Source organism: Sinohyriopsis cumingii, chromosome 8, assembly GCF_028554795.1.
Source record: "Sinohyriopsis cumingii isolate HCF-2022 chromosome 8, ASM2855479v2, whole genome shotgun sequence".
In the NCBI taxonomy this organism is placed as follows: domain Eukaryota; kingdom Metazoa; phylum Mollusca; class Bivalvia; order Unionida; family Unionidae; genus Sinohyriopsis; species Sinohyriopsis cumingii.
In genome coordinates, this window is record NC_142968.1 from 125,812,528 (window position 1) to 125,884,616 (window position 72,089).

At 35.7% G+C, this 72,089-nt stretch overlaps 2 protein-coding genes across 2 annotated transcripts; one reads left to right on the forward strand and one right to left on the reverse strand.

The window, feature by feature from the left end:
* The first annotated feature begins 9,815 nt into the window (after positions 1-9,815).
* On the forward strand, positions 9,816-46,973 carry LOC149794587 (kyphoscoliosis peptidase-like). The gene is made up of 5 exons (XM_089968874.1): positions 9,816-10,009; positions 17,973-18,191; positions 19,400-19,515; positions 39,103-39,219; positions 40,378-46,973. Exons 1-5 carry the CDS (start codon positions 9,947-9,949, stop codon positions 41,690-41,692), a joined length of 1,830 nt encoding a protein of 609 aa, XP_089825000.1. The 5' UTR covers positions 9,816-9,946; the 3' UTR covers positions 41,693-46,973.
* A 6,405-nt stretch (positions 46,974-53,378) lies between these two features.
* Positions 53,379-56,409, reverse strand: LOC149794588 (uncharacterized). The gene is made up of 5 exons (XM_089968875.1): positions 55,526-56,409; positions 55,212-55,297; positions 54,782-54,930; positions 54,499-54,627; positions 53,379-54,268 (listed from the first exon to the last, which is right to left on the reverse strand). The coding sequence occupies exons 1-5, from the start codon at positions 55,716-55,718 to the stop codon at positions 54,109-54,111; spliced, it is 717 nt and encodes a 238-aa protein (XP_089825001.1). The 5' UTR covers positions 55,719-56,409; the 3' UTR covers positions 53,379-54,108.
* Positions 56,410-72,089: the final 15,680 nt, after the last annotated feature.

The following is a 72,089-nucleotide window of genomic DNA, read 5'->3' on the forward strand; positions in this document are numbered from 1 at the left end:
ATTTCTATCCATTGACAGATACTCTTAAAACCATTTGGAAAGAGTCTTGTGTGCTACATTGGCTAGTCCGACATAGGTAACATTTCACGCTCAATGCCCCTTGAGTATTAATTTGGAAAGATAAACGTTATATTGTTTATAGGAGTAATACAAGTAAGGTTCCATAATGCGAGGAAGGTAACTTCCCATGGTCAAAGTCAATAACCAATGAGCAATGAGCAAGCTAGACGAGAATTGCATGGGTTTATTTGGACTGATGAGATTCTCATAAGGTGATATGTTAATATCATGACATATAAACACTATTAAACTGCATCCACTGTATATAAAGTGTAGCAACTATTTACTGTATGGTTCATGAAGGGTTTATATCACTCCTTTAAATGCATGTTTATTACCTAATTGTTTATTACTACTTTCAAGATAAAATGCTTTCAAAACAAGGATCGGTGTAAGATATCAATAATTTCAAGTTTAGGAATGTGATCGAAATGATACACATTGATGTATAATGGCCAGTAACTTCGTGTAGACCTTGTTGAATTGTTTAATATTAAAAAGACCTTGTACTTAGCTATCTCACGATAAAATCAATAGATCTAGCTTCAGATTTAGATACATTTTTTACTTCCCTGCACAACGCAGGTATTTTAATAGTTTGTTAGATAGCCTATGGGGAGATGTTACCTTGGTTTGATCTTTCGGTTTAAAACATATCATATCGACAAAATTGTTGTGTGTGTGTGTGTGTGTGTGTGTGTGATAGAGATAGAGATAAAGAGAGAATAAAGGATAAACTCAAACCTGTATATAGCCAGATAAAGTCATTAGACGCTGCATGCAGTACAATTCACTGTAAGGCTTGTACCGGTTCAAGAGAATTTATTTGTATTTACATTACACTTAAATAAACATCAACATACTATTTTGAAACGTATAGTTTGAGACAACAATACAAATGGCAAGCCCTACAAGAAATAGAAATGTAATTTGCACATTGTGATACTGTTTCCGCTGTGTTTGTTTAACACTTTTTAACTCTCTTTGTTTAGATTTCATCGATCTGAGGGTGTATTTTCTTACTATAATACAATCTGCGAATCATGTAACTACAATGATTATTATGTTAAAGAAGCGAACATATCAGCAATAGCAATACAAGCAATGTCAAACAGCAAACAATCATCGATATAAATATTGGAAAATGAAGAACAAGTTGATAATCGTGTACCTTAGGTGGGCGAATTAGGCAGTCGTGGCAATAACATGTGTCTTCGTAAATTCAATATATATATATATATATATATATATATATATATATATATATATATTGTTGAACGAACATCAGATGAACTTGGTTATAACTTCTAATAATAAATTCAATTATAATTAACCTTTCTTGCATATTTATTTCATAATTTGGTATTGTTATGTATATTTGATTTAATTACATCTGATTTATTATATATTTATTTCAATTTAATTGCATTTCAGTTTTTATTTTATTTTATTTTTTATTACATGATATTGTAGGGTAAATTTATTCACTAGAGATGATACTTTTTAGAAAGTAGTTTGACCTTGACGGTTATTTTATAAACGCCATGTGTTGAACTAAATCGTGACCTTGTTTCAGAATTTGTGCCAACCTTCATAAACAAGCTCTATTTCATTTTAAAATGATTGGTTGTTTCCAAGGTCATGATGGGACCTTGTCTTTAAAATATAAACAATTTTTTTTTTATTTCTTAGAGTAAATATGATTCGTTTTCTTCAGGGACACACCGTGTAAACGTGATCTGTAACAAGTATTTGCTTCCATAAACTTCCCGAAGATGATCACGAGACCCTTGTTTACGTTTTAGAAAGCCCTTATAACCCATGTTTTGGAGAATTAATCTCAGTAGACCTTGGGCTGTTAAACTATTAGTTGTATGTTGTGCTGTTTGGAGTTATTTCAAATTACTTGGCTTGGAGCTATTTCAAATTACACGGATTCAAAATAATTAATTCTGTTATTTTTCTTTAGAATACGTGTGCTCATGTAATATTGTGGAATAAGGATAGTTTTGTATAAATATTTATTCAGCTATCAGAAACCGGAGTTATAATTCTTATTTTACAAGGAACTGTGGACTTCAACACTACAGATTATAGCATATGTCATGGTCTTTCATCTTGGACTCTTCGTCGGGATTCGAACGTGAAATCAGAAAACATTTTGTTATTAGGACTGCCAAAATATTATTCTCGGATTATTTTTGGATTATTTTTGGATTTGATTCTATAAAACCGAGAGTTCAATTTCTTTTTCATGTTTACAGAATTTTTCCACGGAAATAAATTATTGAATTTTGCAAAGCGTCTTGTTTTCACTCTTTCTTGTATTGCTCTTTATCCAGCCTAAACAAGGGAAATAAGAAATTGAGCGCTCGTCCTAAGGATAACATTGAATTTTGGATAGAATATTTCAGGAAACTTTTTTTTTAAAATTTGAATTAGCCATTATTTTAAAATCTTAATGAAATCGGCAAACTTTTTCTAAACTGTCATCAAAAGTAGAAATCTTTCTTTCAAATCCAACCCAGGAACAATTAGATCTTTTCAAAAAAGATGATTGATTCAACATGCCAGAAATTACGATCTTTCTGAAGTAAAGGCTTCCTTAACGAAACAGGAAATAATACATAATTTGATTCAGTATTTGACGGAAAAGAATGTTTTGGATAAACGGGCTTTACTTTCAGTCAGTATGTCTGTATCAGACTCTGACACAAAAATGAAGGAATTAGAATTAAAATACAGGATGGAATTGGAGTTGAGGAAGCTGGAACTTCAGAAAGATAAAGAAAATAAAGAAATGTAAATGCAGTTGAAATTGGGAAAAGAAAATGAACAAATGAAATTGGAGAAAGAGAAAGAACTAATGAAATTGGAGGAAGAGAAAGAACACATCAAATTGGAGAAAGAAAAAGAACAAATACAATTACAAGAAAAACAAATGAGTAAAATATGAGAAAGAGGGAAGAGAGAGAGAGGAAAAGAGAGAAAGAAAGAAATGCATTTACAAGCAGAAGAAAAACAGAACGAAAGAAAATGCAGTTACAAAATGAACAGATGCAAATGCAAAGAGAGAATGAAGAGAGGGAATGTCAATGTAGAATGAAAGAAATGGAACTGGCAAGTGAAAAACACATTCATACTTCAAATCCAAATTTAAGATTTGATCTAGCAAAGAATATTAGATTATTGCCCCTTTCAGAGGAAAAGAAGTAGAAAAGTAGTTTCCTTCTTTTGAACAAGTTGCTGAAAATTTGAAATGGCTAAGGGAGCATTGGACTTAATTATTACAATGTGTAATCACTGGTAAAGCTAGTGCTATTTACCGTTCACTGTCAGTTCAACAAAGTGGTGACTATAATACGGTCAAAGAATGTCTATTATGGGGTTACGAGTTATTCCCTGTAGCTTATTGGCAAAATTCCGAAACTTTAGTAAAGAAGGTCAACAACAAAGTCATGTCGAATTTGCTAGAGAAAAAGAGCAGGTATTTGAATGATGGTGCTTAGCCAAGAAAGTTGAACAAGATTATGAAAGTCTTAAAAAAACTTATATTACTTGAAGAGTTCAAAAACTGTGTACATATTGACATGAAGTCTTTTCTTGATGAGCATCAGATTGAAACCGTGGAAAATGCTTCTCGTGCTGCTGATGAGTATTCTTTAACTCATAAAATTCCTTTTGTAAATAAGACTTCTACTCAACAGTCTTTTTGGCAGAAAGGTATTTCAGCCTAATACAAACTCTTCTAAAACTCAAACTGGCATAACTTCTAAATATCAAACATCGGAGAAGCTTGATTCAAGATCCTTGTCTGTTCCTACGTGGACATATTGCAAGAAAAAAGGACACGTTATTTCTGATTGCTACAATTGAAAAATAGGCATCAGAATCAAGACAGACCTATTCCAAATGCTCTTATTTCTAAAAGGTCAAGATAGCGGTCGTGTATTGAAAGCAATACATTTGTTGGGTCTAATAAACCCAAGTCCGATTTGATTATGGAGAATTCTATATCATTCTCGATTGATTCGGCAAATCCCATCCCTGTTAAAATTTTAAGGGACACAGAAGATTCTCAGAGTCTTTTATTGTTGGGTACTTTGCCTTTTTCTGATAAGTCTTCTTCTAATGAGAGTGTTCTTATTTAGGGAATAGAGTGCGGCTTTGTTAATGTCCCTCTCACTGTGTAAATTTGTGATCAGACTTAATCTAAGGACCCATGACAATCGAAACGGTCTCTGTTTTACCCTTTGAGGGCATTCATTTATTACTAGGTAACGATCTAGCTGGAGAAAAGGTTGTGGCTAATATAGACTACAGATGTAGCTGAGTATAGCAATTCCAGATTAGCTGTGTTTGTATCCGGATATTTGGGTTCTTTGATTCGGAAGAATGATGTTTTTGGTAGATGTTTTAAGTTCGGAGTCCGACATGTGTCAACATTACTTTTGTAAGACGTGAATTTATTGACTCCTACTGTATAATACTGACATTTATAGCACACTTGTCTCTGAGGTTGGGTGCAATAAGGACACTCCACTCCCCAGATCTCTATCCATTGACAGATACTCTTAAAACCATTTGGAAAGAGTCTTGTGTGCTACATTGGCTAGTCCGACATAAGAAACCTTTTACTCTCAATGTCCCTTGGGTATTAATTTGGAAAAATGACCGTTATATTGTTTATAGGAATAATACAAGTAAGGTTCCATAATGCGTGTAAGGTAACTTCCCATGGTCAAAGTCAATAACCAATGAACAATGAACAAGCTAGACGAAAATTGCATGTTTTTTTTTTTTCTTTGGACTCATGAGATTCTCATAAAGTGATATGTTAACATCTTGACATATAAACACTATTGAACTGCATCCACTGTATATAAAGTGTAGGAACTATTTACTGTATGGTTCATGAAGGGTTTATATCACTCCCTGAAGAAACCTGTAATAAAAGACAATAATAGTTATCTACTGTCAAACGCTATCGTTCGTTTCTTCGAAGAAATGCATGTTTATTACCTAATTGTTTATTACTACTTTCAAGATAAAATGCTTTCAAAACAAGGATCGGTGTAAGATATCAATAATTTCAAGTCAGTCTAGGAATGTGACCGAAATGATACACATTGATGTATAATGGCCAGTAACTTCGTGTAGACCTTGTTGAATTGTTTAATATTAAAAAGACCTTGTACTTAGCTATCTTATGATAAAATCAATAGATCTAGCTTCAGATTTAGATACATTTTTTACTTCCCTGCACAACGCAGGTATTTTAATAGTTTGTTAGATAGCCTATGGGGAGATGTTACCTTGGTTTGATTTTTCGGTTTAAAACATATTATATCGACAAAACTCTGTGTGTGTGTGTGTGTGTGTGTGTGTGTGTGTGTGTGTGTGTGTGTGTGTGTGAGCGTGTGTGTGTGTGTGTGACAGAGATAAAGAGAGAGAGAGTAACGGATAGGCTCAAAACTTAATATAGCCACAGAAAGTCATTAGACGCTACATGCAGTACAATTCACTGTAAGGCTTGTACCGGTTTAAGAGAATTTATTTCTATGTGCATTACATTTAATTAAACATCAACATATTATTTTGACACATATCGTTTGAGACAAAAATACAAATGGCAAACCCTACCCGAAATATAAATGTAATTTGCAGATTGTGATACTGTTTTCACCTGTGTTTGTTTAACACTATTTAACTCTGTTTATTTAAATTCCATCGATACGAGGGTGTATTTTCTTAATATAATACAATCTGCGAATCATGTAACTACAAGGATTGTTATGTTCAAAGAGCGGATATATTAGCAACAGTAATACAAGCTAACTCAGGCAGCAAACAACCATCGATATACATATTGAAAACTGAAGAATAAGTTGATAATCGCGTACTTTATTTGGGCGAATTAGACGGTCGTGGCAATAACATGTGTCTTCATAAGTTCAATATATATATATATATATATATATATATATATATATATATATATATATATATATATATATATATATATATATATATATATATATATATATATATATATATATATATATACAATGTTGAACGAACATGCGAAGGACATGGTTATAACTTCTAAAAATAAATACAATTATAATTATCCTTTCTTGCATATCTATTTCACAATTTTGTATTGGTATATATATTTGATTTAGTTATATCTGATTTAGCATATGTTTATTTCAATTTAATTATTTTCAGTCTTGAGTTTCTTTATTTTTCATTACATGTGATTGTAATGAAAATTTAGTCACTAGAGATAATACTTTTTTTTGACTGTTAGTTTATAAACAGCAGGTGTTGATTTTAATCCTGACCTTGATTCAGAATTTGTAGCCACTTTCTTAAACAAGTTCTTTTTTATTATAAAATGTTTGATTGTTTCCAAGGTCATGACGGGACCTTGTTTTTAAGGTATAAACATTTTTTTTTTATTTCTTAGAGTTAAAATGATTGGTTATCGACAGGGTCACAGTGGGTAAACGTCATCTGTAACAAGTATTTGTTTCTGTAAACTTCCAGAAGATGATTACGTGACCCTTGTTTTTGTTTTAGAAGCCAAATATAACCAAGTTTGGAGAAATATTCTCAGTCGAAGTATGGCTGTTAAACTGTTATCTGTATGTTGTGCTGTTTGGAGTTTATTTCAAATTACTTGGTGTGGAGTTATTTCAAATTTCTTGGACTCGAAAACGTTTAATTATGTTATTTTGCTGGAACATTCGTGTGCTCATGTAATATTGTGGAACAAGGACAGTTATTTTATAAAAATGTATTCAGCTATCAGACATCGGAGTGATAATTCTTATTTCTGCAAGGAACTGTATACTTCAACACTACAGATTCTCGCATACGTCATCGTCTTTTAACTTGTGGCTTCTTCGTCTGGATTCGAACGCGAAATCAGTAGAACATTGTGTTATTAGGACTAATAAAATTTTATTCTCGGATTACTTTGGGATTATTTTAGGATTTGATTCTATAAAACCGTAAATTCATATTTTTTTCATTTTTACATAATTTTTCCAGGGAAATAAATTATTGAATTTTTTAAAGCTTCTTTGTTTTCACTCTTTATTATGTTACTGTTTATTCCAGCCCAAACATATGGTATAAGAGTATCAAATGTTAAAAAATATTTCTAATTTGTCTTGTTTCCGTGACACCCAGTAAGTATGAAAATATTTTGACGCGATAATATTTCCTCACAGAGATATTGTCTAGCAGGAAAAAGTTGATTAGTTAAGGTCAGTTTCTGGACAGAAAGCATACATTGTATATGACATTGTTAACAAGAAGTTAAGGTTGATGAATAACCTCCATAATTAGAATGATCATGAATTCCTGTGCTATAGTTGCCAATGCATCGATTGTGGTCCATAATATTCCATAATGAATAGAACTGAAATTAAGCTAAACCTCTAAGACTGAATTCGCCATACTATCACATATTATATATGAATTACCAACAAGTGTAGTTTATTCTATTGAATCATTTGTTTTATATTACATTCTTAATGTACCAAATGCACAACTTAGAGACTTAAATGTGTCATTATAGTACGATAACATATAAGTCAAAGCGTGAAACAATTAATATTAGTATTTGTTTGTTACAATTAATACTTATTCATAATTGAAATAGAGAGGTTTATTTAGAAGAGATCGCTTCGTATGGGAAGAACGCATCATATGATATGGTAGTGTGTGTATTTATTCCATTCTCATTATACTAAAGTCATCTTGAATAGTGCATGAAATGGTCAGTTGTAACTTTTATTTTTATAGAGATCCGTCGAGATCATACTATCTTTTACTGCATTTCAAGCATATTATATCCATTTAGCTCCTATTTTTATATTCTTGAATATGAAAACACAGAACTCCATAACTTTCGACAAATGTATGTTTGTATGAGTTTTGCATGTGCCTTATCAATATCCTTCCTCCAATAATGGGTGCTGCTCAGCTTATTGTACATAACAGTTAAAATATCAATTTCAACATTTATAAACAATACATTTTTTTTAAAAATACGCCCCCTTGAAATCAGCGCCCTAGGCGGCTGCCTAGTTTGCCTATATGGTAGCGCCGGCCCTGCAAATACGGTACTATTTTTCTTCCGACTTAATATAACGAATAATGCTGCTAATTTGAACATTATGATTAAGGAAAGTAATCTGTAAATCATTATCTTTTTAAGGCATTGCAAGATCTATTCTTTTATATGTTTTGTCATTAACATAACATTTTTACTTGCTTATATTTTACACATCTGGTTTTGACCAGACTTACCGCGACCAAACGTGAAATCAAAGAGATTTTATTCCTATATAACTACATTGTTACAATCATGTTAAACTAAAGAAATGTTTCTAACACCTCGATGAAAACTTAAATGTATACCCAAATAGCTTCAGTCATTACAAAGCTGCGTATCGGTGTGAGGAAAACAAGCATTCGTAAAAGCCCATTCTCTCTCTGTCAGCTATCAATCCCTTCTGCTGCCACCTCTGCAGCTTTGGGTGCACCTGGTCGCTCCAAAGGTCAGGATTCGTCACGTATTCCTGTAGTGACTTTGGAAATTTTCATCAGCAGGCTTTTATCTCAAATAAGCTGGGATGTCTCTGAATCTCTTCAATTAAATAGTTGAATTTGACCCTCGCTGGAGTCCTTAAGTCGAAGGGATATAACCTCTGAAATAATTCAAGCCGCATGCAGAGGACAAATATCTCAAAGCTTTACTGTGCAAGTCAGTCTTACATACCCTATGATCTGATGTGATGACTTGTCATATACTTCACCTAACTCATACTATTTAAACAAATGTAGTTGAGAGCCGATCGACATTTGACGGCAGGTGTGAGACACACACACACACACACACACACACACACACACACACACACACATATATATATATATATATATATATATATATATATATATATATATATATATATATATATATATATATATATATATATATATATATATATATATATATATATATATATATATATATATATATATATATCACCGTTCTTAGCATATTTAATAAGTATGTTGATTCTTAAAACCAAAGCAGTTTCACTATTCCACTGATTGTTTTGGTGTGAATACAGTCTTAGTTCTCACAGAAGGATACACGTAGGCAATGCAGGAATTATAATTTCTAGATGTGTTTATGTACCTATTTATTATGTGTTAGTCCAGCCACCCAAAATTATTGTCATATTTAATTTTTCCATGCTCCAGCAATTAGTATAGGTTTAATTCATCAGTCCCAAGTCTCCATGCATTGGTAATCTTAAGCTACCTATGTCCGATGGCTTTATTTAATGTTTATGCAGTTCTAATTTCGAACTTTTTAACAGACCGTCATTATATATGTGGAGCAGCATATTGTCGTTGTAAACTGTGAAGCTAAGCAATACTGAAAAATAATTGGCTCTGCAAATGAGAAAACCCATAAAATTTTACTATTGTTTTCAATCTCAGAATATTTATCTTTAATGAATTAATTTAACCGCGAAGTAGACAAACGCAACATGTTCAATAATATTACATTTCACTATGGTTAGGTAGTTCTAATGTAAACACTGCTGATTCAGCAAAGATTAAGTTGTCATGCAGCCTATATGGTCTCGTTACTTACTTCCTTGTTTTGCATGGTATATAATTAGATACCACCTATGAGTTTGACGTGCATTTTGCCCTTTTAATTGAAAGCTGCGTCTCGATTGCAGTTATCTAGAGCTGATACCCGACAAGCCGTAGGGCTGGTATATGCGTCTCTGCAGAAGTCAAGATAAAGTCGATTATTGATAAATAAAGGAAGAAACGCAAACACATTATGGGATGTTCATTCTCGAAATCAGATGACGTATCATCAAAGGATGAATCTGGGCAAGGGAAGGTAAGACCTCATTGGTATCACATATTTTTTTTTCTTTATGAGGGTGTTTTTTTATTAACGGATAATCAACCATTGTTAAATATTCATGTACATCTCTCTCTCTCTCTCTCTCTCTCTCTCTCTCTCTGTGCGTAAATGATATGGTCGGCCTATGCTGCGAATATAATTTTTGTTTCTAGGAATATTGTTAAAAACTAGTTTTTAAGCAAGAAATGCTGTTTCTAATAATACACTTGTTTGCAAAAATGCATCATATCTATTGCACATAATTGGGTCTGTATTCTAATAAATGTTTGTTTGTTTTAGTTCATTAATCCTATGAAATCACACAGTCCTTATTTTACTATCCTATATTATGGTACCGTTATACATCGTATTGCTATTTTATGTCTAGAAGTCGACATAAACAGTAGAATTTTTTTAAGACAATAAATCAAAAGAGTTTTTCAACAACGCTTGATAATTGAAATACCTAGAATATTAATTCGAGCAAAATAAATATTTTCTGAAGTCATTACTAATGGACAGTATTGAAATACAAAAGTTTAGTTCTTCACGTTTTGAGCTTATTTGAGCTTATGTTGTTTTGTAAACTGATTTGGGCATTAGTGCAGTTATTATTAAATCTTTTCCTGAATAAGATTTCAAAGTTCAGAGACTGATATAAGATTCGTTGGTTTCTATGCATATAATTAATTCAGTTCAGTTCATAAAATTAAGCTCTAATGATTCCCCAGCAAAGTGAACAATCTATGAATGCTACTGTACGGAAGTCTTAGAGGCATACACATTCTTGGATGACGCTAAGTATAATATTTAACAATTGCTTATTTTTTTGCAAGGATGTTTTTTTTTTTTTTTAAATTGTCTGGGACTGGCATACATTATCGCTTGTTATGTTATACCTAGTATATTTAAATTCCGTCCTTACCCACTTGTAACTCGTTCTGTTTATAAATTGTTATATGGAACACCAGGATCGTTTATGCACACAATGCACCCGCCTCTATATTGTATCCACTCGCAAAAATCGATACTCTTTCAGTATACTATAATAAATATAGCATGTAGATACAGACCCATGTGGCAGTTTATTGATATGTAATCTTCCTTCTATATACTCATTTTTATGGATGACCTGACAGTCTATAAGCTGATATGACGTTTTCAATACCGTGCAATAACATTTGATACATATTGATGAAGTTGTTAAAACTTAAAAGTTCGTATAATAACGATGTATTTGCTGATAAGGTAGTAAATGTTTATTGGTGTGTTTTATTACTGTCATAAAATTGATAACTAAAGGGCATGCAACTGCTGTTGTAAAACGTTATCAGAATAAACGTTTATAGGAATGAAGCATATTCCTGGAAGCACAGCAATCTCCTGGAATCACGTATACGTAAACATGTTTTAACAGGTAGATAGATTGTTTAGAAACACTCAACCTCTGAAAGGTTTTGTCGTTATATCTCAGGTGTTTAGTATATGATATGTATAAGTATCGTTACTACTAGTGTACGTCTTCGGCGTAATTTTGCAGTTGGGTAGTAGCAGGGCCGGCGCCAGACTATCTGGCGCCCTAGGCAAGGTTAGATTCTGGCGCCCCCCCCCCCCCCGGAAAATATCAATTTCAAAATGTATAAACAATTTTAAAAAATTTTAAAAATTTCAACATCTGAGCACAGACAAAGGGTAATTTTTTAAAAAATTACCCTTCTGTGCTCACATGTCCGGACACCCAAAAAATGCAATAATTGAAACTATTTTATTTGCGAAATTAAGCCAGACCCTTGATTTGTTCTGCTTTTTGTTTGCGGTACTGGGCTCTAGAGGGTTTTTTCTTTTTTTCCGCCATGGCACGCTGAAAAAAAAAAAAAAATATATATATATATATATATATATATATATATATATATATATATATATATATATATATATATATATATATATATATATATATATATATATATATATATATATATATATATATATATATATATATATATATATATATATATATATATATATATATATATATATATATATATATATATGTTACGGCCAATCTGTCAAATTGCCCAGTTCATGAAATGGGCAAATTTGTCTGCCAATTCTGTCCTTGTTTATACCATTAAAATAAGGAGTTACCCTCCTCAATTTGGTTTCCGCGGCAAACTGAAGGTTTCGTATACGCGTGATTCCACGGAAAAACTTGTGGCCTATAAAAACACGCGAACGTAATTACGTCCTGAAAGTTTCGCATACGCACGATTTTCACTCACTCATTTTGCTTGTTCCTGTCCGCCTGGTGTTTCGGTCAGACTGAATCTACCCGATTATTTGTCCCTGTATGAAATAAACCAGGATAAAAAAACGACCCTCAATAAAACTGAAATTTATTTATTTATTTTTCAAAACTGTCGTTGATTTGGAGAAATGCGCCCCCTGAAATGAGCGATTTAGGCAGCTGCCTAGTTTGCCTATATGGTAGCGCTGGCCCTGGGTAGTAGGCTATGTCTGTGACAGACACATTATATGTGTCAGTTTTCTTTCTTTTCTTTTTTCTTTCTTTTGATGATGCATGTCCTGGTATGTGCATAAATTGGTGTCACTTATGTCAATTATAAAGCAAAACTCATCATCAAGTGTTCTTGTTGTTGTTGTTGTTGTTGAAGGGTCTAACGACATATTTCAGCACAAGATAGGCTATACATGGCTGCCAGAAGGAAGAACCCGGGAAAACCCCGGAAAAGACCACCGACCCACGAGAAGGTACTGAAAAACTTTCTCAGATACCCATATTGGCCGAATCCTAGACTTGAACCCACGAAGACCGAGGTAAGACGACAGTGATCCGTAACGGTGAGCGCTTTAGACCACTCGGCCACTCGGGACCCCTCATCATCAAGTGAGCCCATTATGATAAATCAACTTAAATGTCAAATATCGGTTTCCCCTTGTTTCGTTTTATTTTTATTAACAAATTGTCATGCCTGTAATCCAACTCAAAGACATAAGAATCAAATCCATCAGGTAGTTTGTCAAGCCCACTTTGAACATATTTTTTATTCGAACCATGGAGCAGATTGGCACTAAACGTTCTCTGTGAAATATGTCACGTGTGCATCATAAAAGCAGCAAGACCGATAATAGCAGATGAACACATTATACTATCTGTGAAATATTGTATGCGTGCAAGCTTAAGGCTGCAATATAATGAATCGGATTAATTAATTTCTCAAATATCACCTTGAACAATGTAAATAGAAAATATTATAGCAGTATGTAAAGTATCATGAATGGATTCTTTTTCACCTCTTTCTGGTTTACTTTTAAGCTATAATCTTACTAAAATAGTATATACTGCAGATCAATCATTTTTACTTCCTTCTTGGAAAAGTAAACGAAAAGATTTAAGCAGATTGATATCTCTGTGCAGACATAAAGAAACGTAATAATTGTTTTTAATAACATTTTGACGAATTTCGTATATTTAACCTATATGCCTCTGAAACGTTTCGCGATTTTCATTTTATACTCATAATGCACACCAATGACCTTAATAATTTGTGGGTAAGAGTCTTGTTGTTATAATGTGATAGGCATTACCGCTTTTGTACAGGTCTCGGACTAAAATCCTATACTATTCTTAGTTGAGAGGCTTTATTAAAACAAAAATGAAACACGAAAACTTTAAAAATAAAAAATCTGTTCGAGAAACTTAGATTTGATAAAATTACACTTAATACGTGTTCAATGTTACCTACATTTCATTTTCTCACAACTGGATTAGATGGAACCCAACTGGATTAATCAATAATCGAGCTTAATCAATTCATCCCCGGGTTGTTTTTTCATTGAAAAATCAATACTTAATGTTATTTCCATAATGATCTGCTGTCAAATATCGAAAAAATCGTGAGTTGAAGTTTTCTGAATTCACTTCTTAAGAACATTATTAACACATTTAAAATTCGATGCATTACTTTCACTCCAAGATTGTCAATTTCTGACCCGTATTGAGGTTATATCTTCCCAGCGAATACTTCCTTAAATCTTAGATATATTTTATCTCATATGAACCCGATTAAAGTTTTCTTTGAGTGTAGCTGGTGACTGTAGCGCACGTTTATGTAAAACAATTTCTATACTTGTATAAATCCATATTGAAAACTAGATAATATGGCTTCGACAAAATCTGAATTTCGATATTGATCTCATGTCCATATTCTGACATATTGAAAATTCATACACCAAATATCATATGGATCTTCAGGTATCTTAATTTGTTTCTCTGTACGAAATTTGATGAAAATCTGATATGTGAAACTGTAAAATTTCATCAGAACACTCTAGCAAACTAAATTGCTTTTTATCCTTGGGGGGGGGGGGGGAGGGGAGGGTCATTGTCAGCGATTCGTTTCACTCTTTGACTCTGTGGTACGCATACTGAGCTAAATACATGCACCATTAGGGCTGTATTTAATGCTAGATAAAACCGATCCACTCTAAGATAGGCGTTCCAGAGGTGAAATTGCGGGTCGCTCTTTTGCCTTAGAAATTAAATCCTGTGCAACAGACGAAACTGAGGAGTAAAACATGGTGCAAGTTATTTATACCTAGTAACCGAAATTAAGCGCAAAATGCAGCAACTATTGTTACACCCACACGGGTATTTACTTAACAGAGCGGTTGTCAAACCCTGACGCGATTCTCGCTCGAAGTCATAAGTTTTTACCCCAACTTTCCAAAGACTTCCTTACAACTTCAGTTGTCAATTAGAAAGCCCGACGTGTCCATTCTATACCTAAATTTTACTCTAATTAATGCAAGACCACAGACAAAACAACCTGCCAAATATCTATCAACCGCACATCTGCATGTTTTATCTTCGTCATATTTCCGTACCACCAACCGTTCGCGCCTTAGAAGATATACGAGTATCCCCAAACACTGGGAACTATTTTAACTCCGCCACCTTATTCCAGTCAATGTATGCCTTCCAGGCACATTTCGCCAATATAACTGCACCACATCTGCCCACATGGCGACATAAACGGTATCTGCCAAGTCGCTTATTTATTCCTTTGTGTAATTTACCGGTTTCCTATCGTAAATATTGCCCTTGCAGTCACACCACCAATGTACACCACCAGATTTTATTATGGACTTTCTTACGACAGGGACATTCATTCGTTTTTGGCCTGAATTCAATACTAGTGAAATATGGCATCATGGAAACTCACTAACACATCACTCCGTGACGTTTGCTCCTAAGAATTGGCTGATTATTTCGGACTAGGAATATTTCCATTGCGCCGAATTCCAATAATCACACAAGTAATCTAAGAATTCCTTAAAAATGGGCGCTATAACCAAGTGTGCAAACTCCATATTTATTACACTATTTTTATTATCAATACTTCTAAATGGACGGTTATATATAATTCCAACCACACGCCCTGGTAGACTATCTTTTAATAGCAAGGGAGAAAAGACAATCATCATTATTGATCTGGCAATCTTGGTCCAATTATATTTAAGAAACCGCTTCAGCTGTATTTAAAACAATTTTATTTAATTATTTCAACTTTAATTTTGCATTGCTTCAGATTTGACATAACTTGTTTTTAGTTAACTGAAATATTGTACAAGTATGTATGCCGCTTTCAACATCGCAATCGTCTAAAACTGGTCTCTCTCTCTCTCTCTCTCTCTCTCTCTCTCTCTCTCTCAAACTGTTTGTTCTCAAAATGTTCTTTTGCAACCCCATTGTGAAATATGTGTACCTTCACATGTATTGCCTTGGGGTTTTAAATATATAAATCTTTTTATGACGTCAGGAATTTGGCAGATGGAACGTCTTCAACAGATCAATAATAACTGTTAAATGTAATTTTTAAGATAAATGTCTTGCTATGTATACCATTTTGCAATGCTATCATTGATTACAAAATTTCCGGAACATGTCCATTTAGCGATTTAAATCGGTTTGACCTATTGATTACATATAGACGATTTAAAGTGTTATCCGTACATCGACATGTCACTTTGGTTACATATGGACGATTTAAAGTATTGTAATACGCATTCTTTAGCGGTTCTTCTCTAGTTAATTAAAGATTATACAGCCGAAATTATGAAGCTGGTATGAAAGTGATTTCATGGCCAATAATTTTGATCATTTTAGTTCATTCGAGCTTAGTTGTTTGGAGAAAAATCAATCATCTTGCCCAGATCTATCTACCACGTGTCGATAATGTAACACGCTAGTTCTGATTGACCGACCTTATTGAACCTGTGTGCCCTCCAATCGATACACTTTTTGTTTTTCTGTGTCATCGCTGCATTAGATCCTAGTTAAAATATCCAGCCTTGACTCAACATAATAAACCAAATTATACATTTTTCTTACGAGCAAAAAAATCTATCTACTTTATAAGACTAAATGTCGCGAAACCAACATGAAAATTTTAAAGACTCTCAATCATTATTACTATTACTTTTTTTTAAGTTATAGGACAGGTCTTTCATTCGAAATTGCGAACGAATAGTTTGTATTTGTAATAATGGGAGCTCTTTAATGTTCATTTTCTGCTGCGTTTTGTGTAGCTGTGGACAAAAACTTGTTGCACTTCAGACAAATATACATTAATATCCATTTTTGTAAAACTATACGCCAGTTGTATGCATAGCACTAGGTATTAGTTACAACACTACTACAAGTGGTTTTTACTTTCGTGCGTTTATTTTATTGGGGAGCAATAAGATATAAAATAACATCAAATAAGGTTAAACCGACAAGACGACATTATTTAACATATTACTGGACAAACATGACGCAAGTGCAAAGAATATCGACAACAAGAATACTCTAGGTGAGGTAGGTTCCCCACAATTGTGCATAAAGAAGCTGATAGTGACATGTTACGGACAGGTACTGGTAAAGGTTTTGTCATGAAGACTGGTAAGAAATTTAGTAGCAAATGCTATCAAAGAGGTACCGATCAACATAATCGAATAACACTGGGAACAATACCACTCAAGAGTTTTTTGAACTCATGAAAAAAAAACATACAAACGAAATTACCTTAAGAGCCAGCAGAAAGGTAAAAAATAATGTCCTAGACACAACGGTATTAATGTAGATAATGAAACAATCTCCTTCCAGTGAAACAGAGACGTCTGTGAGGATATATATATATATATATATATATATATATATATATATATATATATATATATATATATATATATATATATATATATATATATATCTTTATGTAGAAAGAAATAAATTTATATATATATATATATATATATATATATATATATATATATATATATATATATATATATATATATATATATATATATATATATATATATATATATATGTATATGCGACTACTGCTACTACAGCTTTATGAAGGAATAAATAGGGAACAAAAAAATTATTGACTCATAAAGTTACACAATATGTTGGTTCCAGTATTTATAACAACATATATATGAAGGTCAGACGATAAAGCTCCAGTGCTTGGTTGTAAATGTTTTAATAAATAAGGTACCTGTATCAATATTAAATCATATTTTATTTAGCAAATGACTAAATTGGATACAACATCAGCTTTATTTTGAAATATGGAAAGGATGAAATGAATTCAAAGCCCAAGTTGCATCTTTTTCTAGTACAATGATCAAAATAGCTCCAATTATTTTGGATGTAATTAGAATCTCGAGGCACACATCAAACACATAGTTTTACACTTCTCTCGTATTACTTCTATTTGTCATAAATTGTATTTGCAGTTTCGTAGAGATGTTTCAATTTCTATATAGAGGAAGCAAGCTGAACATTTTGGCATGTTTCCTTCTTTTTAAATTATGAGAAAATACACAATTAGACTGCTAAATCATGCAAGTATTATTCAAGTGCAGCGTATATCCATTTTAGAGCGATTCCAGTGTTGAAGTTCCACAACATACTCCAAAAACCAAGAAGCTGAATAATGTACCAGAACCATCCGTCTCCAGGAATATCAAGGATCAAGATCTCAAGGCAGAGGCCACTGTGCATGGTGCTGAAGTTCCACCTCATCCTCCAAAGACCAAGAAGCGAGATATCGTACCAGATCCAAAAATCTTCAAGGATATTGATGAACATGCCCTTAAGGTTGGTGTAGCCTTAATCTATAAGTATAAGTGTACACGCTATCAGTTGAACCTGTTTCCAATATACAAGTAAAAACTTAGACAACAAACATAAAGTGGACACTCTCTGATTATATCATAAGTCCCAAATTAGATAAATATCAGTCTTTATTTGTTGCCAGCCCTGCAGGGACGATATGTATATATATATATATATATATATATATATATATATATATATATATATATATATATATATATATAAAATCTTTGTCCTAATGTAGCAAATTCCATTCCTTTCAAATGCAGGTTATCGAAAACTTTAACTCCATATCCATGGGGAAAATCAATTCATTTTAACAAATACTTCGATATAGTTAATGCACAGGCCTATCCTGTATAACAAACAGCTTTGTCTTCATATCGTCAAGATAACCTCCGGAAGAGTTATATGAAACTCACGTGAGTAGATTTCCTGGTATAACCCAATATGCCATAATGACTCTTAACGTGCATTTACATATATCCCTATCAATGAAAGATGTTACTCCAGTTTTAATTATGAGGCGGCTCAGTGGTTAGCGCTCCATACGCACGACATAAAGGATATGGGTCTGAATCCTTCCAACCTAGGTCGGCTAGCATGATGTGTCGTTAGGCAAGGCATTTTCCTCCAATTGCTTCGATACTAAATAACCTACTTGGCAACCAAACCGAAACCAATTTAATTTACGGTTGGATAATGTTTTTGTTTATCTTACCACACTATGAATTTCCCTGCGTTTTAGCTATCACTGCATCTAGATGATGAATTGCTCAGTGTAATACGACCAATAAAAAACAAGTAATATTGATTGTATCTTGTGAAGAAGCGGTTATATAAAAAGTAGACAGCTTTATGATTACCGATTTGTATTTCGACGAAATTATGTAAGCTGCCTCTCAAAGACGATAGTATAGTCAATAACGTTTTACTTGCGAAACAAACGACGAAACTTGAGGCACAAAAAAGAGGGTGACGGGGGTGATTCCGAAGAGTACGACTTAGCCACTGATCTTGTTTTTTTATTTCTTAAAAAATAAAAAAATAAAAAAATAAAAAATATTATTAAACATTGGGAAATTTGGTCTCTTGCACTTTGTTTAAATCTAAATATTTCAGAGAACGATGTCCATATATACAAAACAAATAAAAACTTTACAAATGTATTCTACTTTTTCTATTAATAGGCGCCAAGTTCTCTTCGAAGTTCAATAAGCGAGCTAGTAAATTATCTCGTTAAACCGGCCAAAAATAATCTGGAAAGAGTCCGCTCTTTCTATCGTTGGATTGCAGATAATATCAGGTATGTCAAATATTAATGTACAGTCATTTGGTAGGTAGATACATTTATTACAACTGCATACGGAATAGAACAATGTAAACTAGCAGACAGTTACGGTTTGACATTGGAATTAAAGAACATCCGTTTTCTCTGCTAGATTTACTAATAGTTTTCGTCAGATAATATAAGTAGTTTTTCCACTATAGTATCATGCAGTGAAGGAGTTGTCTCAATACTTTAAAGTCGATAGAGAAAAGAAAAAGATAAATACAAAAATGAGATTATATATATATATATATATATATATATATATATATATATATATATATATATATATATATATATATATATATATATATATATATATATATATATATATATATATATATATATTCAATAAAAATTGGGACTTAGGAAGATTTAAGTCATACATCATAAACAGCATCAGTGGTGGGGGTGGCCCCACAACGTTCGGGCTATTTTAATGTCAAAATGCCCACCCTCGTCACACCGTAGATATGGGCTCCCCCGCAGCTGGTAGTATAGTATTGTACATGCAGTTGATTATTACTAAGGGGACACCCCTCAATCAACTGTAAAAAATAACCTAAAATGCGGCCCCACATCTTCTGTTATGCAAAGAATGATTAGAAACATTATAATGAAAATATATATAATTGTCAAAATCAATACAAAAAGCTTCTCATATGGAAGACTACGAAATGAGGTCAGCAATGTGCTAAGGAATATTCATGGATGCATGCCGATCGTGCACGAAAGGGTGGTACTGCTCTTTCATGTAACCGTTGCAGGGTTGGTGTGCGTGGAAAAACAAAATTGTGCAGAAACATCGTGACCCTAAACTACGGTACCTGGATACGGCTAACCACTACTAACTCGCCATAGGAAAACTAATCTAGATAATCAATCTTTAATCGGATAGAAATCCGTGGCCAGCCATCCTACCCCAAGATTATTTATCGCCCCCAAGGCCTTAATTTGTATTACCCGATGGTCTTTTGGCGATTGAAATACCACGTTCACGGACCACGGGGGAAACTTTACTAAACAAATTCCCCTTGGACAACATCGTCAACCTCATGTCCATACAACCACTTCATCACAACCTTGTTCGAAGATGCTCCGATGTCGACGCAGTACTCCGGTGTGGATATTTCTTTGGCGCAACTTAATGTTGGTTAGTGGGCGGTAATCGCTATCTTAGAATCTCGCGATATGATATTCTTAACCGGCGGGAAAATTCAGTATAGGAATCCTCGCTTTTGTAAGCACTATTGGGGACTCCCACTACGTTCAAGTAGGGTGGGTTTCTTCCAAAAATAAACATGTGAATTATTAGCTGGTAAACCACCAAACGATGTTGATCGAATAGCAGCTCAACGTAATACAAACGCAGATGTAACAGTGTTATTTAGGCGCAGTAATTTCGTTGGGGAATATATCATCACATTCCGGTTTTGTCGTTGACATCGACACCATCGTGGTCGTACTCGGAGTTGTGTCTGAGCGGTTGATCCCATATTGGAATGCTAGCATTCTAATTCAGTCGCTCTCATCAATTATCTCGTGGCCCAGCTGCAGGTATACATATAAATTCATGACACCACCGGTGGATATGTGGGAATGATTTTCTACTTCATTCGTAAAACTATGCCCTTCCACATCAACGCTGTATATACCTTTGCATTCCTAATATACTCCCAATAAACCCACCCTTCACGCGCCCTATGGGCTCTTCCTGGCAATAAATGCTGACTTATGCAGTCAAATTCGCCTACGACAAACCTGTATGTGTCGTCAAGAATATATCGTCAGTCCTGCTCGTTTACAAATACTACTGGTGTTTTTACTTTTTATATGTACTCGGACGATTCCTCACATGCCAAATGTTCAGTAATTTTGCCTACTTCATCGTGCATCAATCGGGCGGTATCTTCTGCTTGCATAGCGGCCACTGCTGCGTGTTCAGCTGCCTCAATCGCTTTATTGAGTTGTTCTAGTAGCCAGACATTAATGTGTGCCGTGGTACCCCGGTTTGCTTCAACGTCACCCGGAAGACGATATAGTGCCTGTGCCGGTTCACTTGTTACTGCAGTGATTTCTTTGGTGGATTGAACAACGGGAAAATCGTTTGTTCGAGTCCCGCGTTGTGCTCTTTACGGTCGATTGACGTGATTGTAATTTTTTTCTAACTTCATCTCGTAGTGTTAAGTATCTCTGAAATATTGCCTATAGCTCCTGTGCTAGTCTTCTGTTCGATTCGTCTGATTCATAACTCCTATTTACTAAACATTTAATTCTGGTTTAGTGACAATAACTTTTTCAATGAATATATCTTATTACCGCCAATCCTTAACCGCACAGGAGTTGACATCAATAACGTAACACACCTTTGTGGGGTCGCTGTTGCCTGAGCAAAGAAATGTTGTAATCGATTTTTATAATCCTTGTTGCCGGAATACAATGTGACTTAAATATTTTAAACGTGTTCTAGCTTACATCAATGCACACGAATAATATATAGGCGTTGTCCTCGATGACCTTTGGGAGACTTTGCTTTGGAGAGGTTAGCTTGTGTTTCCAGCATGATATCGTCGTACAACCACATCGTTATTAATGGAACTGTCTACGCCGTTGATGGACGGATTTTCGTCAAATTCACTTGTGAATTCATCAATGTCGTTATTTCTGCTAGGGTCTTATGTTTGTCGAGCGAATTCTATTTGGCGAAGCCTCATGATGTTTTACCGGTATGGGATGAAAGTCAGCTATGTTAAAGTCGCATGACATAATAATAATGATATAGGGGGTTTATAAGTGGATATGGCTTGCAACGTTAGAACCACACTGGGACACTAGAAGCGCGTGCAGTTACCACGAAAAATAAAGGTCCCGGGACCAATGGGATAATTGCATGCTGCGGTGCGCGCAAGTATATTTGGATATGAGCGCTCCCAGATATAAATCAATAATCCTGTGATGATAACATGTTGCCAATGAACCTGCATGTTAATGATATCAAACAACTCAGTGAAACCCGTGGTTTGGGACCTTTATATCCTGACGACGTGTATTCACTGGTCGATACACTAGTGGGACAAGTTTGTTTGAAATTTTGTTTGGTGAAGATTAAATAATTCTTGATGAAGCTTGTCGCGAACTTGTTTTTGAGAAACCACTATCAAAATATCGGGAGAACACGTGTCGCAAGATGTCATGCATTTCCTCGCTCTGTACTTGGTTGGATCTTAAACGCATTCTAGCTTTTAGTTGTCAGAGCGACTTGTCTTTGGCACGATATCATCCAAAAACGTCTTCGCAATAATCGGCGTGTTTGCAGAACCAGACATGAAGCGATTCAGTATCAACCGGAGGATGCTGAACGTGAATTACACACATAATCACCGAGCCCTACCTGGTGCTCAGCCATACCAAAAACTTGTGCAGTCTCGCCACTGGCACAGTACAGACAACACCCTATATCCAATCTGCACCATTTTATCGTAAAGCTTTTATACGTCTCAGAGGTAACTTCTTTATCCCATTCACTTATGCTGGCGATTTTATGTGTGGGTGTCAAAAAATAGCACCAGAGCCACTGAGGAGTTATATTGCTCGTATTGCTTCCCAGGCGGCGTCGCACCCATTCTGATACATATATTTATGACGCTCAATTGGATAATTCTACGATGGTCTCGTTGATTCCTTGGCGAGAGTTTACCAGTGGTAATATATATTGGTCGGTTAATTTTTCGTGGATTCCCACAGCGATCTAACTGTTTTAGTTTTAATTTTCAAGTATCCGTATGAAACAAAATCTTCAGGCATAGACATGCGCCGACTTTCGCTATGGTGTTTATGTTGTTGTCCAAAGTCAACATACCAGGGTAATATTTTAAACACTATAGTATTGTTTATCAGTTGAAAGTGCTGAAGCTTGATGCGGATGGAGTCTGACCCGATTATAACAACAGTAGGTTTACCATTCACCAAGCGAATATATTTATCATCGTCAACAAGTCAATGGCGGCATATCTAAGCACTGACACCCTCAGATGGATTTTTAATGGAGATACTCCTTCGTTGTAAGAAATTGTGCAAATGTACCTTCATGTATTGTGTTCGTGAAAGGGTAATCAAATTCGGCAGGTTCTGTAACAAGGCTGTTACTTAGACGTTGACTGTCTACCGATGCATCCGAGGTAAATTTCCCTATGATTTTGCTGCCGAATACTTTGACATCAGAGGTTTCCTAGTTACCCAGTCTGACAGCTCAAGTAGCCCGATTTGTTTCTGCGGGAAATATACGATTTTAACGCGACCAACATGAACCTCACCAACATCAAGGGAGTCCATCCGATGTGTTTTTTTTTTATTTCAAATCGCAACCTAGTGAATCAAAATGAGGTCTGAACCACATTGGACCAAGAAAATGAACTTTTCTGGAAACTTCAAACGAGTTCATTTCATCGAATCCAGTTAAATTGATGGAGACCTGCTTGGCATCGACGGGCAGAGTCCATTAATTAGAACTTCTATTCGATCATTGGTGGGATGTCCAAATCTTGTAAAATAGCACACGCAATCTCCATTCATGAGAAAACATCCGGGTTAACACGCAACCAATTCGACGTAAATGCAATCGCTGTTAGAGACCACCAGGACCATATGTTAAGTAGGACCGTCTTACATCTTCCAGGAACATCTTGTGGGTTGGCTGCGAGCTGATTTTTCGTCAGGAAATGTGCGACACAACATAAACCCGTGTGAATGAAATGTTGACCTTGTCGCTGATCTCGTCGGGGCTTTTCGAGTATTTCTGTGCGATGTTTCTCAACTCTCACAATCTCATCAGTCAACTTTCGGTAGCACAAATTGATTCTAACCCTTTGATGTAAAGTGCCCCACTCTCACACAGACACACACCAAAAATCACCACTGTCGAAAGAACCAGTCGGATACTGGTCATTGCTCGTAAGTTTGCTTCAATGCGGTGCAAATATCGCCAAAACAAAATTTGTCGTTGAAATGGAAATTGCAGCCATAATAGTCACACTTGTGCGATATCTTCGATATGTTTAATGATACTTCATCGAAGATATTTACCAGTTGCATGAAGAACTTCTCCAGCTATTGTCGTAATTACAGTCGGGCATTTCGGTGAACGTTCAAGAGCAGTGAAGTCGTCGAGTTCAGCGCCGCTTTCTTTCACACACTGGTCGCAGTGATTTATCCGTGCCCTGTTAACCCACTACCACGTGCTGAGTTTATGAAATGCTCAATAACACCTGCGGCCTCACAATTAAATTGTCAAGTGAACAATGGTGCCAGTGCAATGCGATTGGGTTGTTTCGTCAGACAAATTTCATATACAACCGTGGTGACTGGATATGAATTGCTGCAACGGACGTCGACGATGCCCGTCGACAAATGAGGGGGAAACCTCGACGTGATAATTAACTGACCGCTTTTGCGTTCTTTACGTATTGGATAATTTTTAACTCTGATCACCCATTCGCTGCTGATACTATTATAGCTAATAAATTTAATTCTGATAAACATTTTAGTGGAGTTGGGGCAGCATATCAGCGATTCATCGAGGCCGCGCATCGCCCATGCTAGCATCAATAATGACACCTGGTCCCTCCTGCTCAATCATCCATGTGCAATACACGTAAGAAGCGCCACTAACCTCAACCTCTTCCCTTGCATTACAAAATATGTATGCAGCGCTGAAAATTACTTTGGAATGTTTACCCCATGTCACACATCCTTGTATAAATCATAAAGACATATAACGAGCTCAACAAGTTCGATCTCGAATAGTCATTGATATTCTTTTTGGTCAAAATTTACCAATTTCTACTTCATGAAGAATCGTTGCCAATGGCTGATGAAGAATATTTAGTGAATTTGATCGCTTTAATGGGCATTTTCTTCCTGTGATCTGAACATATTTAATTTGTGCCTAACAAGCCTGTTTTTGAACGTTTTGATAATGTCATGTACTTTATATATATATATATATATATATATATATATATATATATATATATATATATATATATATATATATATATATATATATATATATATATATATATATATATATATATATGTATGTATGTATGTATGTATATAACAACTTGTCCCATCATGTAGCTTTGACAACTGAGTTTTACCACACACACAAACACCACCATTTGTTACATGGAACCATACCACCACCCAGTCGTACACGATCGGCATGTATTCGACAAGATTAATTGACACAAGTCTGTTTTCGTACGTTTTGATAATGTCATGTACTTTATATATATATATATATATATATATATATATATATATATATATATATATATATATATATATATATATATATATATATATATATACATACATTGTATATATTTATGTATGTATGTATATAACGACTTCTCCCATCATGTAGCTTTGACAACGGAATTTTACCACACACACACCAACCCCGCCATTTCTTACATGGAACAATGCCACCACCCCGTCGTACACGATCGGCATGTATTCGACAAGATTAATTGACACTGATGACCACATTTCAGTAGCACGTACAAATACTTTTTCTAGCACAGCCCCTAACACCGTATAATAAACAGGTTTAGATGATAAGGAACTACCATGTTATTACGGTCTCCTTACGTCATGTCTCATTTTGGACCACAGCACTCATAGCAGGTTTTATCTGGGTGAAGCGAAGATAACGGCTTGGTACCAACCCGACGCCCATGTACCACGACTGACACCGCCAGTTTTCTTGCTCGCACCATCCGCATCCCGACTACTGGTTTGTATTACACGGTCGTAATGTGAATTAATTCCTCAAGTTGATCCTCACTTATACAAGTGCTGTGTTTCATGATGAGGTCCTTATCGTAGGCAATGTGCAACGTTGAAACACTATACCAGCCGCGTCCTATGACTTTTGTGAGTATCGAGTTAAAGGCAATATGGATGATGAGAAGCAAAGCGTTAATGAAGGCGACCTCGAGATCTTTGCGGTTTTCGATGATGACGTCGGTGAGGTACCGTGTCTCCGGCATCTTCTCTCTATTCCTAGGATTGTAATAATTTATTTAAAAAAATTGAAAGTAAACGCTGTTCATACAAGAAGCGCAATACCTCCTAATGAGATGGGAGTTATACCCGATTTTTACGATGCAGTGATCGGATAGCGTTTCCGCAATGGCTTCAGTAACTGTGACTTCTAAGGAGATATCCACGTTATTTTTAAAAACGATGGCGCAGGCCTCAGCAACCGTCTCTGGATTTAGCAATATGACGTCATTGATTTATCAATTTTCCGGCATTTCCTATTTTATTATTATCATTAAATTAACAATAATGGATTTGCATCAAAGGCTGGATGAATTTATTTCGAAATACCGCGTAAAACACAAAGAAGCCGAATAGTATGAACTCGTGACGACGACTTTTGGAGGATCCGAATTAGCTTCGCATGATAGATTGTTGTCCTTTTGGCTATATCGATTCGGTCGTGGATAAATATTATCTCCAAAAAATTTGTCTGGGACATTACCCTGAAGGTATGGGTCTCTATTTGAACCTGTACTAATAAAGCACACCGAAAATTATTGGGCGCTAGCTTTGTGGGTTATAATATTTGTATAGATGAAGTCCCCGGTTTTCGATATTCCCCCAATGGTTACATTGTGGCGAAGGATACAGCTTTAATATTTTATTACTGGACTTTAAATATCCTTTTGGGCAGCACGCAGGGTTAATACCCGATTATTATTATCCTTAAGTGTTTATCTGGCCTTTCCGTTTCTCCAACTGCGTTCCAAGGTTTTTTTCTCGGTTGTCAGATAATTTTGTTTCGCCAGCTTGATTTTTCACCGCACTACGACAAAACAATTTTAAAACCGCGGTTTTGGTTGGTACAAGGATGCACCTCAGCTTGTGGATATATTTTTGGAGAACGACAACAGAGTGGATTCCTTTTTTGTTTGCTACGCCAGAAGTTAGTGACGGACGTGAATGTGTACACGAAAGAATACCAAATTTTAAAATACGACCAAATCCATTTGATTTTCCCTGACCGGAAAGTAACCGCTTACATTCCGTTTGAGCTCATGGCTATATCATTGTGACTTGGACCGTCATGATCATTACCGTAACGCCATCGACATGGCTGTGTCGAAGCTTAACAAAAACATTCAAACAATTAAACAAATAGCATGGAAATGGTAGAAATTCAAAGTATTTCCAACTGAAGAGTTCACCCCGTATTTGACCGACGCGAATCGGATGAAGATGGAAATATAAGTCAAACAATCTAAAATACTATTTTGTCAAAGAGACCAAATGCTAGCTGTTATATTTCAATGCACGTTTCAGAGGTTTTAAACAGCCAGGTTAAATGACAAACCATATAAAATGGTATTAGAAATGATGACAGATTAGTTAATCTTAAAACGAAAACACAAAGCGAGAATTCAAGATTAGGAGGATCAGGAGAATATGCGAGAAAGCTCGTCCTGTTATTGCAACCAACATTGAAACCAGGGAACAAACTGAATTTCAATTGCTGACAAAGGCTGGTGTCGATCGGAATAATTTCGAGAGCAATGCAATGTGTTACATATGGGATTAATAACAAAATCATTTTCGAGGGTAAAATAATTGCTGATTCTTTTTCCTTTACTCTTAATCTGAAGAAAAAGCTTCTTGTCGTAAGCTTTTCAAATCTAGTGTTTTGAAATCGGCATGAAATCTATTATGATGTCGTCCACCGTCCTGAGTTCTCTGATTTAAAGTCTCATATAAAATTTTCCTCCTTGTAAACACGGTATGATTTTATTTATAATTTTGTTGGAGCTTATTCTTGTGCTTCTAATTTGGGCTCTATCTTTTTAAACATAGTTTGCACCACGAGAACGCACCCGGATTAAATCAAGGTCAAGACAGTCGGCACGACTGAAAGCATCATCAGAACGCGCCGGTAGTACCAGTAAGCTTGCTGGTGGTAATAGCGGTAACAAGACTCTAATTCTTTCCTGTCCTCAGGCGAAAAGCATTCGTCCACATGATTAAAATTGAACACGACTGCATTTTTATATTACCTCAGTAGAGTTTACGAAGATGACGTAGGATAATATCGGAATTTGATTGAGCTCGGTAATATATTTGCTGACATTTTAATTCCGGTCTTCCATAAATTTTCGTCCTTCAGGTTCATCATGTGGAACGACACCGACTTTATTTTCTCGGATTTTAGTTCCTTTAAAAGCACCTGCACGCAGCGGATGGTCCTTGCCTGCTCTCCGAACGATTTTAAAAAAAAACATATCAGCAGCGACCTTGTCTGAAGCACAGGTTTGGTTAACCATTGGAACACGTTGATATAATAAGCCGTTGCGATTGTTTGTGCTTCCTGCTTAATTGGGCTGAGTTCTTGAGCTACTGCATGGTGACTCTCATCCGGATTAGATTTTTTATCTTTTAACTCCATCACCTCCATGATCATGTACACATCCTCGTACTCGAAGCCGACCTGCTGAAAAATAAATTATCCACATGTTCGCGTAATATTTTTTTCGGGTCTTATTTACTGAACACTTTTTCCATGCAGTTATGATCTTTCTTTATGCGCGTCATCATCTTCTTTTCGTGCCAATTTATGTCTTACAATATCATGTTTTCACGAAGGTGTACATGAGACCAGAATGAAGTTCATGTATGATCACTGTAACAATTTCGTCGATAAGTTTTGCTAATCGAGTAGATTCTCTGTCGTTACTAAATTTAAAGTAGACAAAATATTTATTGATGGCCCCACGCAGCTGCTTATGTCTCATTTCCGGCACTGAAATAAGTTATAGAGTTTGCGTATTCTCCAGAAATTCCGAGTGGACTCCGGCAGGCGATGTTTCAGCTGAATTCCTGACCTTCTTAATAACAGCGTATAACCCGCTGATTATTTTCAGCACGTGTAAATCATTTCAAGAATGGTCCTGAAGGTATAAATCATCAAATAATAGTTGATACCACTCGAAGATTATTCCAATAATTTCAGACCTCTTATCCTGAACTAAATCATCTAATGTAAAGATTTGAAAATAACTTAAACCTGGATTTGGTGGTTCTAACGTAAACGCCGTAAGATTAAATACGAAATATCTTGTCTCTACCTGAATTTATAGCATTTTTAGTCTAATCTCCACTTTAAACTACGTAGAATATCGTTATACCATCCTGAAATTTCTAGATGGGAACTTGGACATGTATCCAACAATTAGAGGTGACACCAGCCGTGACCCATTTGTCTCCGCTAGCCGATCCGACTGAATAAATAGCAAAAGCGAAATAAGCCATTTTAGAAGTTGAATATTCTGACGAACTGAAAGTGAAATCCTCACCAATTACAGGTGTTACCGGACAGTATGCGAATATGACCGGTACTCGTATTAATACGGTGCTTATCTAAATATTGTTTGGTAGTGTCTTCGGTTGTCATCTTGGGAGGGAAAACTGCTACAAGCAGTTTCATTCCGGTAGACATAAATAAACCCCCTTTGTTAGTACTATAATGTTCAATAAAGAATTCTCCCGTATTCACACCCCAGTCTGTTTTAAGAACAACGTAAATGCTAAGGTTTAAATAATCCCCAAACTATATAATGATATTCTGTTCATATTTAAAGTACCCGTCATGGTGCCTCCAGTGAAAGCTAATTTAGTATTAGGAAGCGTTTTCACATGTAACCATCTGGCCTCGCCCTCTGCTGCTTGGGAATAATTATTTTGCAGTCCACTAATAATGTTATTTCCCATATTTAAATTTTCTGTCATAGTATCACCGATCGTTTTATATTTTTGTCAAGTTCAGAATCCTCAGACGATCACCCCGATCCTATTATGGTACAAAATGTAGTATACGACATTATTTTATAAAAGATGAACGTCATTAATTTTGATTCTCATCATTATTACAGGATTGTATTACATCATAGTGGGTCCAACCGGTCGCGGTATAATAATTTACTAATGAATTTATTACTAAATAACATGATGAATTAGGACTGGGTGATGATTTACACGTTAATTCCTTAGCAGGGTAAATACCAAATGTTATCCGAGCATAACGAGTCGTTATCGCTGCATACCGGTAACCCAGACCCTGTATTTACGATTACCGAACCTGACGAAGTAGTGATAGTAGTATAATTCTCTGGAGATAAGCATCAACATAAACTTGTCGTGTTTGACGATATATCAACAGCAATATCGTGACTAAACTTTATGAGTATTTTTTGTTTTCGACCCATGAACAATGTCAAAGCATTTAATTAACCCAGTCGTATAATGACGTGTCTAAATGCATCCGACGCAGCAAGGGTTGTTTGGTGCTTTTTACCGGTCTGGATAACTGTAATGTAGATTCGATTGCAAGGGATTATTTCAGCGGGATGACTTCTAAAGATTCCAAAGACTGTTATCACTTAGCTATCTCCACCTCTAAACGTTATTTCATGTCGTCTCGTCGTGATGCTGACTATTTAGCTGAGCGATATCGAAAAGGTTTTCATGAATTGTATGTTCCTCCTCCTCAGCAGACATTTAATCTATCGTTGTTAATATATAATCATGTCGTTTGGGAAAATTAAATACAATCGTTAGCATGACGACGTGTTGAGAAAATATTTTGGAGCATCGTGCGGCTTTACGGCAGCAAGTACTAGAAGATGGTAGTGGGTAAACAAGAATTTCAGCGGGATGTAGCGGAATAAATGTTTAAACCCAGTATCGCAACTGGACACGACATGAAGCAGTAAAACTCGTTGCAAAATTAGCCAAAGTCGGTCAGTCACCGACGCCATGCTAGATCAACTCATTGCAAGGATTGGCAAGGCTAATGCAAAAAGAGGACGATATCAAGAAATGATTCGCCAAGCTCGAAGAGGAAATAATTCGTGAGAATGAAACCATGATGGACTTGCTGGCTGATATGGGTGAAAGAAAATTGGATGCTGAAAAAGATTTTTAAAAAGTCATAGAGGATTATCTCATGAATTCATTCGACAAAATAAATGACATTTTAGCCAAACTAAAATAAATCCACAGACGACTTCATTTTCACTAAAAAAGTTAAAAAAGTACGTGAGTACTACGAGACGGTTAAAAATGCGATTGCCTTAAACCTTACTCCGTTCCAATTTTTTAATTACGCACTAAAGTAAACACTACATTAAGTAGTCACGGTATCCGCTCTGTATCAACATAGACAAAGACCAGAAAGGGGATCCATGGCGGATTTATTACACGTGGTGTAAGGGGTGCTCAACGAGAGGTAATACCTCTGGTGGGGGGTAGCAGTTGTACTCCCTTGGGGGTAGATATTCCACCTTTGGTCTCCACTTGGCGCTGAGCTCTCATCTCTGGCTCCGAGAAGCAGCAGCATGCACAGCGGCCACACCACGGGCAACGGCTTCGACAGGCCGGCCAAACTAAGTTGAGGGTAACCGACGGGTCTCCAACCCTCGGTTAGTCAGGGATTGTCACCAATTGAATGTGAAGACTGGACCCGGCGAACTGCGCGGTGGAACCAGCAGCTGTCCAGCGGGCAGGAAGGCAGACTCAGCAAAACCATGTGGGGCGCTAAGAGCACATCAAGACACGTAGGACGCCTTTGTCATCCACTACATCCAGTCTCCATTCCAGCCGTCTTGACTATGTCTTCAACTGGACAAAGTGGAATCTGGACGAGAGAGTGAGGCTGACGCAACGCAACTCTTCCTCTCTTTAATCCAACTCAGGCGCAAGTCATTTATATCATCACCCCTGCCCAAGTCCTGCGGCGAGGGACAAGCTGCAACGCGGAAGGTTTGGATGCACTGGCAGCCGTAATGGTGGACCTGCACGCAGGTGGCTCAGGCAATATGGTCGTCTTCCATTGTTCTGAAGCAGAAATGGATATCGGCAGCCGCCTCAGCGACTAAGCAGACGTCTTCAGGATAGAGCTGCTTACCTCCATAGCCTGAGGAAGGGGCTAGAAAAGGTGCCATAAGAAAGCCTGCTTCATCTACCCCGACCAGCTTACTGAGGATGGAGGGAATCCCATTGTTGCGGTCGAAACGCAAAGAAACCCGAAAGATGTGATTCACTCTTTGTGCGTGGAACATACGCATTGTATTGGATCGTGCAGAGGCTGACAGACCGGAGTGTAGAACTGCCCTGAGTGCACGAGAACTTGCTTGCTACAAGATAGATATAGCAGCCCTGAGTGAAACTTGCTTGACCAACGAGGGTCAACTGACTGAAGTTGGAAGCGGTCACACCTTTTTCTGGAGTGGACGTGGCACCGATGAACGTCGTGAGTCTGGACTTTGATTCGTTGTCACTTCGAGTTTGGTAAATAAGATCTCCATCTTACCAAAGGGAATTTATGACCGGCTTGTAATGCTGAAGCTACTCTTTTAGGGAAGAAAGCAAGCCACACTCATTAGTACTTATGCACCTACCATGACCAACTCGGAGGAAACCAAAGACAAATTATACCACAATCTGGAAGCTGTGATTGCTTCGGTACCAAAGTCGGCCATTGTGATCATTCTTGTTGATTTTAACGCCAGAGTTGGCGCGGACCACATCTCGTAGGCATGGAATTGGCAACTGCAACCTCAATGGACATCTGCTTTTGAGGATGTGCGCAACATATGATGTGATCACAAGCACCATCTTCCGTCTGTCTAACAATAACAAAACAACTTGGATGCACCCACGGTCTAAGCATTGGCTTCAGATTGACTACATTTTAGTCCGTAGGAATAAAGGGCCGGTTGTCCGTGTGACCAAGGCCATGTGTGGTGCTGACTGCCGGACACACCACATGCTACTGATTTCCAAGATGAATCTTAGAATTCAACCTCCTAGACGTCCACAAGGAATTAAAGTTCCAAAACAACTCAACATCTCCAGGATGAAAGTCTGCAACACAAAGCAAGCTCTGTCTGAAGCTCTGACGAGCCAGTTCGAAACCACAGACTCTGATATCAACGACGTAGAGAAATGGTGGGCGGCCTTCAAACATCTGGTGTACTCTACTGTATCTGAAACCCTTGGCGTCACTCCGCGAAAGCACCAAGACTGGTTCGATGAGAACTGTGGAGAAATATAGTCCCTGCTAGAGGAGAAGCATCGTCTCTATCGTGCATAAAACATCGACCCCAACTCCGCTGAAAAGAAAGATGCTTTCAGCAGAGTCCGCCAAGATGTGCAGAAGATACTGCGCAAGATGCAGGAAGCATGGCTGAGCCGAAAGGCTGATGATATTGAGTCCTTTGACGACAGACACGACATGAAGAATTTCTATAGCGCTCTTCGTGATGTTCATGACCCTGTAACATTAGGCACAGCCCCACTCTTGAGTTCCGATGGCAGCACTCTCATAACCGAGAAGGAGAAGATGCTAGTTCGGTGGGAGGAACACTTTGACGGTATCATCAACAGACCCTCTTCCATCAACAATGAAGCGATCAACCGTCTACCCCAGGTGGAGATCAACGATATATTGGTTGACTCTCCAACAGTGCTGGAAACTCATAAGGCCATTGAGCTCCTGTCTAGTGCGAAAGCTCCAGGAGCAGACTCCATCCCAGCTGAGATCTACAAGTCTGGTGGGCCTAAGCTAGTGGAAAGACTAACAGAGACGTTCTGTGGGATATGGAGATGAAACTCATACCCCAGGAATTCAAAGATGCATCCATCATCCACATTTACAAACGCAAAGGCAATCGCCAATCCTGCGACAACCATAGAGGAATCTCTCTACTCTGCATCGCGGTGAAGGTCCTCGCTAGGCTACTGCTGAACAGACTCACAGAACACCTTGATCATGGCCTACTGCCAGAAAGTCAGAGTGGCTTCAAAAAGGAAACAGGCACCATCGACATGATCTTTGCTGCCAGACAGATGCAAGCAAAAAATGTGTCTTGAACATTATGTGCAGCTATACACCACCTTCGCGGACCTGACTAAGGCATTCGACACTGTCAGCCGGGAAGACCTTTTGAAGATCATGGCCAGATTTGGATGTCCAGAGGTCTTCATTGAAATGGTGAAGCAGTTTCATCATGGCATGGGTAACTATTCCGAACCCTTTGCAGTTACGAATGGTGTGAAACAAGGATGCGTCTTATCCCCCACTCTCTTCACTCTCATGTTTCCACAACGTTGATGGACGCTTTCAAGGACAACGATGCTGGAGTAGGTCTCCGATACCGTATGGATGGGAAGTTGTTCAACCTGAGGAGGCTTCAAGCCAAAACCAAAAGTCCATGTTGGTCCAAAAAGTTTAGCATCAGTGTTATTGCCTATTGGAGTACCTTCAGCAGAAGGAGCACCTTCGGGAGCTACAGGGAGAGCGTGGAGGCAACTGAGTTGCTGTGGATAAATTTATTTAAACGTTTTTCTCTGGGACATCCCCGGTATTTCTCAGCGTGTTCGAGTTATCACATCACGTCAAAAGTAATTTCAAATTTAATAAATATCATTTGGTCTGGGAGAGGAGTGCGTGTAATACGGTTGATCAGCACGCAATATTCCTCTCTTTTTTATGCTGTCAGATTAAAACGTTTCAGTTTATTTCGGAGGTGGTATTGCTACTTATATCGCTGTACTGGCTGCTGATGCGCAGCCATGACAAAACATTTCGGCTTGGTATCGGACTTAGCGGTACAATTTAGCTCGGGCACGTAAATCAAATCATTATTCGCCAGGGCTATGATTACGTCCATGTACTTTAGCAGAAAATCATTGACGAGTTCTGGTACCAATTCCACATTATGAAGATTACGAGGATCAAACTGTACTCATCTATGACATCATTACTTATTTTTTTAATTAAGAAACAATGAAAGAATACAATCACTAGTAAGAGCAATGGAGTTCCGACAGCGCTTTTATCCTTTTGCAGGCTTCGATAAGAGATTTTATATTGTTTTTTTGATGAACCTTATGCCAGAAGCGGGACTGCGCAGGGTTTTAGCTAGTCAGATCGCGGCACATCATGAGTTTTCTTTTCAGATTGATGCCCACGACAAATGACTAGCACGAGATCGAATCCATTTTAGCCACTCGTCCACTAGCACTTTTTAATGTGTCAGGTGTCGATGTGAAATCGATATAAAAGAATGTATCAGCGGACAAAGGAAAGTCAGCAACACGGTTCGGGGTGGGTGATGTTTGGAATAACGGGAAACAGAGTCAACACGGCGAAATACAGTCTGCTCCTGGTAAGCTAGTGGTTGCTGCTGTCCAGTGGGGTGCAAAACACAAAAAGCTTTGTTCACGTTGAAAACAACGACAACAAATGTCCGTGTGGGTGGTATTATCCACACTTTATCGCGCGAAAGGAAATCCTGACAGGCTGAAACATTACAAAGCCTACGAAAACAGTCACAATGTTACCGGAATTGAATTTCCAGTGCAGATATGTGACATTCCCAAATTTAAAGATAAAATAACATCGATAACACCTTATTTTTGCGCTGGGCTTTGCCGGCAGTTTTCCACACGATGAGACTGGCCGGTGGATATTATGTATCCTGCATGGGTCTCTTGTACGTTTACAATGACTGCAACGGGCTGTTCGCTTGTCGACAACGTGGCTACCAAAGTCATAATTACTGGATTTAAAATCTGTCTCAACCAAACCAGTAAAAAGCGAACACAAAATTTATTATTGTAAAAAATGTTTAACCAGGTTTAAAAAGAAAGAGGATCTTCAAAAGCATAGCCTTGATTGTAGCAGTGTCATGACAATGAAACCACCCAAAGAAAGCAACGGTAAAATTACGTTTAATAATTTTCATTGTCAGATGAAGATTCCTGTTGTCGTGTACTCTGATTATGAAGTGCTCATCATGCCGATAGATGATGGAAATGCGAGCATTTCTACCGATGATAAACCATACATGATTGCGTATTAGCAGCATGTGCCGAGCAGTTTTGCGTACAAAATCGTGTGCATACTATAATTCCGAGGTCAAACTGTACAGTATGCCGGATTGCGTAGAAACATTAGTGAGGGATTTATTGTCAGATGAAGACAAAGTATAATGTCTTACCACCTCAAACGATTTTTACCAAACTAAAAATCTATTTTGATAGCACTGTGAACTGCTCAATCTGCGAAATATTTTGCGAAAGATCGTGTGAGAGATCATTGTCATCACACCGTCAAATACAGAGAAGCTGTTCATGAAAGGTGTAATTTGCATTTCAATAAACCTTATTTTATTCCAGACATGATGCATAATTTGCGAGGATACGATTCGCATCTGATCGAAATCCTTTCGAGTTCATGAACGATTGGAGTAAGTTTGATAGGACGTCTTTACCACCTAAAGAGGAGTTTTGCAGCTCAATTACAGATTCTCATATTGCGGAGGTGGATTATGTTCATGCCCTAAAAGTTTGGGATAGGTTTGGAATAGCCACCATCGGAGATGCTCATGATTTATATTTACCGTGCTGATCTTCCTCGTCGTCTTCGAGAATTTCAGGAACGTGTGTCCCAATTCATTCGAAAGTCAACAACATTGATTTGCCCAGTAAAGATCCTAACGAGTAATACAAATGCATCATTTATCAACCGCTATTAATTTTTATGAATTAGCCATGTCGAAATCCAATATCGGTTGCAAATTTATCGTGGATGAACCCAGAAAAACTCATAGAGGAGTTGCTCATCAGTGATGATGACCCGGCTACTTTCTTAAGGTGGGTTTATTTTATCTTTAGAAACTCCACGAGCAGCATAAAGATTACCTACTGGATCCAGAAAATTTAATAGTGACCGAGGACATGTTGAGCCCTCACAGACTGCAGTTAAAAAAACCTTTAGAATGCGGAGGAGGAAATACAGCAATATTAATACCGAATCTCATGTTACGGGATTCATTGCAAATATCTCAGGCATTAGGAGTTGAGTTTGATAGAATTCATTGCGAGCTCAAATTCGATCAACGACTAAAGTTAGAGACCTTTATCGTTTTTAACACGTCAAAAAGAACGTTAGCCCTGAGCGATTTCGAAAAAGATTTCTTTAAACTGATGAATAATTCTGTATTCAGAAAAATCATGGATAATCTTCAAAAGCGAGTAGATGTCGAACTGGTCAATGTACAGAGAAATAAATGAACAGCCGATCCTATTTGTCAGCATGAAAATCTGTGACAAAACTTTAGCGGCAATCAACAGAAGAAAAAAAAAACACAAGAAGGTGATAAGGAAACCCATTTATTGCGTTTTCATGGTGTTGGAACTGTCAAAAATGCTCATGTGCAATTTTCAAGAACGTGTACGAGCACATGTTTTGGGACAAGTATTTATTCGATTTTTCCGATTATCCTAAAACGAGTAAATTACACAATGATTCCATTAAAAATCAGCGGCATATTTAAAGACTATGCAATTCGGTAACCGTAGCGGGATTTTTAGGGCTGAGGAGGAAGATGTATTCGGTCAAATTAGCTGATGGAGATGTCAAAGAACGCGCGAAAGGAGTATAACAAATAGCGACATAAATCACTATCCCATCATCATTATTTGGAAACGCTAAGAGGAATTAAAATGTTCTCGAAAATGAATACGATCGGATCAAATTATCTCAGCTTATCTACTTACTCGCTGGATAACTTTGGGTTATTGTGTTACGATGACAAGCGTTACGTTATGGAGGATGGTTCTACAACGCTGGATTACGTAAAGATGTTAAAGAAATGGTTGGAAATGATGTGCTGGTGGAGCTAGAATTATTATATCCCAAATCGTTAATTGGGGGAGGGCCTGGTAAGTGCATGATCACTTCCGGCGTATATCGGGGTTCGCATCAAATCGCTATTTATACTTTACCTACATAAAATGTGTTATAGCATTTTGTGCTGGAACTGTGGTCCAAAAAGAGAGATGCCGATTCTGGAACACAAGGTGACGATAATAACATGCAAGCACCTTCTCAAAATGAACCAGTCTATAATAAAGTGTCCTGTGCAGTGATAGAACCCTCATGTTTACATACTACTTATTTTGTGGTCTTCCACATTTTATGTGTTACTATTGTAATATTTATAATAATTATGTGCATAGTATCGGGAGACTAAGGCCGAACTTCAGGGGAGATTTGCATTTAATGGGAGGGTACCCCTTGTAAAGTACATGTAATTAATTGCATGTACAATGATTTACTAGCAGCGGCAGAGGAATCCAGATCCAAGGAGTAACGTGAGAGATCAAACGGACATTCAAATAATCAACAATAGGTGGTGATACCCACCTCTTTTTCCGCTGCTTCAACCCTTAGAAACAGGAGAACCTTAATGTACAATTCACAATATAAATTGTAAAATTTAAAATTCGTATTTGGCATTGATCATTGAAGCATCGACCAATCCGAATACTGTAGGAAAGCAAAATTTGTACTGGCTGCATAATAGCAATCGATCTGGTAGCATTGGAAGAACACTATTTAACCAGAAATAAGCTTGATTTTAATTTATTATTATAGTCATACATGTATACTTTCAGGTATGATACGGAAGGCTACTTCAGTGGCTTAAGAAGTTCGTGTGATCCTGATGACGTTTTAAAAACAGGAAGGTCTGTGTGTCAAGGATATGCTGATCTCTTTACGGCCTTCTGCAGGTAACAACCTATCTTCAAAAGCCAGCAACTACGCGTATACATTTTAAAAGAAATGTTTTAAATGTAACCACATGACTATATGTAAAGGAAACCATTACTATCATTTACTCAGTGTACTTTAACTTCAATGCATTTAGTGTTATCGGACGATCCTAAACATAAATGTTAAGAGACTTAAATACAGAAGATATATTGACATGTTAATGTAAACGTAAAAAGTACTTAAATGAGGATAGGTAATGCTATATATTATTTATATTGTATTTGTTAGCTGTTTTATCCATAATTATATATAATTGCATTTTGGACTTGACTTTGTCTAAAATCAAGTCAACTGTGTACCTGACTAGTAGGTTTTATTTTGTCAATATACATAATACGTAGTTAATATTTCGCTATTAGTGTAGGTTAAATATAAGGAACATTATCAATATAAATATGTTTGTCTTATTCTGAGTCTCGAACATTGGATTCACCATGGGAAAAACAAACTTTTATAGCTGATACTTACCGTGTTGTTTTTTTTTTTTATTATAATTTTAGTAGCAGATTTTATCTGGTTCATAACTTAGAATTTTCTAAATTGAATCATTGACCCTTTTCCTGATTCTGATTTTTGTGTCTTATTTTTATATGATGTTGTTTACTTGAGAAATTAAAAATTCTTGCATTTAACCTCTGGGGGTTAATCAGTCTTATTGTTGTGTTCATTGTTACATGTGGGTGGAATTATTTATTCAAATTATTATTCACTTGATATACAAACGGCTCATCTAAAATATTCTAGGACTGGAACATTAATTTAGGATCATAGTGAATTCAGACAAGAACATGTTGGACGATGTATTGTTATACATAAAAGACTGCTAACACATCGACAAAAAAGGCCATTGGCACATTACCACGTTCGAGACTACGGGCAGATCACAATTTCAATATTGGAACTTGGAATATCACTGGAATTCAGTTGGAACCTTATACATCTGGACTAGTCATAAAACGCTTACAGCCATTGGGAATTTAATTAACAATATTGTAAGATCTTTTTACATGTTCAGTTATTTGTTGAATTTTACCAATTTGATACTTCTAACACTTTCCTGTTACTTAGATTAAGATCATGGAGTCATAACAGCTTATATTGTTTTATTATTGCAGTAAAGTGAATATTCCTGCTAAGACAATTAGTGGGCATGCGAAAGGCTACAGTTACGACCCTGAGAAAGCTATTACACCTTCAACGAAAACCAATCACGCATGGAATGTGGTTCTTCTGAATGGCGATTGGCGATTTGTAGAGTGTACCTGGGGAGCTGGTCACTTAAATAAACAAACGTTTACCAAAGCGTTCACAGAATTTTATTTCCTTACAGATCCAGAAGACTTTATTAGTGAACATTACCCATGCATGAACAAAACCGAGAAGCCGGATTATAATTGGCAGTTGATGAAAAAACCAATTTCAATTGAAGAATTCAGCAGACGAGTACATCTTGAGAGCACCGCCCTGGAGTTTGGAGTGATACCTGTATCACATACGTCTGGAGTGCTGGATATCCAATCGGAGGCTGCCATTACTATCCAAGATGGCCATAAAAACATAGAAAGCTGGATGATAGATTTTTCTCTAAGCAATGGTACAAATATGAACAAGTATGCTATGTCGTACATGCAAAACCCGACTACTCTGAAAATTAATGTGCAACCACCAGCCGCTGGGAAATATGCTTTACAAATTTTTGCAAAGCCTATAGGAAAAGACAAAGGTGACCACAATTTAATACTACAGTATATTATTAAGTGCAGCGATCCCGCCAAGCCTGCAAAACCGTACCCCTCAAGACAAACACCATGGGCATTTTGCCCAGAATATAGACAGTATGGATTTGCAGAGGAAGCCTTGACAAATCCGATTTTTACGGCAAAAAATGGAGAACTCATTATAAACATACCAACAACCAGACATGTTGAGGCTATCGCGAAACTTCAGCATGCAGAAAATAGAGATGATAATTCCGAGCACTACACTCTGATTGAATCGTCTGCTAATAAAACAGTTGTTAGGGTCAGGATGCCTTCTGAAGGATTCTACTCGCTGGATATTATGGCAAAACGACCATGGGAAGGCAGCGATATGTACTGGTCATCCATTGCATATCTGATCGATTGCCGAATACCCATGATTCCGTGCTACCCATTTCCTGAATGTTACTACGGAGCTGTTGCGAAACACAACTGCCGACTTCTAGAACCCCTAAATGGTCTCCTCCCACCCAAATCGACCGTCAAATTTCGGGTAGAGACTAACATTTTGAAGAGGATCATTATCTTGGAACAGAATTTAAGCAAAATAGGCAATGGTATCTTTGAGGGAACGATAAGTACTCCAGACGCAGGCACAATAACTGTATATGGATCAGAGAATGACAGTGGATACTTGGACGGTTTATATAAATTTTCTGTGGCTACTTGATTTGTATGCTAACAATCATTTTCACTTCATCAATAGACGACATCATTTGTTAATGACACAGTAAATTGAAGGAAATTGTCGTCCTGAAAGAACACATCATGTTCACAAACTGTCCGTAAAAATAATGGTAAAGACAAAGATCGTCCACAATAAACGAAACTTAAACAACTTTGGCTTAATCTGACGTTTAAAGAAACTCGAAATGCAAACTACGTCCAAATACGTTTACGAGCATTTTTGCATCGAGACATTTTTTTTTTCTTGTACTTTGATAAAAATTTGTCAATGACAAAATAATTTTAGAAAGACTGCCATCTATGTCTCTAAAAGTTTCAATCCTAAGAGAAATTAATCTAACCCTGCTTACAAGATACAATTTTGAAACATTTAGAATTTCGCGGGATAAAAGCTTGAAACGACGCTCCATCGATTTCTAGGTCGATAAAAGTGTATTCCAGCATCCAAGTCAAAGTGGGCTAGTTGAAACATAGTGGATTTAAAGGTTTAATTCCTGAAGAAACAGCCATGTAAAGTTTTGCAAAAGCAACGGGTTTTTGTGTTAATTTGTTTGTCTTGTTTATGTTTTGTACTTGCTTTTGAAAAAGATTCATTACGAGTCGAAAGTGCTTCGGCTAGTTAGACACTAGTTTTGCACTGTACGTTGTCAGTTTATTGCATATATATATATATATATATATATATATATATATATATATATATATATATATATATATATATATAAAGAATAGAAATCATATGGCGAATAACAGTCCTTTCAAGTGCACTGGATCAAGCAAGAAATCACGTTTGTCAGGGATTGATTAAGATAAATATAATAAACTGACTACGAACAGTGCAAAACTAGTATCTAACTAGCCTAATCGCTTTAGACTCTTAATTGTTTTTTTTTCAAAGGCAAATACAAAACATAGACAAGAAGAAAAAAAATAAACTAAACAGACAAACCGTTGTCTTGTAAACTTTACATGACTATGACTTGCTGCGGATGCTGAAAGATATTTTATATTGACCTATAAATCGATGAGCCATAGTGTCAGCTGTTATTCTATGAAATTTATGTACGCGCAAAGTATTTCCCGGATAGTTCATTGTTATATTTGTAATTATAGGTTATTGGGTGACTAATAAGCAAATTTAGAGAATTATTGAAAAGAGAACATGCCGGCTGCAAAAATGTAATTTTATCTGTGAATGGCTGTCTTTTTTTCTTCTTGGTTTAAACCGCTTGGTTTAAATGTTCTAAGGCGGCGTATCCAGCAAGAGTCCAGTAGGATACGCCGCCTTAGATCCTTAATCTTCTTTCTATATAATGCATTCCCGCCATATCTATTGGAGAATAGTGTTTTCATTACGTAATTTAGTATAATACCATAGTACATCCGTCTGGTTCCTCGCTCTTAAATGATCCATAGTATTATTTTTTCATTTGGTCCATATACATGTTTTACCGTTTATTTATTTATTTATTTATTTCCATCTTTTTAAACGTTTTATGTCAATTCGTTAGTAAAACAGAAATAAGCATTATAAGCAGAAAAAAATGTCATTTACATTCAAGTCTTTATGTTTTTATGGATGACATGAAATTACTTGCCTGATTTAAAATAGTTCTCTCCACCGATGTTAAGACGGTAAACCTATGAAAAAGTTATTGGCAGATTGTAATTTTATATCCGTTCGTCAAGTTTGAATTTATACGTTCCGAATATATTATCATTTGTTAAGTAACATAATAGGTCTATCCACGCATGCTTTTTCTTTTTTGATTCCTTGCTTGATTTTAACTGAGTTATGTTTTTGATCTATGAAAATTGTTATTGCACAACTCTCATAGCTTTTACGTCAGCCTAATTGCTTGTCTTTAGCGTTATGTTTAAACAGTCGACAACACATTCCATTTATCTTTTAGCAAGTAGCGAAATGTTCAATATTTCCTTTTCCATTAAATCTATCGGTGTTTATTGCAAATATAATTTCCCTCTTTAAACTTTATCATTTCAGGTTCTCGCTCTTTAAATAGTTATCAAACTTAAGAGTTGTTGATGTCAACTCCCGTTGCGTTTTCAGTCCAACTTATTTTATTTTTATACTGCAAGAAGATTCATATGACTGACAATCCCTGGTTATCAACGGGACTAACATATACGCTTTTTTCGGGAAATATCTTTCTCATGTACTGTTCATTTAAAGAGCCTCGTATTCAGTGCATAATCCTTTCTTAGTGTCCAAATTACCCAGGACCAACATTAGACTGATACTTGTTTAAGCAACTGCACTTTCAGGGTTGTATGATACATACTTTAAATATCGTTCCGTCCATCTGAGCTCATATACAACCATAAAGAGAAAACTATATGGTCGACAATTGCTTAAAGTGTTATCAAGAGGATTTCACCATATATGGCAAGAACATTATATTTAACCTTTTGGAAATTAAGAATGATTTCACATGTATTTAATTTCTTCAAATCAAAATGGTGAACTTCAAACAGCTAATTTACATACTGAGTTAACACTCCTTTTTTCCATTAACATTTTGTGGACTGATCTTGCAAACTTTACTCGATACTTAAGCTTAAACTTTGATTTAGTTGAATACAAAATTGTATATGGGCCCTTATCAAATACAGAATGTACCCTTTCTCATACGTCATCTCTGCCATATAGGTGTTATTTCCATATGCCTATAGTCTTGCCTTCATGTTAAACTAATTAAATATTTCCATCACCTCTCGGACAACAATTGAATTTATAAGCATATAGCTTTGTGCCATCATCTTACCGTGAAAACAAATATTCATCTTATTTTTAAACATGTGAACGAAAATAAATATTTGCAACTGCCAAACGTTTTCTTTGATCTGCCAATCTCTGCGTGCAGCCACCTCTAGGCTTCTGAATGCAACTCATCGTCACATGAGACATCATTCGTCACATGTTTTGAGACTGCTCTTACGTTAACCAGGAATGGATGGCACGGAATCACCTCTGTTAAACGCTGAAATTTACCACCAATCATAGTCCCTGGTCGAAAGGATAGAAACTCTGGAAATAATTCAAACATATTTGATAGTTATTTATTTCTTATTATTTATTTATTTATTTAGTTTGAGACCGCCTAGCAGAAGCTGTATAGTGATATTAAATGTTGCCATGGTCTAGCAGTAAGTATATGTTTACTGCTTGATTAAGATAGGAAGAAACTATCAACAAAAACAAATGACTATCAATACAATGATAATATCGACCTACGTCCGTCCGGTTAGTTCAGTTATTTGTAAATGCGGTGCTGATGTTCAATTTTTCTGACAGAAACCCTGTTTGTATACAGGGCAGTATCATTCCTGTAGAATATGTCGAGATGAATTGTGAAGTTAAACAGCACTGAAACGCACTTGGCTCTACGAATGAGTAAATTGAAAACTTTTATTGTCTTTTAAAGTTCATAATAATTAATTTGAATGAATTCATTTAGCCGCAAACCCAAACATAAAAGAACGTGTAACATTAAAAATATACTGTGGTTCAGTATTCCATAAACGAATACTACTGTTTAAAGGAATATTGTGTAGTGATGTATCCTGTATGGCTCGATTAGTTACTTCACTGTTTGCAAAGAACAATATATAATTAATTATAGCTCGCATAGGCATGACGTTCATTTTACCTGTGCGATTAACGGACAAGTGTCTATCAGTTATAGTTATCGTAACATTATATTGACCTGAAAATTAAGGACTGTTCCCTCGAAGCCGTAGGACTAATATAGGTTTTTGTAAAGGTCATAAATACAGTTCATTCCTGATAAAAAAAAAAAAAAAAGAAGACTAGGGGAAAACATATCATGGGCTGTTCATCGCCAAAATCAGTTGTAGGGTCAACAAATCTTCAACCTAGTCAAGGGAAGGTAAGACCACATAGGGCATAACACAGTAATTGTATATTCTGTTCTTGTTTTTGCTTTTGTATTTATTTATTTTTTGTTGTTTTTCTATTTTTGGGGGGACGGGGGCTGTTTTGTACTTTTTCTTTAATAGAGCATAATGAACAAACGTATACATCCCTACACTTTCTTTTTCTGTACAAGCTTCTCTCCTAATTTAAATGACATCGTCAGGCATAACTTTATTTAAACAAATATTGTTGAAAATTTCTTTCTTAGCAATAAATGTTGTTTTTAACAGACTTACTGCCGAAAAGCCTCGAATCTATTCAAAATTTGTTGAGTCAGTATTCCTATGATTATACAATTGTTTTATTTTACTGTTCATTAGTTTCCTGAAGTCTTTTGTTCTTATTTCATTATCCTATACCGCAAATTTATCATTAACCGTTCCACTATTTTAAAATGAGAATTCAGCGTGAACGCTGTACATAAATGTGAAATAAATCTCCAACACGATTTTGCACAAATCATTTAATCATAGATATAAAATAAAGTTATAACTGGATGAGTCAATATTAATGGACTGAATTTAATTTCAGAACTTGTTTCTTCATACTTTCAGCTTACGAATAGTTTTAAATTTAACTGGACATTAGCACAAATCATTACAAAATAGATGAGAAAGGTACCGTGAATTAGAAACGATAAACCTGTTTAAATATGTACGATAAAATAAGTTCATTTTTCTTAAGACAAGTAAAGAAAAAGCCTTTCTATTGCTTTGTGATTGGGAACGTTTCTGAAATATAAAGGTAGCACGTAAACATTCCTGTTATTTACACCGAAAGCCTGAATTATATATATATATATATATATATATATAAAGGACCTCATCGTATTGAATGTCGTTTTCTAACACGAGGTATTTTATATCAATTTTTGCCTTATGTTATGTACACTGATTATCTTGTGTTTTTTATTAGAATGTTGCAGGACTTACTAAAAAGGTTAATACGTGTCACTCGGATAAGTATGTCTGCTCTCTGGACTGAACTATACAGCATATACAAATGTAAATACCTAATTGTATGTGCTCACTGGCCGATAAAGACATAACATGTATAACGTATTAAAATAAGAGCACCAATGCTAATCAGTAGAAGATTAGGCAAAGGCAGACTAGTTCTAAGTAATCGCTCTTCGGGGAATAGTATTTTCAAGCATGTCTTTTATAGATACAATTCTGTATTGGTGTGGTTTTAAATGTATTCCTGTAAGAGATTCATTTCAATCGTCTCTGAGATGATCTATTTTAAGAAATGTCCATGATTATTATTTCACATAGCATTGCCTGAGCATGTCAACACTTTAGTGACCCTCTGATCCGTTTCTAAACAGATAGTAACACTAACTTATATATATATATATATATATATATATATATATATATATATATATATATATATATATATATATATATATATATATATATTACTTTGAAAATGATTGTCTATCCAGCTTCACATTCAACAGCATAGTAATTAATATATTCTTTATTTTGCTCTTCAACCTCGATTGTGATAGTAAAAGGATAAATGGGTGAAGGTGCTGCCCAGAAAGTGAACACCTCTTAAGTAAGTGATATCACTCTCACGAAGCTATAATGTGCTATGGTCACGCCACATCACTACATTCTTTTGTGAAGTCAGTCATACCTCAAGATTTATGTTATTTACACTTCGTCATACTATTACTTGTTGGATGTCCTAAATACAAGGGGTTCTAGAACCTGGGTGATACAAAAAGACAGTAAATAAATTTCTACGAACTATTGCACAACGCTTTTATACTCGCCCAACAGGGCATAGCAAACAATTAGAGCGCTACGGACGCCACTATTAACGACAATGGACTCGTCAAAGCATCGTCAGGTCAGCGAATACTCCATTATACATTTCATGAGCTTCAATTTGTATAATATAGTCGCGGCCCTAAAAGGTATTTCGTGGGAGAAGGAGTCTAAACAGCACAGCATTTACGGAATGCATCGGCTGCGTCCCTTTGTTGCGGCCCTAAAAGTTAAATAAAGCAGCTCACCGATAAATATCTTTGATATGCCATTCGTGAAACTGCGCTTTCGTTAACGCGTCTAATTAACTCCAAGGACAGCAGCCTTATATAAAGAATCTAAAAAAAGACTCTGCAAGAAGAGATTACAATCTTCCAATTACAACAAGTTCAGAAATCTCAAGTGCCTCAACTTCCAGATGGAAACGCAAACCCGCAGAAACATCCATATATAAGGAGGATAAGAGAGGAATCGCTGATAGAAAATACAAAACAAATACAAGAAGAAGTATTACAAACAACAACAACAACAAAAGATGAACAATGGAAAACAAGTCCAGAAGTACGGGAAACACTCAGGGAATTAACGAAGAAGAAAAGAAAAGAAAAAAGAAGACAACAACAAGAGGAGGAGAAAAAAAGAATAGAAGAAGAAGTTTGGTTTAGCACAGATGAATACATTGAATCCTAATTAATTTAAAATAATAATAATAATAATAATAATAATAATAATAATAATAATACAAAAATATAAAACAATAACATGATACCAATACATACAATATAACAACCAAAACATGTAGGGCAGGAGGGCCTCCCTAAATGGTCTGTGAAGATCAAAAGGAGAGAGAACCCTCCCCAAAAAAAAAAAAAATAATAATAATTACCCCGTAAGAGAACCTATTGCCCGCATATACCATAATGCATCCCCCTGGTTCCTCGCTGTGAAATGATCCATCATATTCTCTTTCATTTAGTGCATATATATGTTTTAATTTTTCTTGATGTATTTATTTCCAACATTTTTTAAAAATTTATGTCAATTAGTTGATCATACAGAAATGAGTATTTTTGGTAGAAATATGCTTTGTATGTTTTGTTCAATATTTCCTTTTCCAACAAACCTACCACGTTTTTAAACTATTTTTTCCCTCTTTAAGCTTTATCTTTTCAGGTTCACGTTCTTGAAATATTTATCGAAATTAAGAATTGTTGATGTCACATCCCCTTTGAGTTTTCACTTTTTCAGCTCCACTTTTTGTCTTTTATACTGCTTGCAGATCTAATATGGTTTACTATAACTGATTAAAAAACATTATTTATATAAGCACTTTTGTAGGGAAATATCTTTCTAGTATATTGTGTGATATGCAAACATACTGTAAATTAAAGAGTCTCCGATTCAGTGTAGATTACTTTCGTCTTGTCCATATTGATTTAAATATCGTTCCGTCCATCTGAATACTTTTACAAACATGGAGAGAAACCAATACATTCGACAGAGTGCTTAAAGTGATATCAAGAGGACTGCACCATATATGGCAAGAACATTATATTTTTAACAAATTGCTACGCTTTTAACAATTAGAAAATTTAAAAATGATTTCACATGTATTTAAAATTTTGAAATCCAAATAATTTTCAAACGCTAATTTACATACTGAATTACGATCTTAAGTTATCAATCTTTGTTTTCCATAAACAATTTTCTGGACTGATCTTACAAACTTTACGCTATACTTATACATTCACTTAGATTTAGCGGAATAGAAAATTGTAAATGTGCCCATATTAAATACACAATGTATCCTTTCTCATGCGTCAAATTTTCCAGCGTATTATCAATACGGATATGTGCTGCTTATTTCAAACCGCTCAGGTGGCCTAGTGGTTAGAGCATCCGCTTTGGATCCTTGAGGTCGTGGGTTCGATCCCGCGTAGAGACATACCAAAGATTTATAAAAAACGGTACTAACAACTGCCTCGCTTGGCGCTCATCATTAATTGGTTAGTGTAAGGACTGGTTGTCATGGTGCCGGATAATGTGGCTGGGTGGGACATCGTGATGCCTGTGCGGCACGATGTCCTAGTGCTATACATCATTATAAACTGCCACACTGCAGACATCGTAACGATATGACTGACATATGGTTAAAGCTACGTTAAAAATCCAAATCACACACACACACACACATGCTTATTTCAATAATTTGATTGCTTATTGTAATCACGATTTTTCATCATCATTTAACTTTTATTAATATCGAGCTTTTAATCACATAGACGTTATTTCTCTATGCCTACGTTATCGCCTTCATGCTAAACTAGTTAAATATTTATAACACCTCTCGGACAATAATTGAATTTACAAACATGTAGCTTTGTACCATTACGTTGCTGTGTAAACAAAATTTCATCTTATTTTTAAAGATGTGGAAAAAATATTTGCAACCGCAGCTATTATTATGTTGTTTGGTAAGGACGCAGACTAAAAGACCAATAAAGAAATAAAAGGATGGGCAATGCCTTTATGATAAGTCTCTCAAAAACCCCACCAACACCACTCTCTCTCACTCTCTCTCTGGACCATCATAGAAAAATGCCAACAAAAAGCCGTTTAAAAACGATCGTGTTTGATTGTCGTCTGTCCTGTGACGATTTCCCTGATCTTACGAATGATGAGAAAATGTATTCACGCGAACAACGGAAAGTTCAAAGTTAGCAATGGGGAATAGCCAAACATGAGTAGCTAACAATGTTGTGTTTGTAGTGCTCCACTTTCTTCACTTTGACTATCTTACGTGTTTAAGTAATAACTTTGTAACTACATCTTATATGTATTTAATCAATACGAATAAAAACAGAAGTTCAAAAACTAAAAGAATCAATTCAATCAATTTTCAAAGGAGGTTGCGATTATTCGCAAAAGCTTACGAACTTCATTTTGTAGAGAACTCACATGATAGTGCCGTACAGAGTTTATTTATTCTATAAATACAAAGTTGCACTTTTTGTAGAAAAGGAAACTCTTTTCAAACCTAGTTTCGTTCTAGCTAAAGATATATACATATCTCGTACACACACACACACACACACACACACACACACACACACACACACATATATATATATATATATATATATATATATATATATATATATATATATATATATATATATATATATATATATATATATATATATATATATATATATATATATATATACCGTATATACTCGCGTGTAAGCCGAATAATTTAGGAAAAAATAAAGGCCTGGAAGGGGGGGTCGTCATATCCGCTGACCAGTGTCTAAACTTGATGGTTTTTAGTTCTTTTTGTTGACTACTGTAATGGTTGTATATCTTGTGAAACAAAACAATTTTTTTTTCCATGTCCTAAGACATAGGCATGTACAAAAGTAACTTTCGGTGACCTGACAATTATTAAACTGTTATAAAATAATATGATTGATCTTGCTATTATTTTGCATGTGCATATTTTCTGATTTCTCCAACACGAAGTTAACAAAATATGAATACAGGCTTCATAATTCGTGGGCCGGTTCAGTTTACAAAGGAGGCCATGCTGAACTATAATGTACAGTACTTACACAGCGCAAAGCGTGCATAGCTTCACTTAAATCCTTACTTTTTCCCAAACATATTAGATGCAGATTTTGCTTTATTCATTGCTTCGACCAAATTGCATTCATCTAGATATTATTTCAGCCAGTCCTTAATAGCTGTTTCATTTACGTTGAATCACGCTCTCGCGAGTTCCTCATTTTCAATGATATAAGGGTTACTTCAAATTGAGGTAATAATTTTAATAAGGTACGCACGTTTAATTGTACAAAGCACATAACCATCAAAATTTATATGTTCACGAAGTGTGATAAAAATAAAGGATAAAATTCTCATATAGATCAACTAAGATCAACATCAATCAATTTATGTTTTGTGTTTTAGCTGAACAAACATCATAACTTTCCACTCAATGGAAAGCTTTAGGTTTCGGCGTCTCCTATGTTGATAGTCTGCGAATTTGTCTTTCATTTTGCGACGGCAGTACAGGCCAGTTAATCATTAAAACCCTAAAACTGACTTATGATCAGAGGGAATTATGACCGGTAATTATACCATTACATTTATGTGTAATTGCCTTTTATTTCATAATATTAGCACGATTACCGTAGTTGTGTAAAACGGGGTGAAAGGAATACATATGAACTTTTCAAAAGTCAAGAAGGGAGACTGAATAAAAAAAATTGAGATTGGGACCTAAAATCGGGAGGTTTTTCGTGGCATTTTTAAAGCCTAGTTTAGGCTTTTTAGATCGATCTTCCTAGTCCAATATGCGTGAAACTGACAGAAAGACTCACCGTTTCTCCCTGTGACGTGCCCTATTTCCCCCCCAGGACGTGCCCTGTTTTCATATTCTGCTCAGCTGTGGTCAAACTGCACAATAGCTAAAGATTAGTCTTAAATAAACAAGCAAAAAAGCCAACGCAACTAATTAAAAGTAAATACTTATCCATGCAACTATTTTGTGAAAACGATTGGCCCTCCGGCATAATTCAAAGAAACCACGTTCTGCAGTATTGTGTGTTACGCAAACACCAACAATTGATTGGAAAATAAAGGATTCCCAATTTTGTTGAGCTAAAGGTACCAAAATAGCCAGCCTCATGGTATCGTACATGTGGCAGCTATTTTCCACTCTTTGTATATCCGACCTTATTCCCTTATTGTCAACTCGTAAAGCATTTAGTATTGTTTATTATTAGACATGTATTCTGAATTAGTTTTTTGAGGACACATTTGCTGCGTGGTGTGTATTTTCATTCCTTCTTTGCATTTAACGATGGTAATTAACATTGGTTTATGCGGTATAAAAATGCCAGGTGTTCACTCGCGTAAGTTTATTTTGTGGGAATGGCGCTTTAGCATATAGAGTTAAAGGGATTATGGACGTTTCGCCCCATGGACGTTTCGGCCCAGGACATTTCGCCCCACTTCAATGGACATTTCGCCCCATTTCAATGGACATTTCGCCCCACATGGTATATGGACGTTTCGCCCCATGGACGTTTCGGCCCAGGACATTTCGCCCCACATCAATGGAAATATCGGATATTATAGAAATTCACAAGTATTACACCATTGTCTTCATTTTACTTTAGGGACCTACCGTTAAGATTTAATTTCATGCCCCATAATCCCATCACTCTCCTCCATTTCAATTACATTCAGCGTGCCGTTATATCAGACAATATTTTCCTTTTTCTTTTTCATTTATGTAATAAGACTGATCAGAAAATGAATATATCGTTTACAGTGATCATTTTCTATACGGCAGTACTTTTATTTTCGCTGTTACCTACACAAACTAATGAAAACCACTTTTACCGTTTGTAGGAAATTGGCATATCGCCACTTATCAATCATGCTGTTCGTTTACCCAATCAGCGAGCGTAAATTAGACACAACTTAAAAGGGGGCTTTGTAATTCTAACAGTCAATATCAAGATCGTATATATCGAGTTAGGTTTATTCCTTTCGCGAAACATAAAAACTACGATGATTAAAGACTTGTGGTCGCCCGTAAAATAGCTTTTTTTTTAAAATGTTGAACTTACTCATTTTTTTCAAGCTCGGGTTAATTGGCTTTTTATCTCCTGCCATTTATTGGCATTGTTACTTTGAATTTTGTAAAACTAGCTATAAATCGGGTCCTAATTACTCGACTGAACTGCTGACAGAAACAATCCAAATTAATGTATTTCATTTCTATAGCCCGATCGTTATACATTGCATCTTTTCAAAGCTGTGCACAGAATAGCCCGACATATCGCGAGCAAGGAAAACACGGGGGGGGGGGGGGGGGGCGAGGAATGTTAATTGTAATTAACAATAAAGAGATATAAAAATGGTTTCAGAGATTTATATTTTTGAAATATGAAGCATGTATTTGCATTTTTAAATCAACACACATCGCTAATCAAAATTACATCTCATGACAAGGTATAGGTGTCAAATTATGATGTGCAAAAGTATACTTCTAAACAGTAACTATCTATGATTTTATTTTTTTAAAAATGCATTCAAGTAAAACATCAGCTACTACAATACGAAATTGAAATACAAATATACATATTATCTCTACTGAAGTATAATGTTTGCAACATATCTGACAACGCAAAAGGCACGTGTATATAAAATATGTCTAGTTTTGGAAAGCAATACTCCGTCCAGCTTTACTGTTTCTATGTCTAACACGGGCCATACAATTTGGCACAGCATTTAAGCAAGGTGTTCGTGCTGATTTGGTGGTTTCCATACTTCTCCCATAACTTGATAAGGCGACCCTGAACTTTTGTTGTCTGTTTCTTTTGATGTCGTCTTATCTTCCCCTCTTGCAATAGACGAACTACAGATCCAATTTCTCTGGCTTCCTTTTAAAGTAAAGTTATGAGGAGATAGAAAGGCAAATTTCCCTTTCTTGCTCTCCTGTTCATACGATTATGCCACCCTTCCACATCATTATTGGTTCGGATGCTTCTGTCATAAACTGACCAGGAGTCAACAGGCCATATGTCATTGTGAATCCAGGTGTCTTCCACATATCGTAGGAATGACTGCACATTCACTGCCTCTGGATCAATTCTTCGTTGTAATTCTGCAAATGACAAAATTATATCCAGCACTAGATATTAATTTCCTTTTTCCTCGAGTGGATCCTGTGGCTACTACTTCAAAGGTTATACGATCCTCAGAATCCACTGGCACTTCTCCATAAACAGTTTCATTCCTAACTGACCTAAAGAAAGGAGAAAAATCGTGATTATCAACAAACGAATATTTTACATGAACAAAAAATATGCATCAGTAAAATAACACATGTTTACAAGATACCTAACAAGATTGAGTAAAAGATGATCATTCTTTGATTAGAAGATAGACTATATAATGATTTATGTACATCAATATTACTGAAATAAATTGTTGCGATTTTCTGTGCTTTCTTGTCCGCTTCGATTTTTAACTTACGCTTCTTCTTCTTCTGGTGTCAAAGATCTGTGTGGGCGCTCAACGTCAAATGAAGAGATATCGGCTGCAAGTGTTGATGCAGCATCATTGTTGACCATAAACTCGTTCACTTGTTGACTTCTATCCAGCCTGTAATTAGAAATATGTCTGAACTTGTCAGAAAATGTTGAAAACATACAAGCAAATATATAGAAAACCAAGTTTAATTATACCGAATATGGTATTTACACATAAAAACGTATGCAAGCACCCGTACGATTCTAATAAATAAAATAACATTCACCTTGTCGAAATATCATCTTCATTGATAGAAATCGACGTCGAATTTCTCGTGCTCTCCATCTGCCCCCGTGCTGTACCGGTATACATTTCAAATCTGTCTGATGTATTTGGTATGCCGCTTAAGTCCATTTCGACATCGTAGCCATCTGCCTGTAAACAGTATTAATATTAAAACATTATAAAAGTGCACATAAGAACGCTTACTAGAATGGAACGTCGTGTAGCCCAAGAAAAACAACGAAATATTTGATACAAGAAAAATTATTTTTGCTAATCTTCCAGCATTTGTGATATGGAGAAAGTAGGCAGCGATCCACGTTTTGTTCGCAATTTGTATTTAACCGTAGCTTAAGTACATCGACTGCGAATGGGAACCAGTTACTGTAGCATGTCTTTATTCTTAAAATATTTTGTTTGTAATGAAATCTTACCTCAGGTTTAGAACTGCACAGGTCGTACACAAACTGAAAAGATATCTTTTTACGTCTAAGGAGACCATGCTTGTAGCTTGATAAACCTGTTAATAGAAACCATTTCTTAGTATCATTTAGTTAATTCTATCGACGTCTTACGATAACATTTATTTTGAAAGACATTGGATATACTGAAACAAGAACAATAACATGCGAGAAAAGGTCACTAGATACATAAAATTATTATAAAAAAATGTATTTATTTTGTTAAGCCAGTTCAATTACGGAATGATCGTAATATGATGTAGAAATAAATAAATAAATAAACTTACCAGTATTTCCACATGCTCTGTGTTGCCATAGGCCGCAAATATCGCAATCTATGGCTTGCTGACGACGGGTAACTGGTTTTCTGCAGTAAATGCACGAAGACATTGTTCGATCTATTGATTTACGTGATATTAAAACAACTAGTACCAAGAAAAGGAAAGACTGCAATTTACAGAGCCACTGATAAAATTCCATGCAAACACGTGTACGAGCTTCTATACCAAACGATGTCGGGGTATTTATGTATTTCCCTAGTGTAATCTATAAGGCTGTTCATCCTAGTCCGGTTTTTGTCACCTTACTCGAAATCCCTCCCCATAATTTCAAGTTGACCTTGGCTAGAGGAAGGGACAGCCACTAAATCAAATTATCCATGTTTTATTATTATATTTTCCTATTTGATACAATCCATCCAATGATAATTTGTTATTGTTTTATTATTTTAAATTTAATTTGGGATTTTTATTTTAAATTTAATTTGGAATTTGGGCGAATAAACGGTGTATTATATTTAAACGACAAATAAACCATATTGTTTTGTATGATTGATGATGTGTGTCGTTTCTCGCATTACGATTATACTGAGACAGGCTGTACTCGAGTGAGGGTTCACACTTTATTTAATTGTACTTCTCCCGACTGGAGCAGGCCGTCTCTTTAACTATTTAGAATAATGCCAAATAAATCAGATCACAAGGGACACTTAATTATATTTTTGATCATTTTAAAGTAAAATGAAGAACGTGGTGTAATGCTGATGAATTTCTATAAATGTCCGATATTTCCATTAATGTGGGGCGAAATGTCCTGGGCCGAAACGTCCATGGGGCGAAACGTCTATGTACCATGTGGGGCGAAATGTCCATTGAAGTGGGGCGAAATGTCCATTGAAGTGGGGCGAAATGTCTTGGGCCGAAACGTCCATGGGGCGAAACGTACCGAGTTAAAGCATTCGCAGTGATCATTCTTGGGATTGAAATTAATTGTGAACGATTTTATTCTTGTGGTTTATTTTTTTGTTCTGGTTTATTTTTTATTACTTTTATTATTGTAGAGGTAAACAAAAAAAAAACCATTAATTTACGTGAATAATGTCTAAATTTAACTTTCTATTTAGTGAAGAAGCGAATTCTATATAGTAAAGTAATTTTTTCGTCACAACAATAATTCACAGGTTTTACAACAGAACATGTAGGACTTTCCTTGTTTTGAAGAAATGAAAATCGAAGACATAATGTAATAATCGGGAGTTCTCCGAAAAATCGGAAAATATTATGAAATCGGGAGGTTGGAGTGGAGCGACCCCGAAAGTCGGGAGTTTATTTTCTTCTCCAGGCGTGAAAAATGACAGGTATTGTGTAAGGTCGCTTACATCAAAGCCAACTACAACTCAGCTATTACGGTATTAGCGAAATTTTCGAAGCATTATTTCTGAACTTTTATTATTTTGTTTTGGAGCTATCATTAAAGTTTATCACAATGTTGCCCATGATTAGACTCCACCGGATGTACATAATTCAGCAATTAATCAAACCTACAATGTACATGCGATAGCGCCATTATGTAAATAAGTTCAGTAGCATAAATGCGAGCGTCGAATTGAACCGTATTGTTTGTTCGTTGTGTTGTCATACCGGGATTAGATTTTAATGAGTTTGGTTTTTACAATTTCAAAGCAAAGTAAAAACGTAATTACCGGTGCACTGATATAAAACGAACAATGCAATAATGGGTAAATAAACAATAATCGAGTCAAAAGGGAGAGGTAGTATTACAGCAACTCTAGCGATCGGTAAATTATACACAAATCTAAATTATGCAGTAACGATAAGAAAACAGAAATTAAATAAATTACCGTATACCATTTATTTTAATAATCATGCACGCCAACCTCGAGATAGGTATACATGTATTTTTGTAAATATAAGATTGCCTAAATAAATGCATTTTGAACCTACCTCGTGAATCTTGAGATGTCTCAAGAGTTTTAGGTCGGCTTATACGCGGGTCAAGCACTTTTTAGCGTTTATACCTGTTCAGTTTGAGGGTTGGTTTATACGCGAACGGGATTAATCGCGAGTACATACGGTATATATGCGACTATTTTTATTTCATAGGCAAACGTTATGCTTACGAACATTTGACACCACGTTTCCCACAAAGGTTTACTCGAGACTGTGAAATTCATGTCAGTTTTTGCAGTCCGTTATGAACAATGATATTCTAATGTATTTTAATTGAACGTTGTAGGATTTAGCAAAAAGATTAATACGTGTCACTAGGATAATTATGTCTACTCTCTGGACTAAACAATAGAGCATATGAAATGTAAATACCTAATTGTATGTGCTCACTGGCCGATAAAGACATAATATGTATAACGTATTGAAATAAGGGCACCAACGCCTTAAGGCATGCCTTTTATGGATACAATTCTGTATTGGTGTGGTTTTCAATGTACTCCTGTAAGGGATTCATTTTAATCATTTCTGATATTATATATTTTAAGAGTCCAGTGTACGATTTACAATTAGAAGCAATATCAATGAATGTAAACAACATAATTTATCATTATTGCCTGAGCATGTCAGCACATTAATGACTCTCTTCCTGGTTATGCTTTTCACTATATATGGTAAATATGCTTTTATCAACAACATATAATAATGAATTTTATTGTGATTATTCATATTAATAAGGAGATCGTGCACAAGAGTTTCTTACCAATTTTTTAGGATGTTTCTGATCCGCTTTTAAACAAAAAGTAACACTAACTAATATTTATATATTTGAAACTAAGCACGTATCAAGCTTTCAACGCCCACAATTAACTCAGTATACTCATTAATATATTCTTCGTTTGACCCTTCAATGTGTATATGCTGTTGTTGTAGGGTTTAACGATAGTTTTCAGCACAAGATAGGCTATACATTGCGGCAATAATAAATGGTGAGGGATGAACACATGAAAACCCCGGAAAAAACCACCGACCCACGAGAAGCTACTGGCAAGGTTTCTCACATACCCACATTGGCCGAATCCGAAACTAGAACCCACGCCGACAGAGGTGAGATGGCAGTGATCCGTAACGGTGAGAAATTTATACCACTCGGCTACTCGGGGCCCCTCAATGAGTATATATATATATATATATATATATATATATATATATATATATATATATATATATATATATATATATATATATATAGTTTGTTTGCGCGTAAGGGGCCGAGAATATAGTTTGCAATGCACGATGCCACAAAGCTAATGTTCATTCAAGTCATATCTATACCGATTCGCTTACAGTAGAAGAAGATTTGCTTATTTCAAATCTCGAAGGTGCTAGTAAAAGGCTGAATGGGTGAAGGTGTTTCCCAGAAAGTGCACATCTCGTACGTCAGATCAATCTCACGACACCAAAATGTGTGTTGGCCAAACCACATCACCACACTCTTTTATGAAGTTAGTCATACCACGAGGTTTATATCATTTGTACTTTGTCATCCCAGTTTTTGATTGTATACTCTCAATACAAGGGGTTCCTGGTCATGGTAGCTTATCAGTGGGTGTACACAAAGATAATAAAGAAATGTATAACTGAGCGTTAGGAAGTCAGATTGAATCTGCCGTGTCGGAAACTATTTGTACAACGCTTTTATACTCGCCCAACAGGGCATATAAAATAATTAGAGCGCTATGGACGCCACGGGCAACGTAATACGCAAAGTACTCATCAAAGCAACGTCAGGACAGCGAGTACTCCATTATACATTACATGAGCTTCAATCTATATACTCTAGCTGACAACAAAATATTTACTTATATTTAGATATCCTCTATTTAATTTTTCACTGACAAAATAGCATACAGACTCTCGGTAGGAGGCTATATTATTAGGTGCAGAACAGGTAGTCCCCTGCTTAGCAGCACAATGCGCAAGAAAGTGTTGCAAAACACCCGTTTTTTTCAAGACTGAGCAAAATTGTCCAACCCCAATGGAGTGCTTTCCAAACTTTTAACATTCTCGTAGCCCTTTTGTGACATCGGTCTTATAGGAGTACCCCTTCTCCAAGTGCAATTTTATAGGATTTAAGTGCAAATTTCAATGACTTTCTGCCGCATAACGACTGAAACCCTTTCGTGTACCACCTGTGGTACGAATACCACACTTTGGGAAACACTGACTTAATGAATGGAAGTAGGTTTGGTTTGTATGCGAATCAAGTGAAGAAATGATTTTTGTATCTATTAATATTAAATTATATGGGATATTAATATGTGATCCAATCCCAGTAGGCTTCCTACCTTTAGGCGACACATAATCTGGTACCTTCCAGTGACATCTTTGTATATTGAATATACACCAGTCATTATGTAACCCTTAGATTATATTATGTGGGATATATTGGAAAGAATGCTGAAAACCATGAAAAATGAGTAAAGGAAAAGAAATTAAAATCTATTTTGTTTCGCCCATTTATTGTGGCCGGAAGGTAGAACGATATATGTTTATGTATATGACTTAGCATAATGGTCCGTGTGGATTGTTATGTATATTTAATTTGTAGTTTGTTACTGACCTTGGACCCTACGTTACTAATATTTGACGGGGGGGGGGGGTAGTTGTGCTAGACCAGTGGTCGGCAACCTCGCGTACCGCAAGGTGGTACGTCTGTAGATTTTGTATGGCACGCGAAGGGCAGTCAAAATCTCGATTTTAACAGCGTTACTCCTACTGGTGGCACACGCTCGTTCATTTTGCAATTAATCCAGAAAAACGTGGCACGCCATGTAAAATAACTTGCCGACCCCTATATTCTAGACCGTGGTAAATATTAATCTCAATGAAGCCTAGAATAACAAATTATGTACTTATATGTACGATTTCAAAATTAGTTGCCTAGGACTAGCACACAGTTCAACCTGCTGTATTATGCCTCACATATTTAAGTTCATTTCTTGCCCTGTACAACTCGACCTGTCCATGAAATCTATATGCCCTCCCCACCCCCGTCTGTTTCTGTACGCAAGGCACTTACTAATATTTTCCTTCACAAAAGGGTAGCTACTTATTCGATATAACAATAAATATAGCATGTTGCCGAAAGGCCTTATGACAGTCAATAAACACATTTGGGTCTTCGGTCCATATGCTCGTTTTAAAGGTGGCTCCTTAGTCCATAAACAGCCATGAGGCCTTCAGTACCTTGCAATGTTTGGTAAATAGTGACGATTGTCGAGTTAAAAGTTGGAAATATATAAATACAACAGTTTTCGGGTGGGACAAGAACTGTTGTCATTTTCTTAGATAAAGGTTCCATTATCCGTTGATTTTGAACCCGACAGCTTCATCTGGTCGAATTGTGAAAATTTATTGTTGTTAATACAATGTAAATTTCCACTTCTCAAGGAATTTCAGTTGGTGATACGAGTCATTTTATGTCAGATTTTGTATTCTGTTATGCAGGCTGATTATGCATTTATTTGAACGTCGCATTCTGAGCGTTGCAGGGCTTATTAAGAGGTAAATAAGTGTCACTCATCGGATAAGTATGTCTACTCACTGGACTAAATACAGCATACACAAATATAAATACCGAATTATATGTGCTCCCTTGCCGATAAAACATAACAATGTATTGATATACGGATAACAATGCTTATCGATGTATTGATATACGGATAACAATGCTAATCTATGTATTGATATACGGATAACAATGCTAATCGATGTATTGATATACGGATAACAATGCTAATCGATGGACTTTGAGCTGCGCCTGACTAGTTCTACGTTTCAATCTTTGTAGTACCACATTTTAAAGCATGCCTTTTTACTAGTCCAAGTCTGTGTTGGTGTGGTTTTCAGCGTGCTCTCTGGAAGAGCTTCATTCAAATCCTATTTTAGAGTCCTAAGTAGGATTTACTATTAGGAACACTATCCATGAATGTCAATGACATAATTACACACTGAATTGCCAGAGCGTGTCAGCATTTTAGCGACTATTTGCGATTATGTTTTTCACCATATGCGGTTTAGAATATCAATATATAATGCAATTTATTGTGATTATGCATATAAATAATGTAGGAGTTTACCACCACTCCACCATTTTCTGATTCGATTTTAAACAAACGTAAAGGAATTGCTGCATTAAAATGTTGAATAACATGCATTTTGAGAGAAATATTTATATTATTACGGAGGAATATATCATCGGGCTTTTCTACCACTATAAATACAATAGTTTTCATAGGAGTTTGATCAAACTTTGTATACAGGCTTATGATTGCCGTCGAGTTCGAGTATGATTGAAATCCACACAGAAATAATTTGACCTTGCATCTGACGTGCTGAATTTTTACACACTACGCAACTAAAACTGATCAGATTTGAACTTGTTAAATAGTTTGATATTAAGATGTTGGACGTAATTCATATTACAAAGATGTTGGACGAGTTTCATGTTACGAAGATGTTGGACGAGTTTCATTATGAGCAAGACCAATGAATATTAGGTAATATATACTATACTTGACCGGTTAAGAGAAATCTGACTTGTTAATGAAATACTTTGCATTAATTGGTGTGTGTGTGTGTGTGTGCTTTGGATTTTTAAGGTCGCTTTCACAATTTTTAGTCATATCGCTACGATGTCTGAAGTGTGCCAGTAATGTCTTGCTCTGGGGCATCATGCCGCAGACACGTAGCATGATGTCCCACCCAGTCACATTATCGTGACACAAGACCGACCAGTCCTAACACTAAACTCTTAATGTTGAAAGCCAAGCGAGGAAGCTGTTTGTACCATTTTTATAATTCTTTGGTATGACTCTTCCGGGGATCGAACCCACGACCTCCCGCATCCGAGGCGGACACTCTAACCACTAGGCCACCAGAGCGGTATGCTTTTAATTGGTGTCAGAATGGACGAATGTTTTGGATAGAAGTGCTTAAGTTATGATTAGTAGGTCTGTATAAGACTCAAGCAAAAACGTATAGGAAGTAAAATTAAAATACAAGATGGAATTAGAGTTAAGAAAGCTTGGACTTCAGAAGATAAGAGGATAAACAAGTGGAGTTACAGAAAGAAGAAAAACAAATGTTGTTAGAGAGAGAAAAGAGAGACAGAAACAAATATAGTTGCAGTTTGAGCAAGAGGAGAGAGACAGATGCAAATGCAAATGCAAAAAGAAAAGGAAGAAAGAGAATTTCAATTTAGATTAAGGGAATTAGAGCTGGTAAGTGAAAAGCACATCCCCACCTTACATACAAATTCAAGTTTTGATGTTACTAAGAAAATGATGTTAGTGCACCCTTTTAAAGAAAAAAAAAGTAGACAAATATTTTCCTCATTTTGAAAAAATTGCTGAAAATTCGAAATGGCCGAGGGAGTATTCGACCCTAATTTTAGAGTGCACATTTTGTCAAACCCCGAGACATCTATGCTTCGCTGTCAGTACAGCAGAGTACTGACTATTATCTGGTTAAGGAATGTATCTTAAAGGCTTATGAGTTAATCCCTGAGGCTTATGGAAAAAAATTGAGGAACTATAAAAAAAAGAAGCATGAAAATCTCATGTCGAACATGCAAGAGAAAAAGAGCAGTTATTTGATAGGTTTTGCTTAGCCAAGAAAGTTGACCAAGATTACAAAAATCTAAGAAAACTCGTATTACTTGAAGAGTTCAAGAATAGCATCTATAAACTTATCTTGATGAGCACATTAGAAAATGCTGCTCATAATGCTGACGAGTATTCCGTAGTTCATAAAATTTCTTTTGTAAGCACGTCTTCCACTCAGCCGTTGTCTTGTAAAAAGTAATTTCAGCCAAATACGAGCCCTTCCAATTTTGAATCTGGCACAACTTTGAGAATCAAGTTTCTGATAAGACTGGTCAGAAATCTTTCTCTTCCAACGTGTACCTATCGCAAAAAGAAAGGACATGTTAGTTCTGATTGCTACAAATTGTACCTATCGCAAAAGAAAGGACACGTTAGTTCTGATTGCTACAAATTTAAAAATCAAGACAGACCTATTCCAAATGCTCTTATTTCTTAGAGGTCACGGTCACAATCATATATTCAAATCATTACATTTGTTGGGTCTAATAAAACAAAGCCTGATTTTATTATGGAGAATTATGAACCATTCATGTCGAAGGGTTCTATATCAGTCATGAGTGATTTGGCTAATCACATCACTATTAAATTTTTCAGGGACACGGGAACTTCACAGAATCTTTTATTATTAGGTACTTTGCCTTTTTCTGCAAAGTCTTTGTCTAATGAGAGTGTTCTTATTCAGGGAATAGGGTGCGCTTTGTTAATGTTCGTCTCACTTGCGTAAATTTGTCATCAGACTTAGTCTCAAAACCCGAGACAGTCGGAACAGTATCTGTTTTACCCGTTGAGGGTATTCCTTTATTACTAGGCAACGACCTAGCTGGAGATAAGATTGTGGATAATCCACTTGTAACTGACAATCCTTGTTTAGATAAGAAAGTCGATCATATTGAAAAAGAATCCCTGATTTATACATAACTTGTGCAGTTACTAACTCTATGGCAAAGAAAGCTCTTGAGAACGATTTTGATAAGAAAAGTATTCCTTTAGCTGACACGTGCATTGGTCAGGATTTTGATGAGGGCCCTTTTACTCCTTGTTTGGATCAATCAAAAGGTATTGATCACAGTGATCCTCTTTTAACTACTCATAATTATCTTTATTATATTCAAACGACAATGACTTGTCATCGTTCAGGAAAATGTCCTGAAATCTCCTGTTTGTTTCAAAGGAACATTATTAAAACTAAAGCCACAAAGGTACCTGTTTGTTCAATCATTAATAATGGGATTCTTCTGAGAAAATTGAGACGTCCCGATGTACCTGATGGCGAAGAATGGTCAGTGAACTCTCAGAATGTAGTGTCAAAATCGTACAGACAGGAAAGTTTTAGTCTGGTCCATGAAACTCATTTGGCTGGTCATTAAGGACTAATAAGACTTATTACGAGATTTTGAATCATTTCTATTGGCCAAAAATTAAACGTGATGTTTGTAAATACTGCAGATCTTGTCACCCTTGTCATCTGGTAGGAAAACCCAATCAGAAGATATATAAGGCCCATCTGCAACCTATTCCTGCATTTGACGAACCATTTAGCAGAATAATGGTAGATTGTGTCGGCCCCTTGCCTAAGACCACGTCAGGCAACCAATACTTGTTGACCATAATGAGTGTGTCACCAAGATTCCCAGATTCAATTACTTTGAGGAATATGAAAAGTAAAACAATAATGCAAGCTTTGATACAGTTTTTAATGCAATGTGGCCTTCCCAAATATGTGCAATCCGATCAAGGGTAAAATTTTATATCTTGCATTTTCTAGCAAGTTATGTGCGAGTAAGGCATCAAACAATTCAAGTGTTTGTGCGTATCACCCTCAGATTCAAGTGGACTTAGAAAGACTTCATTAAAATAGGAAAAATACGATTCGGTCATATCGTTTAATACAGGAAAAGATTGACACGAAGGCGTTCATTTACTATTGTCTGCTGTTAGGGAATAAGTTCAAATATATTTAGGGTTCAGTCCCTTTGAACTAGTTTTTGGACATAATGTGCGTGGACCATTGAAGCTGTTAAAAAAGAAACTTCTTTCTAATGAAGATACTGAAATCAATCTTCTCGATTGTGTTTCCAATTTTAAGTATAATTCGTCAAAGGCTTGTCAGGTTGCAAAACCTAATCTGCACTCTACCCAGCCAAACATTAAATTAAGGTATGATAAAATTGCAAAGGAAAAGAGTTTTCAACCTGGTGATTGAGTTCTGGCTCTCTTGCACATACCATAAAATCTTCTTTAGGCCAAGTATTATGATCCTTACACAGGTGAAAAGAAAGTAAATGATTTAAATGATATCATAAATACTCATGGGAGGCGAAAACTAAAACAACTTTCTCACATATATATGTTAAAGGAGTATATTGAGAGAGATAGTCAGGTTATTCATGCAATTAATTTAGCTGTACCTGTCCACTCAGTGAGGATTTAAGCGATGGGATGCAATCGGACTCTATTGATTTGGAGTAACAAATCGTCGGAATTCAGAAATTATGAATAATCTGTACTAGAGACTTTCACATTTCCAAAAACAAGAAAGGAATAAACTTAAACAGTTATTACTTGAATATGAGCACGTATTCCCAGGTGTGCCTACAGGAACAAACAAAATATACCATTATGGTGGAATTGTAAATTCCACACCTATGAAACAACATCCGTACAGAATGAGCCCTCTCAAACACAAATACTTGAAAAAAGAAATTCAGTATTTGCTCCAGATTGATTTCACAAAGCCGTGAAAAATTGACTGCAGTTCACCATGTATACTTGTTCGAAACCAGATAATACATTCCGCACATGCACTGATTATAGAAAGATGAACAGTGTGACCAAAACAGATTCATTTCCATTAACAAGAATCGATGACTGCATTGATAAAATTGGAAATGCAAAGTATGTCACCAAATTTGACCTTCTAAAGGATTTAGGGCAATTCCACTGACGGAAAGGGCAAAGGAAATTACGGCATTCGTGACTCCAGATGGACTTTATCAATGTAAAATGACGCCGTTTGGGATTAAGTGTTCACCAAGTACTTTTAACGTTTAATGAACATGATTAAAACTGGTCTAGATGAGTGTGATGCTTACAACGATGATGCCATCATCTACAACCACACATGGAAAGAAAATTTAGCGACAATTCGGAAATTCTTTGACAGTCTCACTGATGCAAGTTTGGCAATTTATGTATCCAAAAGTGAGTTTTGCCGTGCTTGTGTAACATTTCTTGGACATATGGTGAGGCATGGGCAAGTTAAATCTATTGATGCCAATGTCAACGGTATATCTGAATTATCTGTGCCTATCAGTAACCAGCAACTGATGCGACTTTTGGGTATGGCTGGATACTATCGGAAATTTTGTTTCGATTTTTCTATAATTGCTGAACCCCTTACAAATTTATTGAGCAAGGAAACCAAGTTTCATTGGATTGAAAAATGTTAGCAGACTTTTGATAAGTTAATTCAGCTCCAAATTTCAGCTAATTATTTAAACTCTCTGTTGATGCAAGTCATGTTAGGGTGGGAACAGTACTGATTCAAGAAGATAAAATGGCGTTGATCACCAGTGTGCTATTTTTCCAAGAAATGAAATAAGCATCAGAGACATTATTCCACAGTCGAGAAGGAATGTGTCTTTCATATTGTATTTACAACATTTTGAAGTTTACATTAGTTCAGCTCCTTCTCCAAGTATTGTGTTTAGAGATCACAACCCCCTTACTTTCATCGGCAAACATCACAGATTATTAAGGTCGAGTTTGTTGTTACAGGAATACAATATTGACATCAGGCACATTAAGGAAAAATACAATTTAATAGTAGATGCACTTTAATATGTATAGAAATATATTATATTGTTTCATGTATACTTTGTCATTCATAAGATTTCATCTTATGTTTTTTTACTACATGTATATTTGACCTATGGTAAAAAGAAAGCTTGATTGATTAAATCTTTCTTTTTCTTTACGAGGGGAAATTGTTATGTATATTTAATTTAATTGTTTGTCTGTAAGTTTTAATTTATTTATTTCATTACATGTTATTGCAATGTAACATTGTTTACTGGAGTAGACCTTGTCCAAAATTGTGTTCATTTACGCTTGATCTCATTGACTTTTTTATTTAATTTAAGTAAACAATTAATAATAGCATCATTATTCTCTATATGTATGAGCTTACTAACCGAATTACCATTCAGATAAACAAAAGAAGGAGTAAAATATGTTGATCAGGATCAGGGCTTTTGAGATTATCAAGTGATTTTAATAGGCGATTGTGTTGTAAATAAACAGGGCACATTAAATCATTCAAGAAAGTTATTTTCCATAAGGTAATTGTTGTTTTTAGAAAATACTAATTGTGACCTTGAGGGCAAGAAGAGAACTATATTATCTTGTTGTGCTTTAACATCTAGCACCTTAGGTTGTATTATGTTGTCACCAGTTTGGGCTGAATTTTATTTTCTTCAAATTATTGAATTCAATTGTTTTGTTTTTTCTGGAAATACAAAAGGACTCAGACAAATGTCTTGGATAAAGACACTCATTGGTGTTTATACTGAATTCAAACCTGGAATAATATTTCTGTGATTCAACAGTAGACTGTTGACGCATCATTACTGACTAGGTTATAACATATACGTCATCGCCTTCAATTGTAAATCTCTTCGGGACTTTTATTCAGGACTTGTTATTAATATGACCTGTATCTTCAATTCTTGCATTATTTTTGGATTTAATTCGCAAAACCGTACGTTATTTGGTCTCCTTTTTCACTTTGTATTCTAGGGAAGTAAATTGGCTGTTTAACTTTCTACACCTTGTTGTCTTCACTCCTTTCTGTCACTTATTTTAAGAGCATATACTCGAAATACTACACAATGAAGGGGCCATTGATGGGCTTACCTATGGCGAGAAGAAGCCATTTGAGAGCGTATATACTGAATGAATAGTAATTCAGTGCCACGGTATCAATGAAAATAGTGTTCTTAAGAACTTTATGAATTAATTATTAGTAATTCTTAGAATGGTTTAAATACAAAATTATGATGTTCAATATCGGTTTTAATTCACCATACTCATCTAATTAAATCATCTTAATTTTTGTGCTTGCTGTCTCTTTGTTCTCCATCAGTTTCTTCACAATAAATGTCGTTTGCAATTTGATATATCATCGTACTGTCACAGATTGTCCACCAACCGTTGTAATAAAGTATTTCCTATATTCGTATTGGTTGTTATGTTTAACACTATTTCACTTGTCATCGAATTTGTTTCAATGTTTTCGTTTTCAACCATAATTTGTTTCGCATAACCACGACACTTCTAATTAAAAACAACTTCACCAAGAAAAGAGTTATGAAATTTCAAGCCTCTTTATCTGATATATATTGCTGATACCTTACTATGTTTTCATTTACGTTGAAAACGTGCTCTGTCCTAAAAGTATCATTTCAATCACTGCAATTTATCAAATGAAAGTTCTAAGATAGTTTATCTTCAGAACCAGTATGTCTCTAGCATGTGAAAAATGACTGGATTGTGCTTCATATATATATATAGTCTAAAACATTATTCTGTATCGAAAGATTTTAGCCAACGGTGGGGAAATTCTTTGTGATTGAAGACGCTGTGGATGCCTTTAACTTCAACATGGTAAATATTTGTCTACAAACAATAGACTGCATGGCTTATGTGATAGTCACCAAAAGCACTGATTTACTTTTCTGAATAGAATGTGTAAGGTTTAGTCATCTACATATACGAACTGACATTTGTGCAAGTTTAAATGCCTTTTCTTTCGTTCAAAATCTCATAGACACGTTTGCAGTAATTTTTGTTGCATCTTGTATTTTATATATAGTGAAAATGAGCTTTATAATTTAAATAGTATCTCCTTTAATTTATTTTGTGATATAATACATTAATCTGCAAGTACACCGTGTAGACTGTAATCGCTTTATCAGATTATTTGTGCGAAACATTTGGTTATTTATCTTGTAATTTTTTTTCCGGATATCCTTTTTGTTCTCTCAGGTGTTGTGATAAGTACAAATTTGCATATCATACATTTTATAATTCCTTCAGTTCTGTTTGTCTGCAAATTCTACATCCACCGTATACTTTAAAATCATCGTCAAGCGTTATGATCTTTTTCATTGAGTTTACAGTATTCACTACTTCCGTCTCTAATGGATCAGAGTGATTTTGGCAAAGCATTTATTTGAATGCCATACTGATCTCATCCAGTTAAAATATTAACGAATGCATATCTTTCACCATTCATTCTTTATTCTGTGTATCCAACTTTGTTATTATGTCATCCTACACATAACAGTCTTGCTCGCAAAAGATGCCCCCTGTTTCTTCTTCCTTCAAGTCTTCCAAGTTTGTAAAAGACTGGATCACACACGATAGCTATCTCGACTTTTCAAATTTTGGATCAAATATTTTATAGAAGTAAATCTTTCCAGCACTTGTTTGGTAGTTTGAAATTCTAACTATTCATCGGCTTAAATTTAGTAGTTCCAAAAATAAAAGTTGTCAAGAAGCATGTGTTATACTTGTTATTGCCTCCATAAAAATATCTTTGGCAAAACGTGAAATTTGTCACGGAATTATATAAATCTATCGTTTTATTAAATACGTGTACTCGGGTTTCGTTTTTTGTGTACAGCGTTACCTGAGGTTGAGTTTTGTAAATCGCATATATTTTTAGTAACATTGAGTTCGGTTCATCCTATGCGGCACATGAGCGACATGCTTACGATGGGAAAACCGATATTCTTCAAGCGCACAGACTATGTAGGGCAACATAGTCGGTGTAGAAATTACCGTACTTTATAGCCAAATGTTACATTACGAGAAATCTTGTCAGTGAGCATTCTTCATTAACGAATCGCGATCTCCAGCTGAAGATGTATATGAGTTATATATTAGTTTCTTATTTGTATTATAGGATTTAATTATTGTACTACCACGCTTATTATTCATTTTTGGTAACTCAAACTTGTTTCGTATATTGCAATGTTAACGTCTATTTCCTAATTTAATTGTATGTGATTTAACAGAACAATTTATATTTGCAATAACATTGTATTTAGTAAGGGACGTTAAGTACTGTAAGATTCTTATCGGACACGGGTTCACTTCTGAACCTGCTTATCGCTTTATATAGTTGTCTCGACAATATTATGAGTCTAAAAGAATTAACTCAAGTTTACAGACCATAACGTCATTAGATATTATTATACATGCTCGTGTCATTTGTAGTACACGAATTGGGATATATTTTCAGCTGAGTGAGTGACTGATCGACCAGTTGTAGAGCTGAATATTTGATTGATTGATTGATGGTGGAGTGATTGACCAATGACTGATTATTTAGTGGGTTGACTGACCAGTGATGGAATGATGGTTGATTGACTGGTAGCCAAGTTTTGTGCTGGGAGAGTGACAGAGTGATATGCTGTATCTCCATATATGCACCAGACTGAATTTGTGGCTTAGCCATGGGCTAATATGGGTTCTGTTATACCCAGTGAGCTGTCGTCGGGGAGGACGTTGGCCGAAAGAAGATTAAGATTGACAATTGGTTAGGAACCAAGGCTTCTGGACCAACGGGTTTTCAGAGAACAAAAGATTGTACGGATCTTTAGGCAGACTAGGAGGGGCTGACCATTGGTGGTGGCTCCTCAACCTCCCGTCATAGCGTTGGAGCTGAGCAGATATTTGGCATTTCATGATTTGAATGAAAATTCGTACATTTTATTATTTGAGTAAAGCATGTCATATTTCATACATTTCACAATTTGAGTGACACGCAACGTTTTGCTATTTGAGTAAAACATGACATATTTCATCCATTTCACAATTTGAGTGACACACAACATTTTGCTATTTGAGTAAAACATGACATATTTCATCCATTTCACAATTTGAGTGACACACAACATTTTGCTATTTGAGTAAAGCAAGTCATATTTCATACATTTCACAATTTGAGTGACACGCAACATTTTGCTATTTGAGTAAAACATGACATATTTCATACATTTCACAATTTGAGTGACACACAACATTTTGCTATTTGAGTAAAACATGACATATTTCATACATTTCACAATTTGAGTGACACGCAACATTTACTATTTGAGTAAAACATGTCATATTTCATACATTTCACAATTTGAGTGACACGCAACATTTACTATTTGAGTAAAACATGTCATATTTCATCCATTTCACAATCTGAGTGACACACAACATTTTGCTATTTGAGTAAAACATGACATATTTCATACATTTCACAATTTGAGTGACACGCAACATTTACTATTTGAGTAAAACATGACATATTTCATACATTTCACAATTTGAGTGACACACAACATTTTGCTATTTGAGTAAAACATGACATATTTCATACATTTCACAATTTGAGTGACACGCAACATTTACTATTTGAGTAAAACATGTCATATTTCATACATTTCACAATTTGAGTGACACGCAACATTTACTATTTGAGTAAAACATGACATATTTCATACATTTCACAATTTGAGTGACACGCAACATTTTGCTATTTGAGTAAAACATTACATTTTTCATTGAACCATACCATTTATAATTATTTGTGAGAAACCTGTCTACCTGTACGCGAATCGTTTAATTTCGTTGTGTGGTATCACTTTGAAACGTAAATTTCTGTACTATTAAAGTTCTATTCTTGCATTACACTACATTTTCAGGTTTGTGCATATTATGTTAATTGTCCAATATTTATATCTTATATCCACACGAATCGAACATAATCTTTTCCATTAAATCGTTCATAAACAAACATTGTAATTTTGTTTACCAGCATTCGTGTTCTTCTTTATAATCCGACCACAACCCGGTTATCTTGTTTAAAAATTATCATC

Bases quoted from the DNA above. Each gene is read 5' to 3' on its own strand.
- LOC149794587 (XM_089968874.1), top strand. From the start codon at position 9,947: ATGGGATGTTCATTCTCGAAATCAGATGACGTATCATCAAAGGATGAA. The intron at 10,010-17,972 runs GTAAGACCTCAT...TATCCATTTTAG, and splicing joins ATGAATCTGGGCAAGGGAAG to AGCGATTCCAGTGTTGAAGT. The intron at 39,220-40,377 runs GTAACAACCTAT...TTATTATTGCAG, and splicing joins CTCTTTACGGCCTTCTGCAG to TAAAGTGAATATTCCTGCTA.
- LOC149794588 (XM_089968875.1), bottom strand. From the start codon at position 55,718: ATGGAATTTTATCAGTGGCTCTGTAAATTGCAGTCTTTCCTTTTCTTG. The intron at 54,628-54,781 runs GTGAATGTTATT...TTCTAATTACAG, and splicing joins GAAGATGATATTTCGACAAG to GCTGGATAGAAGTCAACAAG. The intron at 54,269-54,498 runs GTAAGTTAAAAA...TCCTTTCTTTAG, and splicing joins ACACCAGAAGAAGAAGAAGC to GTCAGTTAGGAATGAAACTG.